The 72,089-nt window shown below is 48.7% G+C and overlaps 1 protein-coding gene across 1 annotated transcript; it reads right to left on the reverse strand.

Annotated features, from left to right (window-relative positions):
• Positions 1-21,999: 21,999 nt before the first annotated feature.
• On the reverse strand, positions 22,000-34,371 carry smfn (small fragment nuclease). Its single transcript, XM_079247871.1, has 7 exons — positions 34,127-34,371; positions 31,080-31,163; positions 27,356-27,433; positions 24,918-25,029; positions 24,181-24,289; positions 22,768-22,821; positions 22,000-22,276 (listed from the first exon to the last, which is right to left on the reverse strand). Exons 1-7 carry the CDS (start codon positions 34,364-34,366, stop codon positions 22,153-22,155), a joined length of 801 nt encoding a protein of 266 aa, XP_079103997.1. The 5' UTR covers positions 34,367-34,371; the 3' UTR covers positions 22,000-22,152.
• Positions 34,372-72,089: the final 37,718 nt, after the last annotated feature.

Consider the following 72,089-nt stretch of genomic DNA (forward strand, 5'->3'; position numbering starts at 1 on the left):
CAGATGGACAGGTGACAGGTAGTGGTCCTGATGGGGACAGGAAGCGGTCCTGATGGGGGTCAGATGGACAGGTGACAGGTAGTGGTCCTGATGGGGACAGATAGTGGTCCTGATGGGGGACAGATGGACAGGTGACAGGTAGCGGTCCTGATGGGGGACAGATGGACAGGTGACTGGTAGTGGTCCTGATGGGGACAGGAAGTGGTCCTGATGGGGGACAGATGGACAGGTGACTGGTAGTGGTCCTGATGGGGACAGATGGACAGGTGACTGGTAGTGGTCCTGATGGGGACAGGAAGTGGTCCTGATGGGGGACAGGAAGCGGTCCTGATGGGGGACAGATGGACAGGTGACTGGTAGTGGTCCTGATGGGGACAGGTAGTGGTCCTGATGGGGGACAGATGGACAGGTGACTGGTTGTGGTCCTGATGGGGACAGGTAGTGGTCCTGATGGGGGACAGACGGAAAGGTGACAGGTAGTGGTCCTGATGGGGACAGGTAGTGGTCCTGATGGGGGACAGATGGACAGGTGACTGGTTGTGGTCCTGATGGGGACAGGTAGTGGTCCTGATGGGGGACAGACGGAAAGGTGACAGGTAGTGGTCCTGATGGGGACAGGTAGTGGTCCTGATGGGGGACAGATGGACAGGTGACTGGTAGTGGTCCTGATGGGGACAGGAAGTGGTCCTGATGGGGACAGGAAGCGGTCCTGATGGGGGACAGATGGACAGGTGACTGGTTGTGGTCCTGATGGGGACAGGTAGTGGTCCTGATGGAGGACAGATTGGGGGGGGGGGGGTAACCATGCTGGTAACCATGGCGACAGTGTCAAGCAGGTCGGGTTTTGATTGGGCCACCTGTCGCTGGCCCCGCCCCTTTCCGCGCCCACTTCAAAGGTGAGAGAGACCAACGTCTGCAGAAACGTGCGTTTGTGGTGCCGAAGCACGCGTGCACGTTTGCATTAAAGATGTTGGTAACTTTTGCAGTCTGGTTGGAGCGCATGCACACTGACCTTTCACAGCGTGCACGCGCATCTGCCAGCACACTGACCTTTCACAACGTGTACGCGCATCTTGCAGCTAAGTTTTCCTTTCGGTAAACATTTATGTTTGTCAACAAATTTCAGCTTTTTCCCTTTCTGTTGTTTTCCCATCTGCGATCGCGGGCATTTCGCTCCAAATTCACCTGCAAAGTTTGAATTCAGGACAGGATGATACAGGACCGCACCGGACCGAACCAGACCGGACCGAACCGGACCGGAACGAAACGGACCGGACCGAACCGGACCGCACCGCACCGGACCGAACCAGACCGGACCGAACCGGACCGGAACGAAACGGACCGGACCGAACCGGACCGCACCGGACCGAACCAGACCGGACCGAACCGGACCGGACCGGACCTGCAGGACGATAAGGCTCACATCTCAACACTTACCGACAGACAGACAGATGAAAGGAGAGACAAACATCCCGAACCGGACCGGACGGACTGGACGCGGAGTGAGCTGGACCTGCCGGAGCGGACAGAGGCGCGTGCCCCCAGCGGATCACGCAGTCAGCATCCTGACCTGCCGGACCACAGCGACCACCTTCTCCAGCTGACACTCGGCTCGTGCACACGGTGTTTCCGTGATGTCCGCGTGCACTGGCAGCTCGCGCCCGCTGCTCCCCTCGGAACGGAGATCTGAAGAGGAAGAAGAAAAACGGCGCGCGTGTTGGTGACAGGAGGACCTCTGGAGGTCACCTGGGTCAGAACAAGGCGATCTGCGCAGCCACGTGATCACTTTTATATTTTGTGTGGAATTTAAATTTATTAAATATTCTACAGCTGTAATCCAATTTCAGGAGAGTATTCCCAGTTCACCCAGACTGGTAAAACCCAGTTCACCCAGTGCTGCTGGTAAAACCAAGTTCACCCAGACCGGTAAAACCCAGTTCACCCAGTGCTGCTGGTAAAACCAAGTTCACCCAGACTGGTAAAACCCAGTTCACCCAGTGCTGCTGGTAAAACCAAGTTCACCCATACTGGTAAAACCCAGTTCACCCAGTATGGTGAAACCCACTTCACCCAGACTGGTAAAACCCACTTCACCCAGACTGGTAAAACCCCCTTCCACCCAGACTGGTGAAAACCAGTTTGCCCAGACTGGTAAAACCCAGTTTGCCCAGACTGGTTAAACCCAGTTCACCCAGTGCTGCTGGTAAAACCCACTTCACCCAGACTGGTTAAACCATTTCACCCACACTGGTCAAACCCAGTTCATCCAGATTGGTAAAACCCAGTTCGCCCAGTGCTGCTGGTAAAACCCATTTCACCCACACTGGTCAAACCCAGTTCATCCAGACTGGTAAAACCCAGTTCGCCCAGTGCTGCTGGTAAAACCCAGTTCATCCAGCCTGGTAAAACCCAGTTCACCCAGACTGGTAGGAACCAGTTCGCCCATTGCTGCTGGTAAAACCTAGTTCGCCCAGTGCTGCTGGTGAAACCCAGTTCACCCAGACTGGTAAAACCCAGTTCGCCCAGTGCTGCTGGTAAAACCCAGTTCGCCCAATGCTACTGGTAAAACCCAGTTCACCCAGACTGGTAAAACCCAGTTCATCTAGACTGGTAAAACCTAGTTCGCCCAGTGCTGCTGGTAAAACCCAATTCATCCAGACTGGTAAAACCCAGTTCGCCCAGTGCTACTGGTAAAACCCAGTTCACCCAGACTGGTAAACCCCAGTTCACCCAGACTGGTAAAACCCAGTTCGCCCAGTGCTGCTGGTCAAACCCAGTTCACCCAGACTGGTAAAACCCAGTTCACCCAGACTGGTAAAACCCAGTTCACCCAGACTGGTAGAATCCAGTTCGCCCAGTGCTGCTGATAAAACCCAGTTCACCGAGACTGGTAAAACCCAGTTCACCCAGTGCTGCTGGTAAAACCCAGTTCACCCAGACTGGTAGAACCCAGTTCGCCCAGTGCTGCTGGTAAAACCCAATTCATCCAGACTGGTAGAACCCAGTTCGCCCAGTGCTGCTGGTGAAACCCAGTTCACCCAGACTGGTAAAACCCAGTTCGCCCAGTGCTGCTGGTAAAACCCAATTCATCCAGACTGGTAGGACCCAGTTCGCCCAGTGCTGCTGGTGAAACCCAGTTCACCCAGACTGGTAAAACCCAGTTCGCCCAGTGCTGCTGGTAAAACCCAGTTTGCCCAGACTGGTTAAACCCAGTTCACCCAGTGCTGCTGGTAAAACCCAGTTCGCCCAGTGCTGCTGGTAAAACCCAGTTCGCCCAGTGCTGCTGGTAAAACCCACTTCACCCAGACTGGTTAAACCATTTCACCCACACTGGTCAAACCCAGTTCATCCAGATTGGTAAAACCCAGTTCGCCCAGTGCTACTGGTAAAACCCAGTTCACCCAGACTGGTAAAAACCAGTTCAGCCAGACTGGTTAAACCATTTCACCCACACTGGTCAAACCCAGTTCATCCAGACTGGTAAAACCCAGTTCGCCCAGTGCTACTGGTAAAACCCAGTTCACCCAGACTGGTAAAACCCAGTTCAGCCAGACTGGTAAAACACAGTTCACCCAGACTGGTAAAACCCAGTTCACCCAGACTGGTAGGACCCAGTTCGCCCATTGCTGCTGGTAAAACCCAGTTCAGCCAGACTGGTAAAACCTAGTTCGCCCAGTGCTGCTGGTAAAACCCAATTCATCCAGACTGGTAAAACCCAGTTCGCCCAGTGCTGCTGGTAAAACCCAGTTCATCCAGCCTGGTAAAACCCAGTTCACCCAGACTGGTAGGACCCAGTTCGCCCATTGCTGCTGGTAAAACCTAGTTCGCCCAGTGCTGCTGGTAAAACCCAATTCATCCAGACTGGTAAAACCCAGTTCGCCCAGTGCTACTGGTAAAACCCAGTTCACCCAGACTGGTAAAACCCAGTTCACTCAGACTGGTGAAATGCAATTCACCCAGTTAGGTAAAACCAATTTCATCCAGACTGGTGAAACCCAGTTCACCCAGTATGGTGAAACCCACTTCACCCAGACTGGTAAAACCCACTTCACCCAGACTGGTAAAACCCCATCCACCCAGACTGGTAAAAACCAGTTTGCCCAGACTGGTAAAACCCAGTTTGCCCAGACTGGTTAAACCCAGTTCGCCCAGTGCTGCTGGTAAAACCCAGTTCGCCCAGTGCTGCTGGTAAAACCCACTTCACCCAGACTGGTTAAACCATTTCACCCACACTGGTCAAACCCAGTTCATCCAGATTGGTAAAACCCAGTTCGCCCAGTGCTGCTGGTAAAACCCATTTCACCCACACTGGTCAAACCCAGTTCATCCAGACTGGTAAAACCCAGTTCGCCCAGTGCTGCTGGTAAAACCCAATTCATCCAGACTGGTAAAACCCAGTTCGCCCAATGCTACTGGTAAAACCCAGTTCACCCAGACTGGTAAACCCCAGTTCAGCCAGACTGGTAAAACCCAGTTCACCCAGACTGGTAAAACCCAGTTCACCCAGACTGGTAAAACCCAGTTCGCCCAGTGCTGCTGGTCAAACCCAGTTCAGCCAGACTGGTGAAACGCAGTTCACCCAGACTGGTAAAACCCAGTTCACTCAGACTGGTGAAATGCAATTCACCCAGTTAGGTAAAACCAATTTCATCCAGACTGGTGAAACCCAGTTCACCCAGTATGGTGAAACCCAGTTCACCCAGACTGGTAAAACCCACTTCACCCAGACTGGTAAAACCCCATCCACCCAGACTGGTAAAAACCAGTTTGCCCAGACTGGTTAAACCCAGTTCACCCAGTGCTGCTGGTAAAACCCAGTTCGCCCAGTGCTGCTGGTAAAACCCACTTCACCCAGACTGGTTAAACCATTTCACCCACACTGGTCAAACCCAGTTCATCCAGATTGGTAAAACCCAGTTCGCCCAGTGCTACTGGTAAAACCCAGTTCACCCAGACTGGTAAAACCCAGTTCAGCCAGACTGGTTAAACCATTTCACCCACACTGGTCAAACCCAGTTCATCCAGACTGGTAAAACCCAGTTCGCCCAGTGCTACTGGTAAAACCCAGTTCGCCCAGTGCTGCTGGTAAAACCCAGTTCGCCCAGTGCTGCTGGTAAAACCCAGTTCACCCAGACTGGTAAAACCCAGTTCACCCAGACTGGTTAAACCATTTCACCCACACTGGTCAAACCCAGTTCATCCAGACTGGTAAAACCCAGTTCACCCAGTGCTACTGGTAAAACCCAGTTCACCCAGACTGGTAAAACCCAGTTCAGCCAGACTGGTAAAACACAGTTCACCCAGACTGGTAAAACCCAGTTCACCCAGACTGGTAGGACCCAGTTCGCCCATTGCTGCTGGTAAAACCCAGTTCAGCCAGACTGGTAAAACCTAGTTCGCCCAGTGCTGCTGGTAAAACCCAATTCATCCAGACTGGTAAAACCCAGTTCGCCCAGTGCTGCTGGTAAAACCCAGTTCATCCAGCCTGGTAAAACCCAGTTCACCCAGACTGGTAGGACCCAGTTCGCCCATTGCTGCTGGTAAAACCCAGTTCGCCCAGTGCTGCTGGTAAAACCCAGTTCACCCAGACTGGTAAAACCCAGTTCACCCAGACTGGTTAAACCATTTCACCCACACTGGTCAAACCCAGTTCAGCCAGACTGGTGAAACGCAGTTCACCCAGACTGGTAAAACCCAGTTCACCCAGACTGGTAAAACCCAGTTCGCCCAGTGCTGCTGGTCAAACCCAGTTCACCCAGACTGGTAAAACCCAGTTCACCCAGACTGGTAGAATCCAGTTCGCCCAGTGCTGCTGATAAAACCCAGTTCACCGAGACTGGTAAAACCCAGTTCACCTAGTGCTGCTGGTAAAACCCAGTTCAGCCAGACTGGTAAAACCCAGTTCACCCAGACTGGTAAAACCCAGTTCACCCAGACTGGTAAAACCCAGTTCGCCCAGTGCTGCTGGTCAAACCCAGTTCAGCCAGACTGGTGAAACGCAGTTCACCCAGACTGGTAAAACCCAGTTCACTCAGACTGGTGAAATGCAATTCACCCAGTTAGGTAAAACCAATTTCATCCAGACTGGTGAAACCCAGTTCACCCAGTATGGTGAAACCCAGTTCACCCAGACTGGTAAAACCCACTTCACCCAGACTGGTAAAACCCCATCCACCCAGACTGGTAAAAACCAGTTTGCCCAGACTGGTTAAACCCAGTTCACCCAGTGCTGCTGGTAAAACCCAGTTCGCCCAGTGCTGCTGGTAAAACCCACTTCACCCAGACTGGTTAAACCATTTCACCCACACTGGTCAAACCCAGTTCATCCAGATTGGTAAAACCCAGTTCGCCCAGTGCTACTGGTAAAACCCAGTTCACCCAGACTGGTAAAACCCAGTTCAGCCAGACTGGTTAAACCATTTCACCCACACTGGTCAAACCCAGTTCATCCAGACTGGTAAAACCCAGTTCGCCCAGTGCTACTGGTAAAACCCAGTTCGCCCAGTGCTGCTGGTAAAACCCAGTTCGCCCAGTGCTGCTGGTAAAACCCAGTTCACCCAGACTGGTAAAACCCAGTTCACCCAGACTGGTTAAACCATTTCACCCACACTGGTCAAACCCAGTTCATCCAGACTGGTAAAACCCAGTTCACCCAGTGCTACTGGTAAAACCCAGTTCACCCAGACTGGTAAAACCCAGTTCAGCCAGACTGGTAAAACACAGTTCACCCAGACTGGTAAAACCCAGTTCACCCAGACTGGTAGGACCCAGTTCGCCCATTGCTGCTGGTAAAACCCAGTTCAGCCAGACTGGTAAAACCTAGTTCGCCCAGTGCTGCTGGTAAAACCCAATTCATCCAGACTGGTAAAACCCAGTTCGCCCAGTGCTGCTGGTAAAACCCAGTTCATCCAGCCTGGTAAAACCCAGTTCACCCAGACTGGTAGGACCCAGTTCGCCCATTGCTGCTGGTAAAACCTAGTTCGCCCAGTGCTGCTGGTGAAACCCAGTTCACCCAGACTGGTAAAACCCAGTTCGCCCAGTGCTGCTGGTAAAACCCAGTTCGCCCAATGCTACTGGTAAAACCCAGTTCACCCAGACTGGTAAAACCCAGTTCATCTAGACTGGTAAAACCCAGTTCGCCCAGTGCTGCTGGTAAAACCCAATTCATCCAGACTGGTAAAACCCAGTTCGCCCAGTGCTACTGGTAAAACCCAGTTCACCCAGACTGGTAAACCCCAGTTCACCCAGACTGGTAAAACCCAGTTCGCCCAGTGCTGCTGGTAAAACCCAGTTCGCCCAATGCTACTGGTAAAACCCAGTTCACCCAGACTGGTAAAACCCAGTTCGCCCAGTGCTGCTGGTAAAACCCAATTCATCCAGACTGGTAAAACCCAGTTCGCCCAGTGCTACTGGTAAAACCCAGTTCACCCAGACTGGTAAAACCCAGTTCACTCAGACTGGTGAAATGCAATTCACCCAGTTAGGTAAAACCAATTTCATCCAGACTGGTGAAACCCAGTTCACCCAGTATGGTGAAACCCAGTTCACCCAGACTGGTAAAACCCACTTCACCCAGACTGGTAAAACCCCATCCACCCAGACTGGTAAAAACCAGTTTGCCCAGACTGGTAAAACCCAGTTTGCCCAGACTGGTTAAACCCAGTTCGCCCAGTGCTGCTGGTAAAACCCAGTTCGCCCAGTGCTGCTGGTAAAACCCACTTCACCCAGACTGGTTAAACCATTTCACCCACACTGGTCAAACCCAGTTCATCCAGATTGGTAAAACCCAGTTCGCCCAGTGCTGCTGGTAAAACCCATTTCACCCACACTGGTCAAACCCAGTTCATCCAGACTGGTAAAACCCAGTTCGCCCAGTGCTGCTGGTAAAACCCAATTCATCCAGACTGGTAAAACCCAGTTCGCCCAATGCTACTGGTAAAACCCAGTTCACCCAGACTGGTAAACCCCAGTTCAGCCAGACTGGTAAAACCCAGTTCACCCAGACTGGTAAAACCCAGTTCACCCAGACTGGTAAAACCCAGTTCGCCCAGTGCTGCTGGTCAAACCCAGTTCAGCCAGACTGGTGAAACGCAGTTCACCCAGACTGGTAAAACCCAGTTCACCCAGACTGGTAAAACCCAGTTCGCCCAGTGCTGCTGGTCAAACCCAGTTCACCCAGACTGGTAAAACCCAGTTCACCCAGACTGGTAGAATCCAGTTCGCCCAGTGCTGCTGATAAAACCCAGTTCACCGAGACTGGTAAAACCCAGTTCACCTAGTGCTGCTGGTAAAACCCAGTTCACCCAGACTGGTAGAACCCAATTCATCCAGACTGGTAAAACCCAGTTCGCCCAGTGCTGCTGATAAAACCCAGTTCACCGAGACTGGTAAAACCCAGTTCACCTAGTGCTGCTGGTAAAACCCAGTTCACCCAGACTGGTAGAACCCAGTTCGCCCAGTGCTGCTGGTAAAACCCAGTTCACCTAGTGCTGCTGGTAAAACCCAGTTCACCCAGACTGGTAAAACCCAATTCATCCAGACTGGTAAAACCCAGTTCGCCCATACTGGTCAAACCTAGTTCACCCAGACTGGTAAAACCTCGTTCGCCCAGTGCTGCTGGTAAAACCCAATTCACCCAGACTGGTAAAACCCAGTTCACCCAGACTAGTAAAACCCAGTTTACCCAGACTGGTAAAACCCAGTTCACCCAGACTGGTAAAACCCACTTCACCCAGTTTGGTAAAACCCAGTTCACCCAGACTGGTAAAACCCAGTTCACCCAGGTTGATAGAACCCAGTTCGCCCAGTGCTGCTGTTAAAACCCAGTTCATCCCTACTAGTGAAACCCAGTTCGCCCAGACTGGTAAAAACCAATTCACCCAGAATGGTAACACCCATTTAACCTAGACTGGTAGAACCCAGTTCGCCCAGTGCTGCTGGTAAAACCCAATTCATCCAGACTGGTAAAACCCAGTTCGCCCATACTGGTAAAACCTCGTTCGCCCAGTGCTGCTGGTAAAACCCAATTCACCCAGACTGGTAAAACCCAGTTCACCCAGACTAGTAAAACCCAGTTTACCCAGACTGGTAAAACCCAGTTCACCCAGACTGGTAAAACCCACTTCACCCAGACTGGTAAAACCCACTTCACCCAGTTTGGTAAAACCCAGTTCACCCAGACTGGTAAAACCCAGTTCACCCAGACTGGTAAAACCCAGTTCACCCAGACTGGTAAAACCCACTTCACCCAGTTTGGTAAAACCCAGTTCACCCAGACTGGTAAAACCCAGTTCACCCAGGTTGGTAGAACCCAGTTCATCCATACTAGTGAAACCCAGTTCGCCCAGACTGGTAAAACCCAATTCACCCAGAATGGTAACACCCATTTAACCTAGACTGGTAGAACCCAGTTCGCCCAGTGCTGCTGGTAAAACCCAGTTCGCCCAGACTGTTAAAACCCAGTTCAGCCAGACTGGTAAAACCCAGTTCACCCAGTGCTGCTGGTAAAACCCATTTCACCCAGACTGGTAAAACCCAAACCACCCAGGCTGGTAATTCCCAGTTTGCCAAGACTGGTAAAACCCAGTTCACCCAGACTCGTTAAACCCAGTTCACCCAGTGCTACTGGTAAAACCCAGTTCACCCAGACTGGTAAAACCCAGTTCAGCCAGACTGGTTAAACCATTTCACCCACACTGGTCAAACCCAGTTCATCCAGACTGGTAAAACCCAGTTCGCCCAGTGCTACTGGTAAAACCCAGTTCGCCCAGTGCTGCTGGTAAAACCCAGTTCGCCCAGTGCTGCTGGTAAAACCCAGTTCACCCAGACTGGTAAAACCCAGTTCACCCAGACTGGTTAAACCATTTCACCCACACTGGTCAAACCCAGTTCATCCAGACTGGTAAAACCCAGTTCACCCAGTGCTACTGGTAAAACCCAGTTCACCCAGACTGGTAAAACCCAGTTCACCCAGACTGGTAGGACCCAGTTCGCCCATTGCTGCTGGTAAAACCCAGTTCATCCAGCCTGGTAAAACCCAGTTCACCCAGACTGGTAGGACCCAGTTCGCCCATTGCTGCTGGTAAAACCTAGTTCGCCCAGTGCTGCTGGTGAAACCCAGTTCACCCAGACTGGTAAAACCTAGTTCGCCCAGTGCTGCTGGTAAAACCCAATTCATCCAGACTGGTAAAACCCAGTTCGCCCAGTGCTGCTGGTAAAACCCAGTTCATCCAGCCTGGTAAAACCCAGTTCACCCAGCCTGGTAAAACCCAGTTCGCCCATTGCTGCTGGTAAAACCTAGTTCGCCCAGTGCTGCTGGTGAAACCCAGTTCACCCAGACTGGTAAAACCCAGTTCGCCCAGTGCTGCTGGTAAAACCCAGTTCGCCCAATGCTACTGGTAAAACCCAGTTCACCCAGACTGGTAAAACCCAGTTCATCTAGACTGGTAAAACCCAGTTCGCCCAGTGCTGCTGGTAAAACCCAATTCATCCAGACTGGTAAAACCCAGTTCGCCCAGTGCTACTGGTAAAACCCAGTTCACCCAGACTGGTAAACCCCAGTTCACCCAGACTGGTAAAACCCAGTTCGCCCAGTGCTGCTGGTAAAACCCAGTTCGCCCAATGCTACTGGTAAAACCCAGTTCACCCAGACTGGTAAAACCCAGTTCATCTAGACTGGTAAAACCCAGTTCGCCCAGTGCTGCTGGTAAAACCCAATTCATCCAGACTGGTAAAACCCAGTTCGCCCAGTGCTACTGGTAAAACCCAGTTCACCCAGACTGGTAAAACCCAGTTCACTCAGACTGGTGAAATGCAATTCACCCAGTTAGGTAAAACCAATTTCATCCAGACTGGTGAAACCCAGTTCACCCAGTATGGTGAAACCCAGTTCACCCAGACTGGTAAAACCCACTTCACCCAGACTGGTAAAACCCCATCCACCCAGACTGGTAAAAACCAGTTTGCCCAGACTGGTAAAACCCAGTTTGCCCAGACTGGTTAAACCCAGTTCACCCAGTGCTGCTGGTAAAACCCAGTTCGCCCAGTGCTGCTGGTAAAACCCAGTTCGCCCAGTGCTGCTGGTTAAACCCAGTTCACCCAGACTGGTAAAACCCAGTTCACCCAGACTAGTTAAACCATTTCACCCGCACTGGTCAAACCCAGTTCATCCAGTGCTACTGGTAAAACCCAGTTCACCCAGACTGGTAAAACCCAGTTCAGCCAGACTGGTAAAACACAGTTCACCCAGACTGGTAAAACCCAGTTCACCCAGACTGGTAGGACCCAGTTCGCCCATTGCTGCTGGTAAAACCCAGTTCAGCCAGACTGGTAAAACCTAGTTCGCCCAGTGCTGCTGGTAAAACCCAATTCATCCAGACTGGTAAAACCCAGTTCGCCCAGTGCTGCTGGTAAAACCCAGTTCATCCAGCCTGGTAAAACCCAGTTCACCCAGACTGGTAGGACCCAGTTCGCCCATTGCTGCTGGTAAAACCTAGTTCGCCCAGTGCTGCTGGTGAAACCCAGTTCACCCAGTTTGGTAAAACCCAGTTCACCCAGACTGGTAAAACCCAGTTCACCCAGGTTGATAGAACCCAGTTCGCCCAGTGCTGCTGTTAAAACCCAGTTCATCCCTACTAGTGAAACCCAGTTCGCCCAGACTGGTAAAACCCAATTCACCCAGAATGGTAACACCCATTTAACCTAGACTGGTAGAACCCAGTTCGCCCAGTGCTGCTGGTAAAACCCAATTCATCCAGACTGGTAAAACCCAGTTCGCCCATACTGGTCAAACCTAGTTCACCCAGACTGGTAAAACCTCGTTCGCCCAGTGCTGCTGGTAAAACCCAATTCACCCAGACTGGTAAAACCCAGTTCACCCAGACTAGTAAAACCCAGTTTACCCAGACTGGTAAAACCCAGTTCACCCAGACTGGTAAAACCCACTTCACCCAGTTTGGTAGAACCCAGTTCACCCAGACTGGTGAAACCCAGTTCACCCAGGTTGATAGAACCCAGTTCGCCCAGTGCTGCTGTTAAAACCCAGTTCATCCCTACTAGTGAAACCCAGTTCGCCCAGACTGGTAAAACCCAATTCACCCAGAATGGTAACACCCATTTAACCTAGACTGGTAGAACCCAGTTCGCCCAGTGCTGCTGGTAAAACCCAATTCACCCAGACTGGTAAAACCCAGTTCACCCAGACTAGTAAAACCCAGTTTACCCAGACTGGTAAAACCCAGTTCACCCAGACTGGTAAAACCCACTTCACCCAGACTGGTAAAACCCACTTCACCCAGTTTGGTAAAACCCAGTTCACCCAGACTGGTAAAACCCAGTTCACCCAGACTGGTAAAACCCAGTTCACCCAGACTGGTAAAACCCACTTCACCCAGTTTGGTAAAACCCAGTTCACCCAGACTGGTAAAACCCAGTTCACCCAGGTTGGTAGAACCCAGTTCATCCATACTAGTGAAACCCAGTTCGCCCAGACTGGTAAAACCCAATTCACCCAGAATGGTAACACCCATTTAACCTAGACTGGTAGAACCCAGTTCGCCCAGTGCTGCTGGTAAAACCCAGTTCGCCCAGACTGTTAAAACCCAGTTCAGCCAGACTGGTAAAACCCAGTTCACCCAGTGCTGCTGGTAAAACCCATTTCACCCAGACTGGTAAAACCCAAACCACCCAGGCTGGTAATTCCCAGTTTGCCAAGACTGGTAAAACCCAGTTCACCCAGACTCGTTAAACCCAGTTCACCCAGTGCTACTGGTAAAACCCAGTTCACCCAGACTGGTAAAACCCAGTTCAGCCAGACTGGTTAAACCATTTCACCCACACTGGTCAAACCCAGTTCATCCAGACTGGTAAAACCCAGTTCGCCCAGTGCTACTGGTAAAACCCAGTTCGCCCAGTGCTGCTGGTAAAACCCAGTTCGCCCAGTGCTGCTGGTAAAACCCAGTTCACCCAGACTGGTAAAACCCAGTTCACCCAGACTGGTTAAACCATTTCACCCACACTGGTCAAACCCAGTTCATCCAGACTGGTAAAACCCAGTTCACCCAGTGCTACTGGTAAAACCCAGTTCACCCAGACTGGTAAAACCCAGTTCACCCAGACTGGTAGGACCCAGTTCGCCCATTGCTGCTGGTAAAACCCAGTTCAGCCAGACTGTTACACCTAGTTCGCCCAGTGCTGCTGGTAAAACCCAATTCATCCAGACTGGTAAAACCCAGTTCGCCCAGTGCTGCTGGTAAAACCCAGTTCATCCAGCCTGGTAAAACCCAGTTCACCCAGACTGGTAGGACCCAGTTCGCCCATTGCTGCTGGTAAAACCTAGTTCGCCCAGTGCTGCTGGTGAAACCCAGTTCACCCAGACTGGTAAAACCCAGTTCGCCCAGTGCTGCTGGTAAAACCCAGTTCGCCCAATGCTACTGGTAAAACCCAGTTCACCCAGACTGGTAAAACCCAGTTCATCTAGACTGGTAAAACCCAGTTCGCCCAGTGCTGCTGGTAAAACCCAATTCATCCAGACTGGTAAAACCCAGTTCGCCCAGTGCTACTGGTAAAACCCAGTTCACCCAGACTGGTAAACCCCAGTTCACCCAGACTGGTAAAACCCAGTTCGCCCAGTGCTGCTGGTAAAACCCAGTTCGCCCAATGCTACTGGTAAAACCCAGTTCACCCAGACTGGTAAAACCCAGTTCATCTAGACTGGTAAAACCCAGTTCGCCCAGTGCTGCTGGTAAAACCCAATTCATCCAGACTGGTAAAACCCAGTTCGCCCAGTGCTACTGGTAAAACCCAGTTCACCCAGACTGGTAAAACCCAGTTCACTCAGACTGGTGAAATGCAATTCACCCAGTTAGGTAAAACCAATTTCATCCAGACTGGTGAAACCCAGTTCACCCAGTATGGTGAAACCCAGTTCACCCAGACTGGTAAAACCCACTTCACCCAGACTGGTAAAACCCCATCCACCCAGACTGGTAAAAACCAGTTTGCCCAGACTGGTAAAACCCAGTTTGCCCAGACTGGTTAAACCCAGTTCACCCAGTGCTGCTGGTAAAACCCAGTTCGCCCAGTGCTGCTGGTAAAACCCACTTCACCCAGACTGGTTAAACCATTTCACCCACACTGGTCAAACCCAGTTCATCCAGATTGGTAAAACCCAGTTCGCCCAGTGCTGCTGGTAAAACCCATTTCACCCACACTGGTCAAACCCAGTTCATCCAGACTGGTAAAACCCAGTTCGCCCAGTGCTGCTGGTAAAACCCAGTTCACCCAGACTGGTAAAACCCAGTTCAGCCAGACTGGTTAAACCATTTCACCCACACTGGTCAAACCCAGTTCATCCAGACTGGTAAAACCCAGTTCGCCCAGTGCTGCTGGTAAAACCCAGTTCGCCCAGTGCTGCTGGTAAAACCCAGTTCACCCAGACTGGTAAAACCCAGTTCACCCAGACTGGTAAAACCCAGTTCACCCAGACTGGTTAAACCATTTCACCCGCACTGGTCAAACCCAGTTCATCCAGTGCTACTGGTAAAACCCAGTTCACCCAGACTGGTAAAACCCAGTTCAGCCAGACTGGTAAAACACAGTTCACCCAGACTGGTAAAACCCAGTTCACCCAGACTGGTAGGACCCAGTTCGCCCATTGCTGCTGGTAAAACCCAGTTCAGCCAGACTGGTAAAACCTAGTTCGCCCAGTGCTGCTGGTAAAACCCAATTCATCCAGACTGGTAAAACCCAGTTCGCCCAGTGCTGCTGGTAAAACCCAGTTCATCCAGCCTGGTAAAACCCAGTTCACCCAGACTGGTAGGACCCAGTTCGCCCATTGCTGCTGGTAAAACCTAGTTCGCCCAGTGCTGCTGGTGAAACCCAGTTCACCCAGACTGGTAAAACCCAGTTCGCCCAGTGCTGCTGGTAAAACCCAGTTCGCCCAATGCTACTGGTAAAACCCAGTTCACCCAGACTGGTAAAACCCAGTTCATCTAGACTGGTAAAACCCAGTTCGCCCAGTGCTGCTGGTAAAACCCAATTCATCCAGACTGGTAAAAACCAGTTCGCCCAGTGCTACTGGTAAAACCCAGTTCACCCAGACTGGTAAACCCCAGTTCACCCAGACTGGTAAAACCCAGTTCGCCCAGTGCTGCTGGTCAAACCCAGTTCAGCCAGACTGGTGAAACGCAGTTCACCCAGACTGGTAAAACCCAGTTCACCCAGACTGGTAAAACCCAGTTCGCCCAGTGCTGCTGGTCAAACCCAGTTCACCCAGACTGGTAAAACCCAGTTCACCCAGACTGGTAGAATCCAGTTCGCCCAGTGCTGCTGATAAAACCCAGTTCACCGAGACTGGTAAAACCCAGTTCACCCAGTGCTGCTGGTAAAACCCAGTTCACCCAGACTGGTAGAACCCAGTTCGCCCAGTGCTGCTGGTAAAACCCAATTCATCCAGACTGGTAAAACCCAGTTCGCCCAGTGCTGCTGGTAAAACCCAGTTCATCCAGACTGGTAAAACCCAGTTCACCCAGACTGGTAGGACCCAGTTCGCCCATTGCTGCTGGTAAAACCTAGTTCGCCCAGTGCTGCTGGTGAAACCCAGTTCACCCAGACTGGTAAAACCCAGTTCGCCCAGTGCTGCTGGTAAAACCCACTTCGCCCAATGCTACTGGTAAAACCCAGTTCACCCAGACTGGCAAAACCCAGTTCATCTAGACTGGTAAAACCCAGTTCGCCCAGTGCTGCTGGTAAAACCCAATTCATCCAGACTGGTAAAACCCAGTTCGCCCAATGCTACTGGTAAAACCCAGTTCACCCAGACTGGTAAACCCCAGTTCAGCCAGACTGGTAAAACCCAGTTCACCCAGACTAGTAAAACCCAGTTCACCCAGACTGGTAAAACCCAGTTCGCCCAGTGCTGCTGGTCAAACCCAGTTCAGCCAGACTGGTGAAACGCAGTTCACCCAGACTGGTAAAACCCAGTTCACCCAGACTGGTAAAACCCAGTTCGCCCAGTGCTGCTGGTCAAACCCAGTTCACCCTGACTGGTAAAACCCAGTTCACCCAGACTGGTAGAACCCAGTTCACCTAGTGCTGCTGGTAAAACCCAGTTCACCCAGACTGGTAAAACCCAATTCATCCAGACTGGTAAAACCCAGTTCGCCCATACTGGTCAAACCTAGTTCACCCAGACTGGTAAAACCTCGTTCGCCCAGTGCTGCTGGTAAAACCCAGTTCACCCAGACTGGTAAAACCCAGTTCACCCAGACTAGTAAAACCCAGTTTACCCAGACTGGTAAAACCCAGTTCACCCAGACTGGTAAAACCCACTTCACCCAGTTTGGTAAAACCCAGTTCACCCAGACTGGTAAAACCCAGTTCACCCAGGTTGATAGAACCCAGTTCGCCCAGTGCTGCTGTTAAAACCCAGTTCATCCCTACTAGTGAAACCCAGTTCGCCCAGACTGGTAAAACCCAATTCACCCAGAATGGTAACACCCATTTAACCTAGACTGGTAGAACCCAGTTCGCCCAGTGCTGCTGGTAAAACCCAATTCATCCAGACTGGTAAAACCCAGTTCGCCCATACTGGTAAAACCTCGTTCGCCCAGTGCTGCTGGTAAAACCCAATTCACCCAGACTGGTAAAACCCAGTTCACCCAGACTAGTAAAACCCAGTTTACCCAGACTGGTAAAACCCAGTTCACCCAGACTGGTAAAACCCACTTCACCCAGTTTGGTAAAACCCAGTTCACCCAGACTGGTAAAACCCAGTTCACCCAGACTGGTAAAACCCAGTTCACCCAGACTGGTAAAACCCACTTCACCCAGTTTGGTAAAACCCAGTTCACCCAGACTGGTAAAACCCAGTTCACCCAGGTTGGTAGAACCCAGTTCATCCATACTAGTGAAACCCAGTTCGCCCAGACTGGTAAAACCCAATTCACCCAGAATGGTAACACCCATTTAACCTAGACTGGTAGAACCCAGTTCGCCCAGTGCTGCTGGAAAAACCCAGTTCGCCCAGACTGTTAAAACCCAGTTCAGCCAGACTGGTGAAACGCAGTTCACCCAGACTGGTTGAACCCAGTTTGCCCAGTGCTGCTGGTAGAACCTAGTTCGCCCAGTGCTGCTGGTAAAACCCAGTTCACCCAGACTGGTAAAACCCAGTTTACCCAGACTGGTAAAACCCAGTTCACCCAGTGCTGCTGGTAAAACCCATTTCACCCAGACTGGTAAAACCCAAACCACCCAGGCTGGTAATTCCCAGTTTGCCAAGACTGGTAAAACCCAGTTCACCCAGACTCGTTAAACCCAGTTCACCCAGTGCAGCTGGTAAAACCAGTCCACCAAGACTGGTAAACTAAAGTTCACCCAGACTGGTAAAACCCAGTTCTCCCAGTGCTGCTGGTAAAACCCAGTTCTCCCAGTGCTGCTGGTAAAACCCAGTTCACCCAGTGCTGCTGGTGAAACCCATTTCACCCAGACTGGTAAAACCCAGTTCACTCAGACTGGTGAAATGCAATTCACCCAGTTAGGTAAAACCAATTTCATCCAGACTGGTGAAACCCAGTTCACCCAGTATGGTGAAACCCAGTTCACCCAGATTGGTAAAACCCAGTTCATCCAGTCCTGCTTGTGAAACCCAGTTCATCTAAACTAGTGAAACCCAGTATGCCTAGATTGGTAAAACCCAATTCACCCAGTCTGGTAAAACCCATTTCACCCAGACTGGTCAAACCCAGTTCACCCAGGATGGTGACACCCAGTTCACCTAGACTGGTAGAACCCAGTTCTCCCAGTGCTGCTTGTAAAACCCAGTTCGCCCAGACTGGTGAAACGCAGTTCACCCAGAACCACAGCGACCACCTTCTCCAGCTGACACTCGGCTCGTGCACACGGTGTTTCCGTGATGTCCGCGTGCACTGGCAGCTCGCGCCCGCTGCTCCCCTCGGAACGGAGATCTGAAGAGGAAGAAGAAAAACGGCGCGCGTGTTGGTGACAGGAGGACCTCTGGAGGTCACCTGGGTCAGAACAAGGCGATCTGCGCAGCCACGTGATCACTTTTATATTTTGTGTGGAATTTAAATTTATTAAATATTCTACAGCTGTAATCCAATTTCAGGAGAGTATTCCCAGTTCACCCAGACTGGTAAAACCCAGTTCACCCAGTGCTGCTGGTAAAACCAAGTTCACCCAGACCGGTAAAACCCAGTTCACCCAGTGCTGCTGGTAAAACCAAGTTCACCCAGACTGGTAAAACCCAGTTCACCCAGACTAGTTAAACAGAGTTCGCCCATACTGGTAAAACCCAGTTCACCCAGTGCTGCTGGTAAAACCCACTTCACCCAGACTGGTAAAACCCCATCCACCCAGACTGGTAAAAACCAGTTTGCCCAGACTGGTCAAACCCAGTTCACCCAGACTCGTTAAACCCAGTTCACCCAGTGCTGCTGGTAAAACCCAGTCCACCAAGACTGGTAAACTAAAGTGCACCCAGACTGGTCAAACTCAGTTCACCCAGACTGGTAAAACCCAGTTCTCCCAGTGCTGCTGGTGAAACCCAGTTCACCCAGTCTGGTAGAACTCAGTTTACCCAGAATTTTTCAGCTGATGATTCTCTCCAGTCACACACCTCCACCTCCATGTGTGGAACAGACAAAGCTCTTCTGTTGGCGCCCGTGGAGACATCCTAGAAAAAAGATGTTTGACTATAATGCTGTGAAGAACAAGTGAAGAGCACCAGACTGAAAAGCTTTCTTTCATTTCTGCTCTTAGACCCCCCTCTAGTGGTGATGTAAAGGAACACTTTCAGGTGCCGTTAACGGGAATGTACCGGGCACTGGAAACTGGTGCAGAGCTCTGAACCCTGTTGAAGCAATTTCCAGCTCATTATGCAAAAACTGACCAATAGCTGAGCTGCATTTTTTCACTGTCCAATCCGTATTTGGTTTTAAAGGCTTTCAGCCTATCAATAGCCTGAATTTATTTTTAGAAAATGCTAAATATCTTAAAATCTACAAAGGTTTGCCATGATAAGTTATAGCTTCATTCTCCTGAATGTACCGAAGGGTTTAATGAATGGCTGACATGGCACAAACAGTTAAAGAGTTATCACGGTGGGATTATCTCCATCAACCCATTTTCAATCCCGAAATAAACACACCAGGAGCTGAAACACAGACTATCCGCCAGGAACGTATGAGCGACTGAATGCCCTCCTGCCGTGGTGCTGAGATGGCAGGAGGGAACAGTGAGGTGGAGGGAGGAGGATGACCTGAGGGAGGGGGGCAAGGGAGGGGGGACTGAACCGGTGGTGCAGATGCTGTAGGATGGGGGGGGGGGTGTGGTGACAGAGGGAGTCCTGGGGATGATGGGAGCTTCTTCCAGCTGCGTAATCCTGCAAACATGAGGGACATCCAGTCTCAGAGAGACGCAGTAAAACTAGTCCATGTCTTTGTAACTTCCAGACTGGATTACTGCAGTTCCTGATTAATGTTCTATCTTAGATACGACCTGAAACGTCTCCATCTGATCCACAACGCTGCAGTCATCGTTCTCTCTCCATCGGCTTCCGGTTAAATCCAGGATGGAGTTTAAACTTCTTCTCCTCACATATAAACTCTCCATGACCTCTACAGAACAAAGATCTCACCGTTCCATAAGTTCCACACGGAGAACGTTGCTGTCAGACTGCAGGTCTACTGGTGGTTCCAGAGTCTCTAAGAGGACGATGGGAGGAGCGGTGTGTGTGTGTGGAGCGGTGTGTGTGTGTGTGTGTGTGGAGCGATGTGTGTGCGTGTGTGGAGCGGTGTGTGTGTGTGTGTGGAGCGGTGTGTGTGGAGCGATGTGTGTGTGGAGCGGTGTGTGTGTGTGGAGCGGTGTGTGTGTGTGTGTGTGTGTGGAGCGATGTGTGTGTGGAGCGATGTGTGTGTGTGGAGCGATGTGTGTGTGTGGAGCAATGTGTGTGTGGAGCAATGTGTGTGTGGAGCAATGTGTGTGTGGAGCGATGTGTGTGTGTGGAGCAATGTGTGTGTGGAGCGATGTGTGTGTGGAGCGATGTGTGTGTGTGGAGCGATGTGTGTGTGGAGCGATGTGTGTGTGTGGAGCGATGTGTGTGTGTGGAGCGATGTGTGTGTGTGGAGCGATGTGTGTGTGGAGCAATGTGTGTGTGGAGCGATGTGTGTGTGTGGAGCGATGTGTGTGTGGAGCGATGTGTGTGTGGAGCGATGTGTGTGTGTGGAGCGATGTGTGTGTGGAGCGATGTGTGTGTGGAGCGATGTGTGTGTGTGGAGCGATGTGTGTGTGGAGCAATGTGTGTGTGGAGCAATGTGTGTGTGGAGCAATGTGTGTGTGTGGAGCGATGTGTGTGTGTGGAGCGATGTGTGTGTGTGGAGCGATGTGTGTGCGTGTGGAGCGATGTGTGTGCGTGTGGAGCGATGTGTGTGTGTGGAGCGATGTGTGTGTGTGGAGCGATGTGTGTGCGTGTGGAGCGATGTGTGTGCGTGTGGAGCGATGTGTGTGTGGAGCGGTGTGTGTGTGGAGCGGTGTGTGTGTGGAGCGGTGTGTGTGTGTGTGTGGAGCGGTGTGTGTGTGTGTGTGGAGCGGTGTGTGTGTGTGGAGCGGTGTGTGTGTGTGTGTGTGTGTGTGTGTGTGTGTGGAGCGGTGTGTGTGTGTGGAGCGATGTGTGTGTGGAGCGATGTGTGTGTGTGGAGCGGTGTGTGTGTGTGGAGCGGTGTGTGTGTGTGTGTGTGGAGCGGTGTGTGTGTGTGTGTGGAGCGGTGTGTGTGTGTGGAGCGGTGTGTGTGTGTGTGTGGAGCGGTGTGTGTGTGTGTGTGGAGCGGTGTGTGTGTGTGGAGCGGTGTGTGTGTGTGTGTGTGTGTGTGGAGCGGTGTGTGTGTGTGGAGCGGTGTGTGTGTGTGTGGAGCGGTGTGTGTGTGTGTGTGTGGAGCGGTGTGTGTGTGTGTGTGGAGCGGTGTGTGTGTGTGGAGCGATGTGTGTGTGTGGAGCAATGTGTGTGTGGAGCAATGTGTGTGTGGAGCGATGTGTGTGTGGAGCAATGTGTGTGTGGAGCGGTGTGTGTGTGTGTGTGTGGAGCAATGTGTGTGTGGAGCGGTGTGTGTGTGTGTGCGGAGCGGTGTGTGTGTGTGTGTGTGTGTGGAGCGGTGTGTGTGTGTGTGCGGAGCGGTGTGTGTGTGTGTGTGGAGCGGTGTGTGTGTGTGTGCGGAGCGGTGTGTGTGTGGAGCGGTGTGTGTGTGTGTGCGGAGCGGTGTGTGTGTGTGTGTGTGTGCGGAGCGGTGTGTGTGTGTGTGTGGAGCGGTGTGTGTGTGGAGCGGTGTGTGTGTGTGTGCGGAGCGGTGTGTGTGTGGAGCGGTGTGTGTGTGTGTGCGGAGCGGTGTGTGTGTGGAGCGGTGTGTGTGCGGAGCGGTGTGTGTGTGTGTGTGGAGCGGTGTGTGTGTGGAGCGGTGTGTGTGTGTGTGTGTGGAGCGGTGTGTGTGCGGAGCGGTGTGTGTGTGTGTGTGCGGAGCGGTGTGTGTGTGTGTGTGCGGAGCGGTGTGTGTGTGTGTGTGCGGAGCGGTGTGTGTGTGTGTGTGGAGCGGTGTGTGTGCGGAGCGGTGTGTGTGTGTGTGTGCGGAGCGGTGTGTGTGTGTGCATTCACAACAATGGTTTCATGTTTCTACTGCATTACAGATAAACACACTTCACACAACCTGGACTTGGTTGGAAGGAGGTTTATCTGTTTCTTCCAGGTCATGTAACTAACTAACTCCCAGTGAAAATCTTCTACTTTCTTGGCTGTTTTCTTCCAGGGATGAAGGAACATCATAACCTAACCCTCCACATGACCTGGGACTCCCAGATGGCTGCTGGTTGCAAACAGAACAGGGTCGTAGGGTCCTCGCCAGAAACACCACGTTCAGATGACAACTGTGCACACAGCGTCCGACTGCAGACACGTTTCCTCAAAGATCATTTTATTTGGTTTCATTTTAAAACAAAGAACAAAAAAAACAACAAAAACATCTCAGAGTGAAGTAAATAAATATCTGCAAACCAGCAGCTGCGTCGACGCGTCTCTCACATGGAGCTGAATCTGAACTGAAAGTAAAACCAATATGACTCCCACAGTGAGACTGGTCAGCAGGATGGATGTTAAATCTTATTCCCGCCTCCGTTTTCGACAATCTTCCGCTTCTTCTCATCCACCAACGCTTTGAAGATGTGCTCTCTGTAGAACCGCAGCTCTTTAATACTCTCCCGGATGTCATCCAAGGCTCTGCAGGTGTCAAAGAGCAAAGGCAGGAGTTTCAGAATGGTAAACATGTCAATAAGACGACCCCCGATAGAAAACAAGACTTTGTCATCTTATTCTATGGTCTGGGTGAATGCTCGATTCTGATTGGTTACGGGGTGTCTGTTATTAAGTGATAATGGACACCAGTTTAAAAAAGTTCCGTCAAATCGCCGAATAATTCTAAATCACTGCGCCGGCCAGTTGGTAACCATGGCAACAGAAATGTGAGCAACAAACGGACAAACCAGAAAGCAGAACGTATGAATCAAGCTGAAGTTATTGGTAATAATTATGTTATTGAATAACCAGCCGTTTGAACAGTTTGATCAGCAGATAAACGTGAAACGACCTACAGTAAAAGTCCGATGGGAACCAGTTCCCGAGCCCTCGTTGGCCAGTAGCAGAACTGGTCAGGACCGTGGCCGGCTGCAGATGATGAACCTTGTTGTGGTTTCGTGTGTCTGGGGATTTACCTGTGGCTGGCCATCTTCTGAGGAACCCGTCTGTGTTCTTCTGGGTACCACCGCCTGAAACGTCAACAGACCCATGTCAACCATCACTCAGCTGGCGTTCCGTCAGACTCGCCAGACACGCTGAGCACCGCCTGAAACTGCCGATTTCACCAATCAGCGGACTCAGTACGAGGGGACGGGGTGAATGGCGGCTCCGGAAAGCGTTGAGAGGAGCGCGATGTCCCGGAACCAACATGGCGACTAAAACGCCAAGCGTTGAGAGGAGCGCGATGTCCCGGAACCAACATGGCGACTAAAACGCCAAGCGTTGAGAGGAGCGCGATGTCCCGGAACCAACATGGCGACTAAAACGCCAAGCGTTGAGAGGAGCGCGATGTCCCGGAACCAACATGGCGACTAAAACGCCAAGCGTTGAGAGGAGAGCGATGTCCCGGAACCAACATGGCGACTAAAACGCCAAGCGTTGAGAGGAGCGCGATGTCCCGGAACCAACATGGCGACTAAAACGCCAAGCGTTGGGTCCAGTTCAGGACACGAAGGACTCATCGGATCATTTTAGTCTTGTTTCCCCGACAAAGAAGGAAACTAGAGAAACATTTCCACGGGTCCGATCCATCAGGAACCGGTCAGCGGGTCCGATCCAATCAGGATCCAGTCAGCGGGTCCGATCCAATCAGGAACCGGTCAGCGGGTCCGATCCAATCAGGAACCGGTCAGCGGGTCCGATCCATCAGGAACCGGTCAGCGGGTCCGATCCAATCAGGATCCGGTCAGCGGGTCCGATCCAATCAGGAACCGGTCAGCGGGTCCGATCCATCAGGAACCGGTCAGCGGGTCCGATCCAATCAGGAACCGGTCAGCGGGTCCGATCCAATCAGGAACCGGTCAGCGGGTCCGATCCAATCAGGAACCGGTCAGCGGGTCCGATCCATCAGGATCCGTTCAGCGGGTCCGATCCATCAGGAACCGGTCAGCGGGTCCGATCCAATCAGGTGGTGACGCCGCGCGCCACGGTTTTTATCTCCGCAGCAACGTGGACTTTTCTGTCACGTGATGACGGACGCACGGCAGGACTTCCAGATTCGTAGGTCGTAGTCATGGTTACCTGGAGAAGTCTGACCTCTGTCCAAAAGAGGGTTTCCTTGTTTGCCGGATCCTCCGGAATCTTCTAGCCGTTTACTTCAGGGCTCATCTGAGCACGCTCCACAGCGTGCACAGCGTGCATGTTCTCCGGTTTCATGTGGACATACATTTCAGGAAATGATTCCAGAAAACGTTAAAAATGAGTCTTCTTGGGACTTGGGACAACGTCAGATGCATCGGCGGCGCGGTGGAAGTCCGACGCCAGCTGGTGCTCCACGTCTCCGCCTGGACAGACTTCCAGTCCATGCTGGGAATGCTGTCACCACCCACCTGCTGAGCTCCTTGATGGTGCTGACGTCGATGATCCTGTAGTGAAGGTGGTGCATGAACTGAGGCATGTACTTGTCCAGGAACCTCTTATCTACATGCACGGAGTTTCCTGCAGGACAGAACACAGAAACAGGCTTTAGCCGACGGCAGAAACCAGACTGCGGTTCCAGTCCTGCCCGGATCGACGACAGACAGCGTGGGGACAGATGGGGACAGAGAGCGGGGACAGATGGGGACAGACAGCGTGGGGACAGATGGGGACAGAGAGCGGGGACAGATGGGGACAGAGAGCGTGGGGACAGATGGGGACAGAGAGCGTGGGGACAGATGGGGACAGAGAGCGGGGACAGATGGGGACAGAGAGCGTGGGGACAGATGGGGACAGAGAGCGGGGACAGATGGGGACAGACAGCGTGGGGACAGATGGGGACAGACAGCGGGGACAGATGGGGACAGAGAGCGGGGACAGATGGGGACAGACAGCGTGGGGACAGATGGGGACAGAGAGCGGGGACAGATGGGGACAGAGAGCGTGGGGACAGATGGGGACAGAGAGCGCGGGGACAGATGGGGACAGAGAGCGCGGGGACAGATGGGGACAGAGAGCGTGGGGACAGATGGGGACAGAGAGCGTGGGGACAGATGGGGACAGAGAGCGGGGACAGATGGGGACAGAGAGCGCGGGGACAGATGGGGACAGAGAGCGTGGGGACAGGGAGGACTGAGAACCAACTCACCAGCGAGGGGACACTGTCCAGGAGGAGTGTGCTGCCGGACGAAGGACAGAAACTCGTACTCTGCTCCTTCCAGCGTGATTTTACTGTCGCGTACGGCCTGGGTCAGTCCTGACTGGAGACACAGAGCAGGTCAGCCAGCACCACCCGAACCATAAACATCATCCATCCAGCACCATGCAGCCAGCACCACCCAGGACCACCCAACACCACCCAGCACCACCCAGGACCACCCAACACCACCCAACACCACCCAGCACCACCCAACACCACCCAGGACCACCCAACACCACCCAGCACCACCCAGGACCACCCAACACCACCCAGCACCACCCAACACCACCCAGGACCACCCGACGTCGGTCGGGAAGCGGGCATCGGTCGGGAAGCGGACGGTCGGGATGCGGACGTCGGTCGGGAAGCGGACGTCGGTCGGGAAGCGGGCGTCGGTCGGGAAGCGGGCGTCGGTCGGGATGCGGACGTCGGTCGGGAAGCGGACGTCGGTCGGGATGCGGACGTCGGTCGGGATGCGGACGTCGGTCGGGAAGCGGACGTCGGTCGGGAAGCGGACGGTCGGGATGCGGGCGTCGGTCGGGAAGCGGGCGTCGGTCGGGAAGCGGGCGTCGGTCGGGAAGCGGGCGTCGGTCGAGATGCGGGCGTCGGTCGGGATGCGGGCGTCGGTCGGGATGCGGGCGTCGGTCGGGATGCGGGCGTCGGTCGGGAAGCGGACGTCGGTCGGAATGCGGACGTCGGTCGGGAAGCGGACGTCGGTCGGGAAGCGGACGTCGGTCGGAATGCGGACGTCGGTCGGAATGCGGACGTCGGTCGGAATGCGGACGGTCGGGATGCGGACGTCGGTCGGGATGCGGACGTCGGTCGGGAAGCGGGCGTCGGTCGGGATGCGGACGTCGGTCGGGAAGCGGGCGTCGGTCGGGATGCGGACGTCGGTCGGGATGCGGACGTCGGTCGGGATGCGGACGTCGGTCGGGATGCGGACGTCGGTCGGGAAGCGGGCGTCGGTCGGGAAGCGGACGTCGGTCGGGATGCGGACGTCGGTCGGGATGCGGACGTCGGTCGGGAAGCGGACGTCGGTCGAGATGCGGGCGTCGGTCGGGATGCGGGCGTCGGTCGGGAAGCGGACGTCGGTCGGGATGCGGACGTCGGTCGGGAAGCGGGCGTCGGTCGGGAAGCGGACGTCGGTCGGGATGCGGACGTCGGTCGGGAAGCGGACGTCGGTCGGGAAGCGGACGGTCGGGATGCGGACGTCGGTCGGGAAGCGGACGTCGGTCGGGATGCGGACGTCGGTCGGGAAGCGGACGTCGGTCGGAATGCGGACGGTCGGGATGCGGACGTCGGTCGGGAAGCGGACGTCGGTCGGGATGCGGACGTCGGTCGGAATGCGGACGGTCGGGATGCGGACGTCGGTCGGGATGCGGACGTCGGTCGGGATGCGGACGTCGGTCGGGATGCGGACGTCGGTCGGGATGCGGGCGTCGGTCGGGATGCGGGCGTCGGTCGGGAAGCGGGCGTCGGTCGGGAAGCGGACGGTCGGGATGCGGACGTCGGTCGGGAAGCGGACGTCGGTCGGGATGCGGACGTCGGTCGGGATGCGGGCGTCGGTCGGGATGCGGGCGTCGGTCGGGAAGCGGGCGTCGGTCGGGATGCGGACGTCGGTCGGGATGCGGGCGTCGGTCGGGAAGCGGGCGTCGGTCGGGAAGCGGGCGTCGGTCGGGAAGCGGGCGTCGGTCGGGAAGCGGAGCACTGGTGGTTTCTCAGGTTAAACAGCTCCTTCCTGCTGTTCCTCTGGACTTTGACATCCATGTGATTATTCCGGTTTTGCGGCCGGCCCGCCAGGCCTGAACCGGGTCGGAACACCGTGCCAGGGTTAAGCCCGTTTACGCTGGACGCAGACGGACGGTCCCTTCCATCTCCTGCACTGGACTACGGGTCATTTGGTCTGTTTTCGAGGGGCTTGGCAGAAAACAGAGCAACGCCAGGAGCAGCGGTAACGCGGTCAACATGTTGGCGGACGGCTTCCCGACCGCGGTTACGGTTAGATATCATGCATCATAAAGGAAACCAGTGTTGAATGCGTTTCATAAATCTCATCAGCATCAACACCTGGTCGTCCCTCAGCAGAACTCCTGCCATGTCCCGGTCGGCACGCCGTCTCCACGGCGAACCCATCCGACATGCTGGCTGTCTCCATCTCACCGTGACTCCTCGCTCTTTAGTCCTCTGAATCAGCGACGTTCAGAACTTCCAGTTCCTCATGACGAACGTCCTGGATCTAAACGTTCCGGTTTCTCAGCAGCTGATCGAGACATACACCTCATAGACGTCACTGTGTCATCGGAGACGTCCGGGACGCCGCGGTCAGGAAGTTACGAAAAGCGTCTTTAAATCTGACCCCCCCCCCAGTTTGGAACCAAACTGCTCACCTTCCCATGATGCTCCTGACACCAGTCTGACATCCCATCTAGGAGCTCGTCCGGCTGATTGATGATCAGGTGTGGTCCCTGCAGAGGACAGGAGACGTCTCAGAGGACAGGAGACATGACAGAGGACAGGAGACATTTCAGAGGACAGGAGACATTTCAGAGGACAGGAGACGTGATAGAGGACAGGAGACGTGATAGAGGACAGGAGACATGATAGAGGACAGGAGACATGATAGAGGACAGGAGACGTGATAGAGGACAGGAGACATGATAGAGGACAGGAGACGTGATAGAGGACAGGAGACGTGATAGAGGACAGGAGACGTGGCAGAGGACAGGAGACGTGATAGAGGACAGGAGACATGATAGAGGACAGGAGACGTGATAGAGGACAGGAGACATGATAGAGGACAGGAGACGTGGCAGAGGACAGGAGACGTGGCAGAGGACAAGAGACATTTCAGAGGACAGGAAACATGGCAGAGGATAGGAGACATTTCAGAGGACAGGACACGTGGCAGAGGACAGAAGACGTCTCAGAGGACAGGAGACATGATAGAGGACAGGAGACGTGGCAGAGGACAGGAGACATCTCAGAGGACAGGAGACATGACAGAGGACAGGAGACATTTCAGAGGACAGGAGACATGGCAGAGGACAGGAGACATTTCAGAGGACAGGAGACGGGGCAGAGGACAGGAGACGTGGCAGAGGACAGGAGACATGAGACATGACAGAGGACAGGAGACATTTCAGAGGACAGGAGACATTTCAGAGGACAGGAGACATGATAGAGGACAGGAGACGTGGCAGAGGACAGGAGACGTGGCAGAGGACAGGACACGTGGCAGAGGACAAGAGACATTTCAGAGGACAGGAAACATGGCAGAGGATAGGAGACATTTCAGAGGACAGGACACGTGGCAGAGGACAGAAGACGTCTCAGAGGACAAGAGACATGATAGAGGACAGGAGACATGATAGAGGACAGGACACGTGGCAGAGGACAGGAGACGTCTCAGAGGACAGGACACGTGGCAGAGGACAGGAGACGTCTCAGAGGACAGGACACGTGGCAGAGGACAGGACACGTCCTTGGGGCGGCTGTAGCTCAGGAGGAAGAGCAGTTGTCCTTCAACAGGTAAGTTGAAGGATCGATTCCAGGCTTCCCCTGAAATGCCGAAGTGTCCTAGGGCAAGACACTGAACCCCAAACTGCCCCCCCGATGTGCCTATCGGGGTATAAGTGTGTGCGAATGGGTGAATGTGACAAGTAGTGTAAAGCGCTTTGAGTGGTCTGTATGACTAGAAAAGCGCTATAGAAGTACAAGTCCATTTACCATTTACACGTGGCAGAGGACAGGAGACATTTCAGAGGACAGGAGACATTTCAGAGGACAGGAGACATTTCAGAGGACAGGAGACGTGGCAGAGGACAGGAGACGTGGCAGAGGACAGGAGACGTGGCAGAGGACAGGAGACATTTCAGAGGACAGGAGACATTTCAGAGGACAGGAGACGTGGCAGAGGACAGGAGACATTTCAGAGGACAGGAGACATTTCAGAGGACAGGAGACATGGCAGAGGACAGGAGACGTGGCAGAGGACAGGAGACATTTCAGAGGACAGGAGACATTTCAGAGGACAGGAGACATGGCAGAGGACAGGAGACATTTCAGAGGACAGGAGACATGGCAGAGGACAGGAGACGTGGCAGAGGACAGGAGACGTGGCAGAGGACAGGAGACATTTCAGAGGACAGGAGACATGGCAGAGGACAGGAGACATGGCAGAGGACAGGAGACATTTCAGAGGACAGGAGACGTGGCAGAGGACAGGAGACGTGGCAGAGGACAGGAGACGTGGCAGAGGACAGGAGACATTTCAGAGGACAGGAGACATTTCAGAGGACAGGAGACGTGGCAGAGGACAGGAGACGTGGCAGAGGACAGGAGACATTTCAGAGGACAGGAGACGTGGCAGAGGACAGGAGACGTGGCAGAGGACAGGAGACGTGGCAGAGGACAGGTGACGTGGCAGAGGACAGGAGATGTGGCAGAGGACAGGAGACATTTCAGAGGACAGGAGACATTTCAGAGGACAGGAGACGTGGCAGAGGGCAGGAGATGTGGCAGAGGACAGGAGACATTTCAGAGGACAGGAGACATTTCAGAGGACAGGAGACGTGGCAGAGGACAGGAGACATTTCAGAGGACAGGAGACGTGGCAGAGGACAGGAGACGTGGCAGAGGACAGGAGACGTGGCAGAGGACAGGAGATGTGGCAGAGGACAGGAGACATTTCAGAGGACAGGAGACATGGCAGAGGACAGGAGACATTTCAGAGGACAGGAGACGTGGCAGAGGGCAGGAGATGTGGCAGAGGACAGGAGACATTTCAGAGGACAGGAGACATTTCAGAGGACAGGAGACGTGGCAGAGGACAGGAGACATTTCAGAGGACAGGAGACATGGCAGAGGACAGGAGACGTGGCAGAGGACAGGAGACGTGGCAGAGGACAGGAGACATTTCAGAGGACAGGAGACATGGCAGAGGACAGGAGACATTTCAGAGGACAGGAGACATGGCAGAGGACAGGAGATGTGGCAGAGGACAGGAGACGTGGCAGAGGACAGGAGACGTGGCAGAGGACAGGAGACATTTCAGAGGACAGGAGACATGGCAGAGGACAGGAGACATGGCAGAGGACAGGAGACATGGCAGAGGACAGGACACGTGGCAGAGGACAGGAGACGTGGCAGAGGACAGGAGACGTGGCAGAGGACAGGAGACGTGGCAGAGGACAGGAGATGTGGCAGAGGACAGGAGACATGGCAGAGGACAGGAGACATTTCAGAGGACAGGAGACATTTCAGAGGACAGGAGACGTGGCAGAGGACAGGAGACGTGGCAGAGGACAGGAGACGTGTCAGAGGACAGGAGACGTGGCAGAGGACAGGAGACATGGCAGAGGACAGGAGACGTGGCAGAGGACAGGAGACGTGGCAGAGGACAGGAGACGTGGCAGAGGACAGGAGATGTGGCAGAGGACAGGAGACATTTCAGAGGACAGGAGATATGGCAGAGGACAGGAGACATTTCAGAGGACAGGAGACATGGCAGAGGACAGGAGATGTGGCAGAGGACAGGAGACATTTCAGAGGACAGGAGACATGGCAGAGGACAGGAGACATTTCAGAGGACAGGAGACATGGCAGAGGACAGGAGACGTGGCAGAGGACAGGAGACGTGGCAGAGGACAGGAGATGTGGCAGAGGACAGGAGACATTTCAGAGGACAGGAGACATGGCAGAGGACAGGAGACATTTCAGAGGACAGGAGACATGGCAGAGGACAGGAGACATGGCAGAGGACAGGAGACATTTCAGAGGACAGGAGACGTGGCAGAGGACAGGAGACATTTCAGAGGACAGGAGACGTGGCAGAGGACAGGAGACGTGGCAGAGGACAGGAGACATTTCAGAGGACAGGAGACGTGGCAGAGGACAGGAGACGTGGCAGAGGACAGGAGACATTTCAGAGGACAGGAGACGTGGCAGAGGACAGGAGACGTGGCAGAGGACAGGAGATGTGGCAGAGGACAGGAGACGTCTCAGAGGACAGGAGATGTGGCAGAGGACAGGAGACATTTCAGAGGACAGGAGACATTTCAGAGGACAGGAGACGTCTCAGAGGACAGGAGACATGGCAGAGGACATTCTTACTTCAGCCAACACGTTCAGATGAGAGTCTGTGATGATACACGCCATCTCAATAATCTGGTCCTTATCAATATCCAGGCCGGTCATCTGGAACATCAGATGTTTAACATGTGTCCATCTTCCTGCAGGTTCCTCAGAAGTTACTCAGAAGTTCTAACCCTAACCCAACATGGAGACCTTCCACACACAGAAACCTGCTTGGCGTGCTGATGCTAACAATTCGCGCCGCACCATCACCTGGACTCCAGGTGTCCCGCCTCCAGGTCCACCTGGACTCCAGGCGTCCTACATCCAGGTCCACCTGGACTCCAGGCGTCCTACATCCAGGTCCACCTGGACTCCAGGCGTCCTACATCCAGGTCCACCTGGACTCCAGGCGTCCTACATCCAGGTCCACCTGGACTCCAGGCGTCCTACATCCAGGTCCACCTGGACTCCAGGCGTCCTACATCCAGGTCCACCTGGACTCCAGGCGTCCTACATCCAGGCGTCCTACATCCAGGTCCACCTGGACTCCAGGCGTCCTACATCCAGGTCCACCTGGACTCCAGGCGTCCTACATCCAGGTCCACCTGGACTCCAGGCGTCCTACCTCCAGGTCCACCTGGACTCCAGGCGTCCTACCTCCAGGTCCACCTGGACTCCAGGCGTCCTACATCCAGGTCCACCTGGACTCCAGGCGTCCTACCTCCAGGTCCACCTGGACTCCAGGCGTCCTACATCCAGGTCCACCTGGACTCCAGGCGTCCTACATCCAGGTCCACCTGGACTCCAGGCGTCCTACATCCAGGTCCACCTGGACTCCAGGCGTCCTACATCCAGGTCCACCTGGACTCCAGGCGTCCTACATCCAGGTCCACCTGGACTCCAGGCGTCCTACCTCCAGGTCCACCTGGACTCCAGGCGTCCTACATCCAGGTCCACCTGGACTCCAGGCGTCCTACATCCAGGTCCACCTGGACTCCAGGCGTCCTACATCCAGGCGTCCTACCTCCAGGTCCACCTGGACTCCAGGCGTCCTACCTCCAGGTCCACCTGGACTCCAGGCGTCCTACATCCAGGTCCACCTGGACTCCAGGCGTCCTACCTCCAGGTCCACCTGGACTCCAGGCGTCCTACATCCAGGTCCACCTGGACTCCAGGCGTCCTACATCCAGGTCCACCTGGACTCCAGGCGTCCTACATCCAGGTCCACCTGGACTCCAGGCGTCCTACATCCAGGTCCACCTGGACTCCAGGCGTCCTACATCCAGGTCCACCTGGACTCCAGGCGTCCTACCTCCAGGTCCACCTGGACTCCAGGCGTCCTACATCCAGGTCCACCTGGACTCCAGGCGTCCTACATCCAGGCGTCCTACATCCAGGTCCACCTGGACTCCAGGCGTCCTACATCCAGGTCCACCTGGACTCCAGGCGTCCTACATCCAGGTCCACCTGGACTCCAGGCGTCCTACATCCAGGCGTCCTACATCCAGGTCCACCTGGACTCCAGGCGTCCTACATCCAGGTCCACCTGGACTCCAGGCGTCCTACATCCAGGTCCACCTGGACTCCAGGCGTCCTACATCCAGGTCCACCTGGACTCCAGGCGTCCTACCTCCAGGTCCACCTGGACTCCAGGCGTCCTACATCCAGGTCCACCTGGACTCCAGGCGTCCTACATACAGGTCCACCTGGACTCCAGGTGTCCTACCTCCAGGTCCACCTGGACTCCAGGCGTCCTACATACAGGTCCACCTGGACTCCAGGCGTCCTACATACAGGTCCACCTGGACTCCAGGTGTCCTTCCTCCAGGTCCACCTGGACTCCAGGCGTCCTACATCCAGGTCCACCTGGACTCCAGGCGTCCTACCTCCAGGTCCACCTGGACTCCAGGCGTCCTACATACAGGTCCACCTGGACTCCAGGTGTCCTACCTCCAGGTCCACCTGGACTCCAGGCGTCCTACATCCAGGTCCACCTGGACTCCAGGCGTCCTACATCCAGGTCCACCTGGACTCCAGGCGTCCTACCTCCAGGTCCACCTGGACTCCAGGCGTCCTACCTCCAGGTCCACCTGGACTCCAGGCGTCCCGCCTCCAGGTCCACCTGGACTCCAGGCGTCCTACCTCCAGGTCCACCTGGACTCCAGGCGTCCTACATCCAGGTCCACCTGGACTCCAGGCGTCCTACATCCAGGCGTCCTACATCCAGGTCCACCTGGACTCCAGGCGTCCTACATCCAGGTCCACCTGGACTCCAGGCGTCCTACATCCAGGTCCACCTGGACTCCAGGCATCCTACATCCAGGTCCACCTGGACTCCAGGCGTCCTACATCCAGGTCCACCTGGACTCCAGGCATCCTACATCCAGGTCCACCTGGACTCCAGGCGTCCTACATCCAGGCGTCCTACATCCAGGTCCACCTGGACTCCAGGCGTCCTACATCCAGGTCCACCTGGACTCCAGGCGTCCTACATCCAGGTCCACCTGGACTCCAGGCGTCCTACATCCAGGTCCACCTGGACTCCAGGCGTCCTACATCCAGGCGTCCTACATCCAGGTCCACCTGGACTCCAGGCGTCCTACATCCAGGTCCACCTGGACTCCAGGCGTCCTACATACAGGTCCACCTGGACTCCAGGTGTCCTACATCCAGGTCCACCTGGACTCCAGGCGTCCTACATCCAGGTCCACCTGGACTCCAGGTGTCCTACCTCCAGGTCCACCTGGACTCCAGGCGTCCTACATCCAGGTCCACCTGGACTCCAGGCGTCCTACATACAGGTCCACCTGGACTCCAGGTGTCCTACATCCAGGTCCACCTGGACTCCAGGCGTCCTACATCCAGGTCCACCTGGACTCCAGGTGTCCTACCTCCAGGTCCACCTGGACTCCAGGCGTCCTACATCCAGGTCCACCTGGACTCCAGGTGTCCTACCTCCAGGTCCACCTGGACTCCAGGCGTCCTACATACAGGTCCACCTGGACTCCAGGTGTCCTACCTCCAGGTCCACCTGGACTCCAGGCGTCCTACATACAGGTCCACCTGGACTCCAGGTGTCCTACCTCCAGGTCCACCCACACCATCCTGTGGGACATGTCTGAGGACATCATGCTGCTTCTTCTGGTCCTCTGGTGTCTCGATGTGGAAAACTGAAGATGGAAACCAGAACCGATTCGCTGCCGAACCTCCCAGCAGGGTGAAGTGAATCGTACCGCAGCGAATCGAACCCCCAGCAGCTTTATCCCGGACCAGACCCGGACTCCAGAGACAACCAGACTAAATCTGCACAAACAGCCGATCATGCCGAGCGCACTTCCGGTCTGTTCTTCTTCTCTGCGAATGAGAGCGGGTCGTAAAACCGACGGAGGCGTAATTCCGCCACCTGGTGCACGACATGTAGACATGTAGACACGTAGACATATAGACATGCAGACATGCAGACATGTAGACATGTAGACATGTAGACATATAGACATGCAGACATGCAGACATGTAGACATGTAGACATATAAACATGCAGACATGCAGACATGTAGACATGTAGACATATAGACATGCAGACATGCAGACATGTAGACATGCAGACATGCAGACAAGTAGACATGTAGACATGCAGACATGTAGACATGCAGACATGCAGACATGCGGACATGTAGACATGTAGACATGCAGACATGCAGACATGCGGACATGTAGACATGCGGACATGCAGACACGTAGAAATGCCGTCATGCAGACATGCAGACATGTAGACATGCAGACATGTAGACATGTAGACATGCAGACATGCAGACATGCGGACATGTAGACATGCGGACATGCAGACACGTAGAAATGCCGTCATGCAGACATGCAGACATGTAGACATGAGATCATGCAGAAATGCAGACATGTAGACATATAGACATATAGACAGGCCGACATGTAGACATGCAGAAATGTAGACATGCAGTCATGCAGACATGCAGACATGTAGACATGCAGTCATGCAGACATGCAGACATGCAGACATGTAGACATATAGACATATAGACAGACAGACATGTAGACATGTAGACATGTAGACACGTAGACATATAGACATATAGACATGTAGACACATAGACATGTAGACATGTAGACACGTAGACATATAGACATATGGACATGTAGACATATAGACATGTAGACATGCAGACATGTAGACATGTAGACACGTAGACATATAGACATATAGACATGTAGACATGTAGACACGTAGACATATAGACATATAGACATGTAGACATGTAGACACGTAGACATATAGACATATAGACATATAGAATTGTAGACATATAGACATGTAGACATGTAGACACGTAGACATATAGACATGTACACAAGTAGACACGTAGACACATAGACAAGTAGACATGTAGACATGTAGACACGTAGACATATAGACATATAGACATGTAGACATATAGACATGTAGACATGCAGACATGTAGACACGTAGACATATAGACATATAGACATATAGACATGTAGACATGTAGACACGTAGACATATAGACATATAGACATATAGAATTGTAGACATATAGACATGTAGACATGTAGACACGTAGACATATAGACATATAGACATGTACACAAGTAGACACGTAGACACATAGACATGTAGTCATGTAGACATGTAGACACGTAGACATATAGACATATAGACATGTAGACATATAGACATGTAGACATGCAGACATGTAGACACGTAGACATATAGACATATAGACATGTAGACATATAGACATGTAGACATGTAGACACATAGACATATAGACATGTAGACATAAAGACACGTAGACATATAGACATATAGACATGTAGACATATAGACATGTAGACATGTAGACATGTAGACACGTAGACATATAGACATGTAGACATGTAGACATGTACACATGTAGACACGTAGACATGTAGACATATAGACATGTAGACATGTAGACACGTAGACATATAGACATATAGACATGTAGACATGTAGACATGTAGACATATAGACATGTAGACATATAGACATGTAGACATGTAGACACGTAGACATATAGACATGTAGACATGTAGACATGTAGACACGTAGACACATAGACATATAGACATGTAGACATGTAGACACGTAGACATATAGACATATAGACATGTAGACATGTAGACATGCAGACATGTAGACATATATACATGTAGATATATAAACATGCAGACATGTAGACAAGTAGACATGCGGACATGCAGACATGCAGACATGTAGACATGCAGTCGTGCAGACATGCAGACATGTAGACATGCAGTCGTGCAGACATGCAGACATGTAGACATGCAGACATGTAAACATGTAGAAATATAGACATGCAGTCCTGCAGACATGCAGACATGTAGACATGCAGACATGCAGACATGCAGACATGTAGACATGTAGACATATAGACATGCAGACATGAAGACATGTAGACATGTAGACAAATAGACATGCAGACATGTAGACATGTAGACATGCAGACATGCAGACATGTAGACATGTAGACAAGTAGACATGCGGACATGTAGACATGTAGACATGAGGACATGTAGACATGTGGTCATGCAGACATGCAGACATGCGGACATGTAGACATGCAGTCGTGCAGACATGCAGACATGTAGACATGCAGTCGTGCAGACATGCAGACATGTAGACATGCAGACATGTAAACATGTAGACATATAGACATGCAGTCGTGCAGACATGCAGACATGTAGACATGCAGACATGCAGACATGTAGACATGCAGACATGTAGACATATAGACATGCGGACATGCAGACATGCAGACATGTAGACATGCAGACATGTAGACATATAGACATGTAGACATGCAGGCATGTAGACATGTAGACATATAGACATGCGGACATGCAGACATGTAGACATGTAGACATGCAGACATGCAGACATGCAGACATGCAGACATGTAGACATGTAGACATATAGACATATAGACATGTAGACATATAGACATGTAGACATGCAGACATGTAGACATATAGACATGTAGACATATAGACATGCAGACATGCACACATGTCAACATGTAAACATATAGACATGCAGACATGTAGACATGTAGACATGCAGACATGTAGACATGTAGACATTTAGACATATAGACATGCAGACATGCAGACATGTAGACATGCAGACATGCGGACATGTAGACATGCAGACATATTGACATATAGACATATAGACATGTAGACATATAGACATGTAGACATATAGACATGTAGACATGCAGACATGTAGACATATAGACATGTAGACATATATACATGCAGACATGCAGACATGTAGACATGTAGACAAGTAGACATGCGGACATGCGGACATGTAGACATGCGGTCATGCAGACATGCAGACATGTGGACATGCAGTCGTGCAGACATGCAGACATGTAGACACACAGACATATAGACATGCAGACATGCAGACATGTAGACATGCTGACATGTAGACATTCGGACATGTAGACATGCGGTCGTGCTGACATGTAGACATATAGACATGCAGACATGTAGACATGTAGACATGCGGACATGTAGACATGTAGACATATAGACATGCAGACATGCAGACATGTAGACATGTAGACATATAGACATGCAGACATGTAGACATATAGACATGCAGACATACAGATATGTAGACATGTAGACATGCGGACATGTAGACATGAAGACATATAGACATGCAGACATGCGGTCATGCAGACATGTAGACATGCAGACATGTAGACATGTAGACATATAGACATGTAGACATGTAGACATATAGACATGCAGACCTGTAGACATATAGACATGCAGACATGCAGACATGTAGACATGTAGACATGCGGACATGTAGACATGCGGTCGTGCCGACATGCAGACATGCGGTCATGCATACATGCGGACATGTAGACATGCAGACATGTAGACATGTAGACATATAGACATGCAGACATGCAGACATGCGAACATGTAGACATGCAGACATGCAGACATGTAGACATGTAGACATATAGACATGCAGACATGCAGACATGCAGACATGCGAACATGTAGACATGCAGACATGCAGACATGTAGACATGCAGACATGTAGACATGTAGACATGCCGTCATGCAGACATGCAGACATGTGGACATATAGACAGGCAGACATGCAGACATGTAGACATGTAGACATGTAGACATGCGGACATGTAGACATGCGGTCGTGCCGACATGCAGACATGCGGTCATGCATACATGCGGACATGTAGACATGCAGACATGTAGACATGTAGACATATAGACATGCAGACATGCAGACATGCGAACATGTAGACATGCAGACATGCAGACATGTAGACATGCAGACATGTAGACATGTAGACATATAGACATGCAGACATGCAGACATGCAGACATGCGAACATGTAGACATGCAGACATGTAGACATGTAGACATGCAGACTTGCAGACATGTAGACATGCGGTCCTGCAGACATGTAGACATGCGGACATGCAGACATGTAGACATATAGACATGCAGACATGTAGACATGTAGACATGCAGACATGTAGACATGTAGACATGCAGACATGTAGACATGCAGACATGCAGACATGTAGACATTCAGACATGTAGACATTCAGACATGTAGACATGCGGTCCTGCAGACATGTAGACATGCGGGCATGCAGACATGTAGACATATTGACATGCAGACATGTAGACATGTAGACATGCAGACATGTAGACATGCAGACATGCAGACATGTAGACATGCAGACATGTAGACATATAGACATATAGACATATAGACATGCAGACATGCAGACATGTAGACATGTAGACATATAGACATGCAGACATGTAGACATGCAGACATGTAGACATGTAGACATATAGACATGCAGACATGCAGACATGTAGACATGTAGACATATAGACATGCAGACATGTAGACATATGGACATGCAGACATGTAGACATGTAGACATGCGGACATGTAGACATATAGACATGCAGACATGCAGTCATATGGACATGCAGACATGTAGACATGTAGACATGCGGACATGTAGACATGTAGACATATAGACATGCAGACATGTAGACATGTAGACATGTAGACATGTAGACATATAGACATGCAGACATGCAGACATGTAGACATGTAGACATATAGACATGCAGACATGCAGACATGCAGACATGTAGACATGCAGACATGTAGACATGTAGACATATAGACATGCAGACATGCAGACATGTAGACATGCGGTCCTGCAGACATGTAGACATGCGGACATGCAGACATGTAGACATATAGACATGCAGACATGCAGACACGTAGACATGCAGACATGTAGACATGCAGACATGCAGACATGCGTCAGGAGAGTTGTCTCTGCCTCTCAGCAACTTGACACAAACACTACGGCACAAATAATCTTTTCCTGTTTAGAAAACAGGTCCTGGTCTCCGTTAAATGTTGGGAGCCTTGATCCTGACATGATAAACAATACTTTCAAAGAATTTTACAAAGCATTATATTCATCACAAATAAATCCAACAGATGAGAATATTAACCAATTTTTTAGCAGCATAAATCTTTCTAAAATAAATCAGGAAAATAAAATGGCTCTAGATTCACCTATTTCAGTTCATGAGCTCCATGAAGCTCTCCACCGTATGCCAAATAATAAAGCACCGGGTCCAGATGGTTATCCAGCTGAATTCTACAAAGAATTCTGGACTCCAACCTTTTACAGCATGGTATTAGAAATAAAGGAAAAGCAAAAAATACCCTCCAATATGAACTTGGCGAATATTTCAGTCCTATTAAAACCAGGAAAGGACCCTACACTCCCATCCAGTTATCGTCCAATTTCATTAATAAACGTAGATCTCAAAATAATCAGCAAAGCTCTAGCCAGAAGGATAGAGAAAATAACCCCTTCCATTATTCACCCTGATCAAACAGGCTTTATAAAAGGTAGACATTCCTACACTAACATGCGCAGATTAATTAACATAATAGATTATTCAACTCTACACAATCTGAAGTCCACAGTTATTTGAAGTGAAGACCAATGAGAAAACTTCTCCAAACTTCTGCTTCCAGAGAGGCACCAGACAGGGCTGCCCACTTTCTCCATCACTCTTTGCCATTTTTATCGAACCCCTGGCAGCTGCCATAAGACAAAACCCAGAAATCAAAGGAATTCAAGCTAAAAATATTGAACATAAAATTAGTCTTTACGCAGATGACATTTTACTTTTCCTTCACAACTCACAAACAACACTTTCTCAAACAATCACACTAATTAATACATTCTCTTCAATATCAGACTATTCTATTAACTGGTTAAAGACTACAGCAATGCCCATTAACTGTGACTTTAAAAACATATCTAACACCACTATACAGTCAGGAAACATTAGTTATTTAGGTATAATAATCTCTCCCAGACTAACCGAATTAATAAAGTTAAATCATGATCAGCTAATAAAAACAGTAGAGGATGACCTCTCAAGGTGGAACCGCTTACCCATATCACTTATGGGGAGGGTTTCCACTTTTAAAATGATGGTTCTACCAAAAGTTAATTACCTTTTCTCAATGGTTCCCATCAGACCATCCTCCACTTGGTTTAAATCACTAGACTCCCACATATCCAGATTTCTCTGGAAAAACAAGCCATTAGTCTAAAAACTTTACAACAGACCAAAGACAGAGGTGGGTTGGACCTGCCAAATTTTAATCAATATTTCTTATGTAACAGGCTGCAATGCATCTCCAAGTGGCTTAATCCAAGTTCTTTGGATGAGCCATGGCTGGATGTTGAGCAAGCATTGTGTGAGGATTTAGTCATCTCTGATTTACCATTCATCAGCTCAACTGTCAAGTCATATAAGTGTTTCCAAAGCATTAACATCAGCTCCAGTTTAACGGCTTGGTGGGAATTCCTGAAAGTAACCAAGTCTGCGCTTATTCCATGTAAGCTCACACCCATCTGGAACAATCCTGACATCCTGCAAAACAGAAAGATGATAAACTTCCCTCGGTGGAAGAATAAAGGAGTAAAGCAGTTAGAACATATAGTAGAAAATGGAAACTTTCTGCCATTTGATGCAATTTCTTCACGGTATGAATTCAGCAGCACCAAATTCTTAGAATACCACCAACTTAAATCTATCATAAGTAAGAAATACACCACTGATCAACTAAACTTACAGTTACCTATAAGGGTTGCAGAATTCCTAAATCTTAAGGCCCTGAAGCTACTATCCAAAATATACAGATTACTATTGAAGCTAGAAGATTCCATCTCTCTCCCAACTTCTAAATGGGAAGCAGACTTATCCAGCAACTTCAATCAAAATGAATGGTCACAAATCTGCTCAAACACATTCAGAATGACTAAGAATTCAAGCATGCAATTAATACAATTCAAAATTCTACACAGAACTCATTATACAGGACACAGGATGTTCAAGATGGGTCTGTTACACTCACATATCTGTCCACACTGTACTGACAACATGATTGACAGCTACTATCATGCCTTATGGTCTTGTCCACCTGTCCAGAGATTCTGGCTCCAGGTATGTAAAGATCTGTCAGACTGGTTTAAATGTAATATCCCTGCAAACCCCAAACTGGGCCTATTGAGTCACTTAGGTGAAAATAACAGGGTTTAATTTAGCAAAAGCAATCCTCAGCAGCCTGTGCATTGCAAAGAAAACTATCCTTGTGAACTGGAAAAGCAAACAGAATCTGTGTATCCAGCAGTTTAGAAATCTATGGGCTGACCTGGACTTGCCGCTGCAGTGGGGGTGGGTCCGTGCCCTGGTGCCCGGCGAAAGGGCCCGGGCCCAAGATAGTTGAGGATGGGGGGTGCCTGTGTGTGTATGGGGCAGTGTGTTGGGGCATGTATGTGTGGGAGTGTTGGGGTGGGAGTTTAGGGGAGTGTGAAAGTACATGAGTGTGTGGGCTGTAGGGGGGGTGCGGGGTGGTTTATATGTGGGGGGTTTATGGGGAGTGTAGTGAAGCATGAGTTTGTGGGGGGTAGGGTTGTGTGTAAGGGGGAGTGTGTTAGGGCATGTATGTGTGGGGGTGGAGGTTTGGGGGAGTGTGATAGTACATGATTGTGTGGGGGGTGTGTATGAGGGAGTGGGTGGTGTGTGTGTGTGTGTGTGGGAGGGGGTAAGGGCTTGTGTGTGGGGAATCTGGTGTTAAATACATGGGAGGTAGGGGTGTGTATATAAAGGAGTGTCAAGGTGCATGTGTATGGGGGGGTAGTGGTCCGTGTGTAGGGGGGAATGGGGTGGTGTGTGTGTGTGTGTGTATAGGGGTAGGGGGTGAGTATATAGAGGAGTGTCAAGGTGCATGTGTATGTAGGTGTATAGGGGGGTGCATGTTGAGGAAGCTCAACATGCAAGCTCGGGTCACCCTGCTGCTGAAGAAACCCACACTCGACCCAGTCCAGGTTGAAAACTACCGGCCGGTCTCACCGGTGCCTTTCTTATCTAAACTACTAGAGCGTTCAGTCTTCAGCCAAATCTCACGATTCCTCCATGATGAAAACCTTTTTGATCCATATCAGTCTGGCTTTAGGCAAGGCCATTCCACTGGAACTGCTCTCCTGTCTGTTACGATTCCCTCCGGCTGGACCAGATCCACTGGTCAATCCTCAATCCTGGTCCTGCTGGACCAGATCCACTGGTCAATCCTCAGTCCTGGTCCTGCTGGACCAGATCCACTGGTCAATCCTCAATCCTGGTCCTGCTGGACCAGATCCACTGGTCAATCCTCAGTCCTGGTCCTGCTGGACCAGATCCACTGGTCAATCCTCAATCCTGGTCCTGCTGGACCAGATCCACTGGTCAATCCTCAATCCTGGTCCTGCTGGACCAGATCCACTGGTCAATCCTCAGTCCTGGTCCTGCTGGACCAGATCCACTGGTCAATCCTCAATCCTGGTCCTGCTGGACCAGATCCACTGGTCAATCCTCAATCCTGGTCCTGCTGGACCAGATCCACTGGTCAATCCTCAGTCCTGGTCCTGCTGGACCAGATCCACTGGTCAATCCTCAATCCTGGTCCTGCTGGACCAGATCCACTGGTCAATCCTCAGTCCGTCCACTGGTCAATCCTCAGTCCTGGTCCTGCTGGACCCGCCTACTGCTTTTGACACAGTGAACCATCAGATTCTCGAGTGGAGAGGAGACATAATAGATCTTTGGATCTGTCCTCTCCTGGTTTTCGTCCTACTTCTCAGGAAGATCCTTCAGGGTATCCTGGTGAGGAGAAGTGTCCAGATCACATGAGTTGAAAACAGGGGTGCCTCAAGGGTCGGTGCTCGGCCCTCTTTTCTTCTCACTATACACCTCCTCACTTGGTGCAGTCATAAGCTCTCACGGTTTCTCCTATCACTGTTACGCTGATGACACTCAGCTTTTCCTCTCCTTTCCTCGGGATTACACAACCATCTCAATGAGAATATCAGCTTGTCTTGCTGATATCTCGGCATCGATGAAGGATCACCACCTTCAGCTCAATCTGTCCAAGACAGAGCTCATTGTCTGTCCAGCCAATCCTTCCTTACATCCGCAATTAAGTGTGAAGCTCCACTCTATCACACTTGTTCCTACGTCTGCTGCCTGGAATCTGGATGTCATGGTGGATGACCAGTTGACCTTTAAGGTCCATGTTGCCTCGGTTGCCCGTACCTGTCGATATGCTCTCTACAACTTAAGAGAATCAGACCGTACCTGACAGAACACATGACTCAGCTTCTGGTACAGGCTCTGGTCATCTCACACATCGATTACCGCAGTTCCCTACTGGCAGGTCTGCCTGCATGCTGGTTAAACCTCTGCAGATGATCCAGAACCAGCAGCGCGTCTGGTTTTCTACCAACCTAAACGGGTTCATGCCACTCCGCTGCTAATCGCTCTTCACTGGCTACCGGTTGCAGCACGCATCAAATTCAAAGCTTTGCTTCTGGCTTACAAAACAATAAGTCAAACGTCTCCCGTCTACCTTCACTCCCTAATCCAGACCTACACTCCCTCTCCACAGCTACGTTCCACCAGCGAAAGACGCCTCATGTTACCACCACAACGTGGGACTAAATCACCAGCCAGACTCTTTTCCTCTGTTGTTCCACGATGGTGGAATGATCTCCCAAACTCTGTCCGCTCTGCAGAGTCCCTGTCTACTTTTAAGACCCAGTTGAAGACTCAGCTCTTCAAGGAGAACTTCAACACTTAGTTTAGCTGTATTTGTTGGAAAGTTGGAGAACTTAGCCCAGTTCTTTGTAACAAACTTTATGATATTAATTCTTTGTATTGTAACATAGCTGACATATGGTGGGAAGAGAGTAAACAAAAAAAACAAAAAAAAAACCTGTAGGACTCCATGCGAGGATTTGCATCCAACTGGACAGTCCACTATGATGTCCTCTACTGTTTGATTTTGTACTTGTGTTGTTCTCACTCATACGTAAATTGCTTTGGATAAAAGCGTCTAAATGACTGTAGAATAGAATAGAATAGAATATATAGGGGGAGCTTGTGGGGTGGGGGGGTGTTATGAGGTGTGTATGTGTGTATAGGGGAGTATGTGAGTGGGGGCACGGGGGTAGGAGAGTGTGAGTCTGAGCGTGTGTAAGAGAATGAGTGGATAGGGTGTACTTAAGGAGGAAGTGTGGATGCGCGTGTGTGTGTGTGTGTGTGTGAGGAGGGGGGGGGGGGGGGGGGGGGGGGGCTTGGTGCTCGGGGAGCACTGGGGTGCGGCGTGGCTGCCGCTCAGTGGCGGACTGGGGATCCCGGCCCTCCGTCGGCATGGGCTGGGCCGTCTGCCTGCGGGGGTGGGGAACAACATTCTGGATACTACCATCCAGACCAGGAACAACATTCTGGATACTACCATCCAGACCAGGAACATTCTGGATACTACCATCCAGACCAGGAACAACATTCTGGATACTACCATCCAGACCAGGAACATTCTGGATACTACCATCCATACCAGGAACATTCTGGATACTACCATCCAGACCAGGAACATTCTGGATACTACCATCCAGACCAGGAACATTCTGGATACTACCATCCAGACCAGGAACAACATTCTGGATACTACCATGTAGACCAGGAACATTCTGGATACTACCATCCAGAACAAGAACATTCTGGATACTACCGTCCAGAACAAGAACATTCTGGATACTACCATCCAGAAACGGAACAACATTCTGGATACTACCATTCAGAAAAGGAACAACATTCTGGATACTACCATCCAGAACGGGAACAACATTCTGGATACTACAATCCAGAACGGGAACCAAATTCTGGATACTACCATCCAGAACAGGAACAACATTCTGGATACTACCGTCCAGAACAGGAACAACATTCTGGATACTATCATCCAGACCAGGAACAACATTCTGGATACTACCATACAGAACAAGAACAACATTCTGGATACTACCATCCAGAACAAGCACAACATTCTGGATACTACCATCCAGAACAGGAACAACATTCTGGATACTATCATCCAGACCGGGAACAATATTCTGGATACTACCATCCAGAACGGGAACAATATTCTGGATACTACCATCGAGAACGGGAACAACATTCTGGATACTACCATCCAGAACAGGAACAACATTCTGGATACTACTATCCAGACCGGGAACGACATTCTGGATACTACCGTCCAGAACAAAAACAACATTCTGGATACTACCATCCAGACCGGGAACGACATTCTGCATACTACCATACAGAACAGGAACAACATTCTGGATACAACCATCCAGAACAGGAACGACATCCTAGATACAGCCATCCAAACAGGAACAACATTCTGGATACTGCCATCCAGAACAGGAAAAACATTCTGGATACTACCGTCCAGAACAGGAACAACATTCTGGATACTACCATCCAGACCGGGAACAACATTCTGGATACTACCATACAGAACAAGAACAACATTCTGGATACTACCATCCAGAACAAGAACAACATTCTGGATACTACCATCCAGAACAGGAACAACATTCTGGATACTATCATCCAGACCGGGAAATATATTCTGGATACTACCATCCAGAACGGGAACAATATTCTGGATACTACCATCGAGATCGGGAACAATATTCTGGATACTACCATCCAGAAAAAGAACAATATTCTGGATACTACTATCCAAACCGGGAACAACATTCTGGATACTACCATCCAGAACAGGAACAACATTCTGGATACTACTATCCAGACCGGGAACGACATTCTGGATACTACCGTCCAGAACAAAAACAACATTCTGGATACTACCATCCAGACCGGGAACGACATTCTGGATACTACCATACAGAACAGGAACAACATTCTGGATACAACCATCCAGAACAGGAACGACATTCTGGATACTACCATCCAGACCGGGAACGACATTCTGGATACTACCATCCAGAACAGGAACAACATTCTGGATACAACCATCCAGAAAAGGAACGACATCCTAGATACAGCCATCCAAACAGGAACAACATTCTGGATACTACCATCCAGAACAGGAACAACATTCTGGATACTACTATCCAGACCGGGAACGACATTCTGGATACTACCGTCCAGACCAAAAACAACATTCTGGATACTACCATCCAGACCGGGAACGACATTCTGGATACTACCATACAGAACAGGAACAACATTCTGGATACAACCATCCAGAAAAGGAACGACATCCTAGATACAGCCATCCAAACAGGAACAACATTCTGGATACTACCATCCAGAACAGGAACAACATTCTGGATACTACCATCCAGACCGGGAACGACATCCTCTATACTACCATCCAGAACAGGGACGACATTCTGGATACTACCATCCAGAACAGGAACAACATTCTGGATACTACCATCCAGAACAGGAACAACATCCTGGACACAACCATCCAGAACAGGAACGACATCCTAGATACAACCCTCCAGAACAGGAACAACATTCTGGATACAACCATCCAGAACAGGAACGACATTCTGGATACTACCATCCAGACCGGGAACGACATTCTGGATACTACCATCCAGAACAGGAACAACATTCTGGATACAACCATCCAGAAAAGGAACGACATCCTAGATACAGCCATCCAAACAGGAACAACATTCTGGATACTACCATCCAGAACAGGAACAACATTCTGGATACTACTATCCAGACCGGGAACGACATTCTGGATACTACCGTCCAGACCAAAAACAACATTCTGGATACTACCATCCAGACCGGGAACGACATTCTGGATACTACCATACAGAACAGGAACAACATTCTGGATACAACCATCCAGAAAAGGAACGACATCCTAGATACAGCCATCCAAACAGGAACAACATTCTGGATACTACCATCCAGAACAGGAACAACATTCTGGATACTACCATCCAGACCGGGAACGACATCCTCTATACTACCATCCAGAACAGGGACGACATTCTGGATACTACCATCCAGAACAGGAACAACATTCTGGATACTACCATCCAGAACAGGAACAACATCCTGGACACAACCATCCAGAACAGGAACGACATCCTAGATACAACCCTCCAGAACAGGAACAACATTCTGGATACTACCATCCAGAACAGGAACAACATTCTGGATACTACTATCCAGACCGGGAACGACATTCTGGATACTACCGTCCAGAACAAAAACAACATTCTGGATACTACAATCCAGACCGGGAACGACATTCTGGATACTACCATACAGAACAGGAACAACATTCTGGATACAACCATCCAGAAAAGGAACGACATCCTAGATACAGCCATCCAAACAGGAACAACATTCTGGATACTACCATCCAGAACAGGAACAACATTCTGGATACTACCATCCAGACCGGGAACGACATCCTCTATACTACCATCCAGAACAGGGACGACATTCTGGATACTACCATCCAGAACAGGAACACCATTCTGGATACTACCATCCAGAACAGGAACAACATCCTGGACACAACCATCCAGAACAGGAACGACATCCTAGATACAACCCTCCAGAACAGGAACAACATTCTGGATACTACCATCCAGAACAGGAACAACATCCTGGATACAACCATCCAGAACAGGAACGACATCCTGGATACAACCATCCAGTACAGGAACAACATTCTGGATGCTACCATCGAGACTGGGAACGACATCCTGGATACTACCATCCAGACCAGGAACAACATTCTGGATAATACCATCCAGACCAGGAACATTCTGGATACTACCATCCAGACCAGGAACATTCTGGATACTACCATCCAGACTAGGAACAACATTCTGGATACTACCATCCAGACCAGGAACATTCTGGATACTACCATCCAGAAGAAGAACATTCTGGATACTACCATCCAGAACAAGAACATTCTGGATACTACCATCCAGAACAGGAACTTTCTGGATACTACCATTCAGAACAGGAACATTCTGGATACTACCATCCAGAACGGGAACAACATTCTGGATACTACCATCCAGAACGGGAACAAAATTCTGGATACTACCATCCAGAACAGGAATAACATTCTGGATACTACCGTCCAGAACAGGAACAACATTCTGGATACTACCATCCAGACCCGGAACAACATTCTGGATACTACCATCCAGACCAGGAACAACATTCTGGATACTATCATCCAGACCGGGAACAACATTCTGGATACTACCATACAGAACAAGAACAACATTCTGGATACTACCATCCAGAACAAGAACAACATTCTGGATACCACCATCCAGAACAGGAACAACATTCTGGATACTACCATCCAGAACAAGAACAACATTCTGGATACTACCATCCAGAACAGGAACAACATTCTGTATACTATCATCCAGACCGGGAACAATATTCTGGATACTACCATACAGAACAGGAACAACATTCTAGATACTACCATCCAGAACAGGAACAACATTCTGGATACTACCATCCAGAACGGGAACAACATTCTGGATACTACCATCCAGACCGGGAATGACATCCTCTATACTACCATCCACAACAGGGACGACATTCTGGATACTACCATCCAGAACAGGAAAAACATTCTGGATACTACCATCCAGAACCGGAACAACATCCTGGACACAACCATCCAGAACAGGAACGACATCCTAGATAAAACCATCCAGAACAGGAACAACATTCTGGATACTACCATCCAGACCAGGAAAACATTCTGGATACTACAATCCAGAACAGGAACAACATCCTGGATACAACCATCCAGAACAGGAACGACATCCTAGATACAACCCTCCAGAACAGGAACAACATTCTGGATACTACCATCCAGAACAGGAAAAACATTCTGGATACTACTATCCAGACCGGGAACGACATTCTGGATACTACCATCCAGAACAGGAACAACATTCTGGAAACTACTATCCAGACCGGGAACGACATTCTGGATACTACCGTCCAGAACAAAAACAACATTCTGGATACTACCATCCAGACCGGTAACGACATTCTGGATACTACCATACAGAACAGGAACAACATTCTGGATACAACCATCCAGAACAGGAACGACATCCTAGATACAACCCTCCAGAACAGGAACAACATTCTGGCTACTACCATCCAGAACAGGAACAACATTCTGGATACTACCATCCAGAACAGGAACAACATTCTGGATACTACCATCCAGACCAGGAACATTCTGGATACTACCATCCAGACCAGGAACATTCTGGATACTACCATCCAGACCAGGAACATTCTGGATACTACCATCCAGACCAGGAACATTCTGGATACAACCATCCAGACCAGGAACATTCTGGATACTACCGTCCAGAACAAGAACATTCTGGATACTACCATCCAGAACAGGAACATTCTGGATACTACCATTCAGAACAGGAACAACATTCTGGATACTACCATCCAGAACGGGAACAACATTCTCGATACTACCATCCAGAACGGGAACAACATTCTGGATACTACCATCCAGAACAGGAACAACATTCTGGATAATACCATCCAGAACAGGAACAACATTCTGGATACTATCATCCAGACCAAGAACATTCTGGATACTACCATCCAGACCAAGAACATTCTGGATACTACCATCCAGACCAGGAACAACATTCTGGATACTACCATCCAGAACGGGAACAACATTCTGGATACTACCATCCAGAACAGGAACAACATTCTGGATACTACCATCCAGAACAGGAACAACATAGTGGATACTACCATCCAGAACAAGAACAACATTCTGGATACTACCATCCAGAGCGGGAACAATATTCTGGATACTACCATCGAGAACGGGAACAATATTCTGGATACTACCATCCAGAAAAAGAACAACGTTCTGGATACTACCATCCAGAACAGGAACAACATCCTGGATACAACCATCCACAACATGACCAACATTCTGGATACTACCGTCCAGAACAAAAACAACATTCTGGATACTACCATCCATAATGGGAACAACATTCTGGATACTACTATCCAGACCGGGAACGACATTCTGGATACTACCATCCAGAACAGGAACAACATTCTGGATACTACTATCCAGACCGGGAACGACATTCTGGATACTACCGTCCAGAACAAAAACAACATCTGGATACTACCATCCAGACCGGAAACGACATTCTGGATTCTACCATACAGAACAGGAACAACATTCTGGATACAACCATCCAGAACAGGAACGACATCCTAGATACTACCATCCAAACAGGAACAACATTCTGGATACTACCATCCAGAACAGGAACAACATTCTGGATACTACTATCCAGAACAGGAACAACATTCTGGATACTACCATCCAGACCGGGAACGACATCCTCTATACTACCATCCAGAACAGGGGCGACATTCTGGATACTACCATCCAGAAAAGGAAGAACATCCTGGATACAACCATCCAGAACAGGAACAACATTCAGGATACTATCATCCAAACAGGAACAACATTCTGGATACTACCATCCAGAACAGGAACAACATTCTGGATACTACTATCCAGAACAGGAACAACATTCTGGATACTACCGTCCAGAACAAAAATAACATTCTGGATACTACCATCCAGACAGGGAACGACATTCTGGATACTACCATCCAGAACAGGAACAACATTCTGGATACTACCATCCAGAACAGGAACAACATCCTGGACACAACCATCCAGAACAGGAACGACATCCTAGATCCATCCCTCCAGAACAGGAACAACATTCTGGATACTACCATCCAGAACAGGAACAACATTCTGGATACTACCATCCAGACCGGGAACAACATTCTGGATACTACAATGCAGACCAGGAACAACATTCTGGATACTATCATCCAGACCGGGAACAACAATCTGGATACTACCATACAGAACAAGAACAATATTCTGGATACTACCATACAGAACAAGAACAACATTCTGGATACAACCATCCAGAACAGGAACAACATTCAGGATACTATCATCCAAACAGGAACAACATTCTGGATACTACCATCCAGAACAGGAACAACATTCTGGATACTACTATCCAGAACAGGAACAACATTCTGGATACTACCATCCAGACCGGGAACGACATCCTCTATACTACCATCCAGAACAGGGACGACATTCTGGATACTACCATCCAGAACAGGAACAACATCCTGGACACAACCATCCAGAACAGGAACGACATCCTAGATACAACCCTCCAGAACAGGAACAACATTCTGGATACTACCATCCAGAACAGGAATAACATTCTGGATACTACCATCCAGACCGGGAACGACATTCTGGATACTACCATCCAGAACAGGAACAATATCCTGGATTCAACTATCCAGAACAGGAATGACATCCTAGATACAACCATCCAGAACAGGAACAACATTCTGGATACTACCATCGAGACCGGGAACGACATCCTGGATATTACCATCCAGACCAGGAACAACATTCTGGATACTACCATCCAGAAAAGGAAGAACATCCTGGATACAACCATCCAGAACAGGAACGACATGCTAGATATAACCCTCCAGAACAGGAACAACATTCTGGATACTACCATCCAGAACAGGAATAACATTCTGGATACTACCATCCAGACCGGGAACGACATTCTGGATACTACCATCCAGAACAAAAACAACATTCTGGATACTACCATCCAGACAGGGAACGACATTCTGCATACTACCATCCAGAACAGGAACAACATTCTGGATACTACCATCCAGACCAGGAACATTCTGGATACTACCATCCAGACCAGGAACATTCTGGATACTACCATCCAGACCAGGAACATTCTGGATACTACCATCCAGACCAGGAACATTCTGGATACAACCATCCAGACCAGGAACATTCTGGATACTATCGTCCAGAACAAGAACATTCTGGATACTACCATCCAGAACAGGAACATTCTGGATACTACCATTCAGAACAGGAACAACATTCTGGATACTACCATCCAGAACGGGAACAAAATTCTGGATACTACCATCCAGAACGGGAACAAAATTCTGGATACTACCATCCAGAACAGGAACAACATTCTGGATAATACCATCCAGAACAGGAACAACATTCTGGATACTATCATCCAGACCAAGAACATTCTGGATACTACCATCCAGACCAAGAACATTCTGGATACTACCATCCAGACCAGGAACAACATTCTGGATACTACCATCCAGAACGGGAACAACATTCTGGATACTACCATCCAGAACAGGAACAACATTCTGGATACTACCATCCAGAACAGGACCAACATAGTGGATACTACCATCCAGAACAAGAACAACATTCTGGATACTACCATCCAGAGCGGGAACAATATTCTGGATACTACCATCGAGAACGGGAACAATATTCTGGATACTACCATCCAGAAAAAGAACAACGTTCTGGATACTACCATCCAGAACAGGAACAACATCCTGGATACAACCATCCACAACATGACCAACATTCTGGATACTACCGTCCAGAACAAAAACAACATTCTGGATACTACCATCCATAATGGGAACAACATTCTGGATACTACTATCCAGACCGGGAACGACATTCTGGATACTACCATCCAGAACAGGAACAACATTCTGGATACTACTATCCAGACCGGGAACGACATTCTGGATACTACCGTCCAGAACAAAAACAACATCTGGATACTACCATCCAGACCGGAAACGACATTCTGGATTCTACCATACAGAACAGGAACAACATTCTGGATACAACCATCCAGAACAGGAACGACATCCTAGATACTACCATCCAAACAGGAACAACATTCTGGATACTACCATCCGGAACAGGAACAACATTCTGGATACTACTATCCAGAACAGGAACAACATTCTGGATACTACCATCCAGACCGGGAACGACATCCTCTATACTACCATCCAGAACAGGGGCGACATTCTGGATACTACCATCCAGAAAAGGAAGAACATCCTGGATACAACCATCCAGAACAGGAACAACATTCAGGATACTATCATCCAAACAGGAACAACATTCTGGATACTACCATCCAGAACAGGAACAACATTCTCGATACTACTATCCAGAACAGGAACAACATTCTGGATACTACCGTCCAGAACAAAAATAACATTCTGGATACTACCATCCAGACAGGGAACGACATTCTCGATACTACCATCCAGAACAGGAACAACATTCTGGATACTACCATCCAGAACTGGAACAACATCCTGGACACAACCATCCAGAACAGGAACGACATCCTAGATCCATCCCTCCAGAACAGGAACAACATTCTGGATACTACCATCCAGAACAGGAACAACATTCTGGATACTACCATCCAGACCGGGAACAACATTCTGGATACTACAATGCAGACCAGGAACAACATTCTGGATACTATCATCCAGACCGGGAACAACATTCTGGATACTACCATACAGAACAAGAACAATATTCTGGATACTACCATACAGAACAAGAACAACATTCTGGATACAACCATCCAGAACAGGAACAACATTCAAGATACTATCATCCAAACAGGAACAACATTCTGGATACTACCATCCAGAACAGGAACAACATTCTGGATACTACTATCCAGAACAGGAACAACATTCTGGATACTACCATCCAGACCGGGAACGACATCCTCTATACTACCATCCAGAACAGGGACGACATTCTGGATACTACCATCCAGAACAGGAACAACATCCTGGACACAACCATCCAGAACAGGAACGACATCCTAGATACAACCCTCCAGAACAGGAACAACATTCTGGATACTACCATCCAGAACAGGAATTACATTCTGGATACTACCATCCAGACCGGGAACGACATTCTGGATACTACCATCCAGAACAGGAACAATATCCTGGATTCAACTATCCAGAACAGGAATGACATCCTAGATACAACCATCCAGAACAGGAACAACATTCTGGATACTACCATCGAGACCGGGAATGACATCCTGGATATTACCATCCAGACCAGGAACAACATTCTGGATACTACCATCCAGAAAAGGAAGAACATCCTGGATACAACCATCCAGAACAGGAACGACATGCTAGATATAACCCTCCAGAACAGGAACAACATTCTGGATACTACCATCCAGAACAGGAATAACATTCTGGATACTACCATCCAGACCGGGAACGACATTCTGGATACTACCATCCAGAACAGGAACAACATCCTGGACACAACCATCCAGAACAGGAACGACATCCTAGATACAACCCTCCAGAACAGGAACAACATTCTGGATACTACCATCCAGACCGGGAACGACATTCTGGATACTACCATCCATAATGGGAACAACATTCTGGATACTACTATCCAGACCGGGAACGACATTCTGGATACTACCATCCAGAACAGGAACAACATTCTGGATACTACTATCCAGACCGGGAACGACATTCTGGATACTACCGTCCAGAACAAAAACAACATCTGGATACTACCATCCAGACCGGAAACGACATTCTGGATTCTACCATACAGAACAGGAACGACATCCTAGATACTACCATCCAAACAGGAACAACATTCTGGATACTACCATCCGGAACAGGAACAACATTCTGGATACTACTATCCAGAACAGGAACAACATTCTGGATACTACCATCCAGACCGGGAACGACATCCTCTATACTACCATCCAGAACAGGGGCGACATTCTGGATACTACCATCCAGAAAAGGAAGAACATCCTGGATACAACCATCCAGAACAGGAACAACATTCAGGATACTATCATCCAAACAGGAACAACATTCTGGATACTACCATCCAGAACAGGAACAACATTCTCGATACTACTATCCAGAACAGGAACAACATTCTGGATACTACCGTCCAGAACAAAAATAACATTCTGGATACTACCATCCAGACAGGGAACGACATTCTCGATACTACCATCCAGAACAGGAACAACATTCTGGATACTACCATCCAGAACAGGAACAACATCCTGGACACAACCATCCAGAACAGGAACGACATCCTAGATCCATCCCTCCAGAACAGGAACAACATTCTGGATACTACCATCCAGAACAGGAACAACATTCTGGATACTACCATCCAGACCGGGAACAACATTCTGGATACTACAATGCAGACCAGGAACAACATTCTGGATACTATCATCCAGACCGGGAACAACATTCTGGATACTACCATACAGAACAAGAACAATATTCTGGATACTACCATACAGAACAAGAACAACATTCTGGATACAACCATCCAGAACAGGAACAACATTCAGGATACTATCATCCAAACAGGAACAACATTCTGGATACTACCATCCAGAACAGGAACAACATTCTGGATACTACTATCCAGAACAGGAACAACATTCTGGATACTACCATCCAGACCGGGAACGACATCCTCTATACTACCATCCAGAACAGGGACGACATTCTGGATACTACCATCCAGAACAGGAACAACATCCTGGACACAACCATCCAGAACAGGAACGACATCCTAGATACAACCCTCCAGAACAGGAACAACATTCTGGATACTACCATCCAGAACAGGAATAACATTCTGGATACTACCATCCAGACCGGGAACGACATTCTGGATACTACCATCCAGAACAGGAACAATATCCTGGATTCAACTATTCAGAACAGGAATGACATTCTGGATACTACCGTCCAGAACAAAAACAACATCTGGATACTACCATCCAGACCGGAAACGACATTCTGGATTCTACCATACAGAACAGGAACGACATCCTAGATACTACCATCCAAACAGGAACAACATTCTGGATACTACCATCCGGAACAGGAACAACATTCTGGATACTACTATCCAGAACAGGAACAACATTCTGGATACTACCATCCAGACCGGGAACGACATCCTCTATACTACCATCCAGAACAGGGGCGACATTCTGGATACTACCATCCAGAAAAGGAAGAACATCCTGGATACAACCATCCAGAACAGGAACAACATTCAGGATACTATCATCCAAACAGGAACAACATTCTGGATACTACCATCCAGAACAGGAACAACATTCTCGATACTACTATCCAGAACAGGAACAACATTCTGGATACTACCGTCCAGAACAAAAATAACATTCTGGATACTACCATCCAGACAGGGAACGACATTCTCGATACTACCATCCAGAACAGGAACAACATTCTGGATACTACCATCCAGAACAGGAACAACATCCTGGACACAACCATCCAGAACAGGAACGACATCCTAGATCCATCCCTCCAGAACAGGAACAACATTCTGGATACTACCATCCAGAACAGGAACAACATTCTGGATACTACCATCCAGACCGGGAACAACATTCTGGATACTACAATGCAGACCAGGAACAACATTCTGGATACTATCATCCAGACCGGGAACAACATTCTGGATACTACCATACAGAACAAGAACAATATTCTGGATACTACCATACAGAACAAGAACAACATTCTGGATACAACCATCCAGAACAGGAACAACATTCAGGATACTATCATCCAAACAGGAACAACATTCTGGATACTACCATCCAGAACAGGAACAACATTCTGGATACTACTATCCAGAACAGGAACAACATTCTGGATACTACCATCCAGACCGGGAACGACATCCTCTATACTACCATCCAGAACAGGGACGACATTCTGGATACTACCATCCAGAACAGGAACAACATCCTGGACACAACCATCCAGAACAGGAACGACATCCTAGATACAACCCTCCAGAACAGGAACAACATTCTGGATACTACCATCCAGAACAGGAATAACATTCTGGATACTACCATCCAGACCGGGAACGACATTCTGGATACTACCATCCAGAACAGGAACAATATCCTGGATTCAACTATTCAGAACAGGAATGACATCCTAGATACAACCATCCAGAACAGGAACAACATTCTGGATACTACCATCGAGACCGGGAATGACATCCTGGATATTACCATCCAGACCAGGAACAACATTCTGGATACTACCATCCAGAAAAGGAAGAACATCCTGGATACAACCATCCAGAACAGGAACGACATGCTAGATATAACCCTCCAGAACAGGAACAACATTCTGGATACTACCATCCAGAACAGGAATAACATTCTGGATACTACCATCCAGACCGGGAACGACATTCTGGATACTACCATCCAGAACAAAAACAACATTCTGGATACTACCATCCAGACAGGGAACGACATTCTGGATACTACCATCCAGAACAGGAACAACATTCTGGATACTACCATCCAGAACAGGAACAACATCCTGGACACAACCATCCAGAACAGGAACGACATCCTAGATCCAACCCTCCAGAACAGGAACAACATTCTGGATACTACCATCCAGAACAGGAACAACATCCTGGATACAACCATCCAGAACAGGAACGACATCCTAGATACAACCATCCAGAACAGGAACGACATCCTAGATCCAACCCTCCAGAACAGGAACAACATTCTGGATACTACCATCCAGAACAGGAACAACATCCTGGATACTACCATCCAGAACAGGAAAAACATTGTGGATACTACCATCCAGAACAGGAACAACATCCTAGATACAACCCTCCAGAACAGGAACAACATTCTGGATACTACCATCCAGAACAGGAACAACATTCTGGATACTACCATCCAGAACAGGAACGACATTCTGGATACTACCATCCAGACCAGGAACATTCTGGATACTACCATCCAGACCAGGAACATTCTGGATACTACCATCCAGACCAGGAACATTCTGGATACTACCATCCAGACCAGGAACATTCTGGATACCACCATCCAGACCAGGAAAAACATTCTGGATACTACCATCCAGACCAGGAACATTCTGGATACTACCATCCAGAACAAGAACATTCTGGATACTACCGTCCAGAACAAGAACATTCTGGATACTACCATCCAGAACAGGAACATTCTGGATACTACCATTCAGAACAGGAACAACATTCTGGATACTACCATCCAGAACGGCAACAACATTCTGGATACTACCATCCAGACCAGGAACAACATTCTGGATACTATCATCCAGACCGGGAACAACATTCTGGATACTACCATACAGAAAAAGAACAACATCCTGGATACAACCCTCCAGAACAGGAACAACATTCTGGATACCACCATCCAGACCAGGAACGACATCCTGGATACTTCCATACAGAACAGGAACAACATTCTGGATACTACCATCCAGAACAGGAAAAACATTCTGGACACTATCATCCAGACCAGGAACAATATTCTCGATACTACCATACAGAACAAGAACAACATTCTGGATACTACCATCCAGAACAGGAACAACATTCTGGATACTACAATCGAGAACGGGAACAATATTCTGGATACTACTATCCAGACCGGGTACGACATTCTGGATACTACCGTCCAGAACAAAAACAACATTCTGGATACTACCATCCAGACCGGGACCGACATTCTGGATACTACCATACAGAACAGGAACAACATTCTGGATACAACCATCCAGAACAGGAACGACATCCTAGATACAGCCATCCAAACAGGAAAAACATTCTGGATACTACCATCAAGAACAGGAACAACATTCTGGATACTACTATCCAGAACAGGAACAACATTCTGGATACTACCATCAAGAACAGGAACAATATTCTGGATACTACCATCCAGAACAAGAACAACATTCTGGATACTACCATACAGAACGGGAACAATATTCTGGATACTGCCATCGAGAACGGGAACAATATTCTGGATACTACCATCCAGAACAGGAACAACATCCTGGATACAACCATCCAGAACAGGACCAACATTCTGGATACTACCGTCCAGAACAAAAACAACATTCTGAATACTACCATCCAGAACGGGAACAATATTCTGGATACTACTATCCAGACCGGGAACGACATTCTGGATACTACCATCCAGAACAGGAACAACATTCTGGATACTACTATCCAGACCGGGAACGACATTCTGGATACTACCGTCCAGAACAAAAACAACATTCTGGATACTACCATCCAGACCGGGAGCGACATTCTGGATACTACCATACAGAACAGGAACAACATTCTGGATACAACCATCCAGAACAGGAACGACATTCTGGATACTACCATCCAGAACAGGAACAACATTCTGGATACTACCATCCAGACCGGGAACGACATTCTGGATACTACCGTCCAGAACAAAAACAACATTCTGGATACTATCATCCAAACAGGAACAACATTCTGGATACTACCATCCAGAACAGGAACAACATTCTGGATACTACTATCCAGAACAGGAACAACATTCTGGATACTACCGTCCAGAACAAAAATAACATTCTGGATACTACCATCCAGACAGGGAACGACATTCTGGATACTACCATCCAGAACAGGAACAACATTCTGGATACTACCATCCAGAACAGGAACAACATCCTGGACACAACCATCCAGAACAGGAACGACATCCTAGATCCATCCCTCCAGAACAGGAACAACATTCTGGATACTACCATCCAGAACAGGAACAACATTCTGGATACTACCATCCAGACCGGGAACAATATTCTCGATACTACCATACAGAACAAGAACAACATTCCGGATACTACCATCCAGACAAGGAACAACATCCTGGAAACAACCATCCAGAACAGGAACGACATCCTAGATACAACCCTCCAGAACAGGAACAACATTCTGGATACTACCATCCACAACAGGAACAACATTCTGGATACTACCATCCAGAACAAGAACGACATTCTGGATACTACCATCCAGAACGGGAACAAAATTCTGGATACTACCATCCAGAACAGAAACAACATTCTGGATACTACCGTCCAGAACAGGAACAACATTCTGGATACTACCATCCAGACCGGGAACAACATTCTGGATACTACCATCCAGACCAGGAACAACATTTTGGATACTATCATCCAGACCGGGAACAACATTCTGGATACTACCATACAGAACAAGAACAACATTCTGGATACAACCATCCAGAACAAGAACAACATTCTGGATACTACCATCCAGAACAGGAACAACATTCTGGATAATATCATCCAGACCGGGAACAATATTCTGGATACTACCATCCAGACCAGGAACAACATTCTGGATACTATCATCCAGACCGGGAACAACATTCTGGATACTACCATACAGAAAAAGAACAACATCCTGGATACAACCCTCCAGAACAGGAACAACATTCTGGATACCACCATCCAGACCAGGAACGACATCCTGGATACTTCCATACAGAACAAGAACAACATTCTGGATACTACCATCCAGAACAGGAAAAACATTCTGGACACTATCATCCAGACCGGGAACAATATTCTCGATACTACCATACAGAACAAGAACAACATTCTGGATACTACCATCCAGAACAGGAACAACATTCTGGATACTACCATCGAGAACGGGAACAATATTCTGGATACTACTATCCAGACCGGGTACGACATTCTGGATACTACCGTCCAGAACAAAAACAACATTCTGGATACTACCATCCAGACCGGGACCGACATTCTGGATACTACCATACAGAACAGGAACAACATTCTGGATACAACCATCCAGAACAGGAACGACATCCTAGATACAGCCATCCAAACAGGAAAAACATTCTGGATACTACCATCAAGAACAGGAACAACATTCTGGATACTACTATCCAGAACAGGAACAACATTCTGGATACTACCATCAAGAACAGGAACAATATTCTGGATACTACCATCCAGAACAAGAACAACATTCTGGATACTACCATACAGAACGGGAACAATATTCTGGATACTGCCATCGAGAACGGGAACAATATTCTGGATACTACCATCCAGAACAGGAACAACATCCTGGATACAACCATCCAGAACAGGACCAACATTCTGGATACTACCGTCCAGAACAAAAACAACATTCTGAATACTACCATCCAGAACGGGAACAATATTCTGGATACTACTATCCAGACCGGGAACGACATTCTGGATACTACCATCCAGAACAGGAACAACATTCTGGATACTACCATCCAGACCGGGAACGACATTCTGGATACTACCGTCCAGAACAAAAACAACATTCTGGATACTACCATCCAGACGGGGAACGACATTCTGGATACTACCATACAGAACAGGAACAACATTCTGGATACAACCATCCAGAACAGGAACGACATTCTGGATACTACCATCCAGAACAGGAACAACATTCTGGATACTACCATCGAGACCGGGAACGACATCCTGGATACTACCATCCAGACCAGGAACAACATTCTGGATACTACCATCCAGAACAGGAACAACATCCTGGATACAACCATCCAGAACAGGAACGACATCCTAGATATAATCCTCCAGAACAGGAACAACATTCTGGATACTACCATCCAGAACAGGAACAACATTCTGGATACTACCATCCAGACCGGGAACGACATTCTGGATACTACCGTCCAGAACAAAAACAACATTCTGGATACTATCATCCAAACAGGAACAACATTCTGGATACTATCATCCAAACAGGAACAACATTCTGGATACTACCATCCAGAACAGGAACAACATTCTCGATACTACTATCCAGAACAGGAACAACATTCTGGATACTACCATCCAGAACAGGAACAACATCCTGGACACAACCATCCAGAACAGGAACGACATCCTAGATCCATCCCTCCAGAACAGGAACAACATTCTGGATACTACCATCCAGAACAGGAACAACATTCTGGATACTACCATCCAGACCGGGAACAATATTCTCGATACTACCATACAGAACAAGAACAACATTCTGGATACTACCATCCAGAAAAGGAACAACATCCTGGATACAACCATCCAGAACAGGAACGACATCCTAGATACAACCCTCCAGAACAGGAACAACATTCTGGATACTACCATCCACAACAGGAACAACATTCTGGATACTACCATCCAGAACAAGAACGACATTCTGGATACTACCATCCAGAACGGGAACAAAATTCTGGATACTACCATCCAGAACAGAAACAACATTCTGGATACTACCGTCCAGAACAGGAACAACATTCTGGATACTACCATCCAGACCGGGAACAACATTCTGGATACTACCATCCAGACCAGGAACAACATTTTGGATACTATCATCCAGACCGGGAACAACATTCTGGATACTACCATACAGAACAAGAACAACATTCTGGATACAACCATCCAGAACAAGAACAACACTCTGGATACTACCATCCAGAACAGGAACAACATTCTGGATAATATCATCCAGACCGGGAACAATATTCTGAATACTACCATACAGAACAAGAACAACATTCTGGATACTACCGTCCAGAAAAGGAACAACATTGTGGATACTACCATCCAGAACAGGAACAACATTGTGGATACTACCGTCCAGAACAGGAACAACATTCTGGATACTACTATCCAGAACAGGAACAACATTCTGGATACTACCATCCAGAACGGGAACAAAATTCTGGATACTACCATCCAGAACAGAAACAACATTCTAGACACTACCGTCCAGAACAGGAACAACATTCTGGATACTACCATCCAGACCGGGAACAACATTCTGGATACTACCATCCAGACCAGGAAAAACATTCTGGATACTATCATCCAGACCGGGAACAACATTCTGGATACTACCATACAGAACAAGAACAACATTCTGGATACAACCATCCAGAACAAGAACAACATTCTGGATACTACCATCCAGAACAGGAACAACATTGTGGATACTACCATCCAGAACAGGAACAACATTGTGGATACTACCGTCCAGAACAGGAACAACATTCTGGATACTACTATCCAGAACAAGAACAACATTCTGGATACAACCATCCAGAACAAGAACAACATTCTGGATACTACCATCCAGAACGGGAACAATATTCTGGATACTACCATCCAGAACAGGAACAACATTGTGGATACTACCATCCAGAACAAGAACAACATTCTGGATACTACCATCCAGAACAGGAACAATATTCTGGATACTACCATCGAGAACGGGAACAATATTCTGGATACTACCATCCAGAACAAGAACAACATTCTGGATACTACCATCCAGAACAGGAACAACATCCTGGATACTACAATCCAGAACAGGAACAACATTCTGGATACTACCGTCCAGAACAAAAACAACATTCTGGATGGTAGTATCCAGCATGTTGTTTTTGTTCTGGTCCGTAGTATCCTGAATGTTGGTCCTGTTCTGGATGGTTGTATCCAGGATGTTGTTTTCTGGATACTACCATCCAGAATGGGAACAATATTCTGGATACTACTATCCAGACTGGGAACATTCTGGATACTACCATCCAGACCAGGAACATTCTGGATACTACCATCCAGAACAGGAACGACATCCTAGATACAGCCATCCAAACAGGAACAACATTCTGGATACTACCATCCAGAACTGGAATAACATTCTGGATACAACCATCCAGAACAGAACAACATTCTGGATACTACCATCCAGACCGGGAACGACATCCTCTATACTACAATCCAGAACAGGGACGACATTCTGGATACTACCATCCAGAACAGGAACAACATTCTGGATACTACCATCCAGAACAGGAACAACATCCTGGATACAACCATCCAGAACAGGAACGACATCCTAGATACAACCCTCCAGAACAGGAACAACATTCTGGATACTACCATCCAGAACAGGAACAACATTCTGGATACTACCATCCAGAACAGGAACGACATTCTGGATACTACCATCCAGACCAGGAACATTCTGGATACTACCATCCAGACCAGGAACATTCTGGATACTACCATCCATGACCAGGAAAAACATTCCGGATACTACCATCCAGAACAAGAACATTCTGGATACTACAGTCCAGAACAAGAACATTCTGGATACTACCATCCAGAACAGGAACATTCTGGATACTACCATTCAGAACAGGAACAACATTCTGGATACTACCATCCAGAACGGGAACAACATTCTGGACACTACCATCCAGAACGGGAAAAAAATTCTGGATACTACCATCCAGAACAGGAACAACATTCTGGATACTACCATCCAGAACAGGAACGACATCCTAGATACAACTCTCCAGAACAGGAACAACATTCTGGATACTACCATCCAGAACAGGAACAACATTCTGGATACTACCATCCAGAACAGGAAGGACATTCTGGATACTACCATCCAGACCAGGAACATTCTGGATACTACCTTCCAGACCAGGAACATTCTGGATACTACCATCCAGACCAGGAACATTCTGGATACTACCATCCAGACCAGGAACATTCTGGATACTACCATCCAGACCAGGAAAAACATTCTGGATACTACCATCCAGACCAGGAACATTCTGGTTACTACCATCCAGAACAAGAACATTCTGGATACTACCGTCCAGAACAAGAACATTCTGGATACTACCATCCAGAACAGGAACATTCTGGATACTACCATTCAGAACAGGAACAACATTCTGGATACTACCATCCAGAACGGGAACAACATTCTGGATACTACCATCCAGACCAGGAACAACATTCTGGATACTATCATCCAGACCGGGAACAACATTCTGGATACTACCATACAGAAAAAGAACAACATTCTGGATACCACCATCCAGAACAGGAACAACATTCTGGATACTACCATCCAGACCAGGAACAACATTCTGGATACTACCATCCAGAACAGGAACAACATCCTGGATACAACCATCCAGAACAGGAACGACATCCTAGATACAACCCTCCAGAACAGGAACAACATTCTGGATACCACCATCCAGACCGGGAACGACATCCTGGATACTTCCATACAGAACAAGAACAACATTCTGGATACTACCATCCAGAACAGGAAAAACATTCTGGACACTATCATCCAGACCGGGAACAATATTCTGGATACTACCATACAGAACAAGAACAACATTCTGGATACTACCATCCAGAACAGGAACAACATTCTGGATACTACCATCCAGAACGGGAACAATATTCTGGATACTACCATCGAGAACGGGAACAATATTCTTGATACTACTATCCAGACCGGGTACGACATTCTGGATACTACCGTCCAGAACAAAAACAACATTCTGGATACTACCATCCAGACCGGGAACGACATTCTGGATACTACCATACAGAACAGGAACAACATTCTGGATACTACCATCCAGAACAGGAACAACATCCTGGATACAACCATCCAGAACAGGAACGACATCCTAGATACAACCCTCCAGAACAGGAACAACATTCTGGATACTACCATCCAGAACAGGAACAACATTCTGGATACTACCATCCAGAACAGGAACAACATTCTGGATACTACCATCCAGACCAGGAACATTCTGGATACTACCATCCAGACCAGGAACATTCTGGATACTACCATCCATGACAAGGAAAAACATTCCGGATACTACCATCCAGACCAGGAACATTCTGGATACTACCATCCAGAACAAGAACATTCTGGATACTACCGTCCAGAAAAAGAACATTCTGGATACTACCATCCAGAACAGGAACATTCTGGATACTACCATTCAGAACAGGAACAACATTCTGGATACTACCATCCAGAACGGGAACAACATTCTGGACACTACCATCCAGAACGGGAAAAAAATTCTGGATACTACCATCCAGAACAGGAAAAACATTGTGGATACTACCATCCAGAACAGGAACAACATCCTAGATACAACCCTCCAGAACAGGAACAACATTCTGGATACTACCATCCAGAACAGGAACAACATTCTGGATACTACCATCCAGAACAGGAACGACATTCTGGATACTACCATCCAGACCAGGAACATTCTGGATACTACCATCCAGACCAGGAACATTCTGGATACTACCATCCAGACCAGGAACATTCTGGATACTACCATCCAGACCAGGAACATTCTGGATACCACCATCCAGACCAGGAAAAACATTCTGGATACTACCATCCAGACCAGGAACATTCTGGATACTACCATCCAGAACAAGAACATTCTGGATACTACCGTCCAGAACAAGAACATTCTGGATACTACCATCCAGAACAGGAACATTCTGGATACTACCATTCAGAACAGGAACAACATTCTGGATACTACCATCCAGAACGGCAACAACATTCTGGATACTACCATCCAGACCAGGAACAACATTCTGGATACTATCATCCAGACCGGGAACAACATTCTGGATACTACCATACAGAAAAAGAACAACATCCTGGATACAACCCTCCAGAACAGGAACAACATTCTGGATACCACCATCCAGACCAGGAACGACATCCTGGATACTTCCATACAGAACAAAAACAACATTCTGGATACTACCATCCAGAACAGGAAAAACATTCTGGACACTATCATCCAGACCGGGAACAATATTCTCGATACTACCATACAGAACAAGAACAACATTCTGGATACTACCATCCAGAACAGGAACAACATTCTGGATACTACCATCGAGAACGGGAACAATATTCTGGATACTACTATCCAGACCGGGTACGACATTCTGGATACTACCGTCCAGAACAAAAACAACATTCTGGATACTACCATCCAGACCGGGACCGACATTCTGGATACTACCATACAGAACAGGAACAACATTCTGGATACAACCATCCAGAACAGGAACGACATCCTAGATACAGCCATCCAAACAGGAAAAACATTCTGGATACTACCATCAAGAACAGGAACAACATTCTGGATACTACTATCCAGAACAGGAACAACATTCTGGATACTACCATCAAGAACAGGAACAATATTCTGGATACTACCATCCAGAACAAGAACAACATTCTGGATACTACCATACAGAACGGGAACAATATTCTGGATACTGCCATCGAGAACGGGAACAATATTCTGGATACTACCATCCAGAACAGGAACAACATCCTGGATACAACCATCCAGAACAGGACCAACATTCTGGATACTACCGTCCAGAACAAAAACAACATTCTGAATACTACCATCCAGAACGGGAACAATATTCTGGATACTACTATCCAGACCGGGAACGACATTCTGGATACTACCATCCAGAACAGGAACAACATTCTGGATACTACTATCCAGACCGGGAACGACATTCTGGATACTACCGTCCAGAACAAAAACAACATTCTGGATACTACCATCCAGACCGGGAACGACATTCTGGATACTACCATACAGAACAGGAACAACATTCTGGATACAACCATCCAGAACAGGAACGACATTCTGGATACTACCATCCAGAACAGGAACAACATTCTGGATACTACCATCGAGACCGGGAACGACATCCTGGATACTACCATCCAGACCAGGAACAACATTCTGGATACTACCATCCAGAACAGGAACAACATCCTGGATACTACCATCCAGAACAGGAACAACATTCTGGATACTACCATCCAGACCGGGAACGACATTCTGGATACTACCGTCCAGAACAAAAACAACATTCTGGATACTACCATCCAGACAGGGAACGACATTCTGGATACTACCATCCAGAACAGGAACAACATTCTGGATACTACCATCCAGAACAGGAACAACATCCTGGACACAACCATCCAGAACAGGAACGACATCCTAGATACAACCCTCCAGAACAGGAACAACATTCTGGATACTACCATCCAGAACAGGAACAACATCCTGGATACAACCATCCAGAACAGGAACGACATCCTAGATACAACCATCCAGAACAGGAGCAACATTCTGGATACTACCATCGAGACCGGGTACGACATCCTGGATACTACCATCCAGACCAGGAACAACATTCTGGATACTACCATCCAGAAAAGGAACAGCATCCTGGATACAACCATCCAGAACAGGAACGACATCCTAGATACAACCCTCCAGAACAGGAACAACATTCTGGATACAACCATCCAGAACAGGAACAACATTCTGGATACTACCATCCAGAACAGGAACGACATTCTGGATACTACCATCCAGAACGGGAACAAAATTCTGGATACTACCATCCAGAACAGAAACAATATTCTGGATACTACCGTCCAGAACAGGAACAACATTCTGGATACTACCATCCAGACCGGGAACAACATTCTGGATACTACCATCCAGACCAGGAACAATATTCTGGATACTACCATCGAGAACGGGAACAATATTCTGGATACTACCATCCAGAACAAGAACAACATTCTGGATACTACCATCCAGACCGGGAATAACATTCTGGATACTACCATCCAGACCAGGAACAATATTCTGGATACTACCATCGAGAACGGGAACAATATTCTGGATACTACCATCCAGAACAAGAACAACATTCTGGATACTACCATCCAGAACAGGAACAACATCCTGGATACAACCATCCAGAACAGGACCAACATTCTGGATACTACCGTCCAGAACAAAAACAACATTCTGAATACTACCATCCAGAACGGGAACAATATTCTGGATACTACTATCCAGACCGGGAACGACATTCTGGATACTACCGTCCAGAACAAAAACAACATTCTGGATACTACCATCCAGACCGGGAACGACATTCTGGATACTACCATACAGAAAAGGAACAACATTCTGGATACAACCATCCAGAACAGGAACGACATTCTGGATACTACCATCCAGAACAGGAACAACATTCTGGATACTACCATCCAGACCGGGAACAACATTCTGGATACTACCATCCAGAACAGGAACAATATCCTGGATTCAACCATCCAGAGCAGGAATGACATCCTAGATACAACCATCCAGAACAGGAACAACATTCTGGATACTACCATCGAGACCGGGAACGACATCCTGGATACTACCATCCAGACCAGGAACAACATTCTGGATACTACCATCCAGAACAGAAACAATATTCTGGATACTACCGTCCAGAACAGGAACAACATTCTGGATACTACCATCCAGACCGGGAACAACATTCTGGATACTACCATCCAGACCAGGAACAATATTCTGGATACTACCATCGAGAACGGGAACAATATTCTGGATACTACCATCCAGAACAAGAACAACATTCTGGATACTACCATCCAGACCGGGAATAACATTCTGGATACTACCATCCAGACCAGGAACAATATTCTGGATACTACCATCGAGAACGGGAACAATATTCTGGATACTACCATCCAGAACAAGAACAACATTCTGGATACTACCATCCAGAACAGGAACAACATCCTGGATACAACCATCCAGAACAGGACCAACATTCTGGATACTACCGTCCAGAACAAAAACAACATTCTGAATACTACCATCCAGAACGGGAACAATATTCTGGATACTACTATCCAGACCGGGAACGACATTCTGGATACTACCGTCCAGAACAAAAACAACATTCTGGATACTACCATCCAGACCGGGAACGACATTCTGGATACTACCATACAGAAAAGGAACAACATTCTGGATACAACCATCCAGAACAGGAATGACATTCTGGATACTACCATCCAGAACAGGAACAACATTCTGGATACTACCATCCAGACCGGGAACAACATTCTGGATACTACCATCCAGAACAGGAACAATATCCTGGATTCAACCATCCAGAGCAGGAATGACATCCTAGATACAACTATCCAGAACAGGAACAACATTCTGGATACTACCATCGAGACCGGGAACGACATCCTGGATACTACCATCCAGACCAGGAACAACATTCTGGATACTACCATCCAGAAAAGGAAGAACATCCTGGATACAACCATCCAGAACAGGAACGACATCCTAGATATAACCATCCAGAACAGGAACAACATTCTGGATACTACCATCCAGAACAGGAAAAACATTCTGGATACTACCATCCAGACCGGGAACGACATTCTGGATGCTACCGTCCAGAACAAAAACAACATTCTGGATACTACCATCCAGACAGGGAACGACATTCTGGATACTACCATCCAGAACAGGAACAACATTCTGGATACTACCATCCAGAACAGGAACGACATTCTGGATACTACCATCCAGAACGGGAACAAAATTCTGGATACTACCATCCAGAACAGAAACAATATTCTGGATACTACCGTCCAGAACAGGAACAACATTCTGGATACTACCATCCAGACCGGGAACAACATTCTGGATACTACCATCCAGACCAGGAACAATATTCTGGATACTACCATCGAGAACGGGAACAACATTCTGGATACTACCATCCAGAACAAGAACAACATTCTGGATACTACCATCCAGACCGGGAACAACATTCTGGATACTACCATCCAGACCAGGAACAATATTCTGGATACTACCATCGAGAACGGGAACAATATTCTGGATACTACCATCCAGAACAAGAACAACATTCTGGATACTACCATCCAGAACAGGAACAACATCCTGGATACAACCATCCAGAACAGGACCAACATTCTGCATACTACCGTCCAGAACAAAAACAACATTCTGAATACTACCATCCAGAACGGGAACAATATTCTGGATACTACTATCCAGACCGGGAACGACATTCTGGATACTACCGTCCAGAACAAAAACAACATTCTGGATACTACCATCCAGACCGGGAACGACATTCTGGATACTACCATACAGAACAGGAACAACATTCTGGATACAACCATCCAGAACAGGAACGACATTCTGGATACTACCATCCAGAACAGGAACAACATTCTGGATACTACCATCCAGACCGAGAACAACATTCTGGATACTACCATCCAGAACAGGAACAATATCCTGGATTCAACCATCCAGAGCAGGAATGACATCCTAGATACAACCATCCAGAACAGGAACAACATTCTGGATACTACCATCCAGAAAAGGAAGAACATCCTGGATACAACCATCCAGAACAGGAACGACATCCTAGATATAACCCTCCAGAACAGGAACAACATTCTGGATACTACCATCCAGAACAGGAACAACATTCTGGATACTACCATCCAGACCGGGAAAGACATTCTGGATACTACCGTCCAGAACAAAAACAACATTCTGGATACTACCATCCAGACAGGGAACGACATTCTGGATACTACCATCCAGAAAAGGAAAAACATTCTGGATACTACCATCCAGAACAGGAACAACATCCTGGACACAACCATCCAGAAC

Source organism: Telmatherina bonti, assembly GCF_933228915.1.
Source record: "Telmatherina bonti genome assembly, chromosome: 10".
NCBI classification, from domain to species: Eukaryota; Metazoa; Chordata; class Actinopteri; order Atheriniformes; family Telmatherinidae; genus Telmatherina; species Telmatherina bonti.

Bases quoted from the DNA above. Each gene is read 5' to 3' on its own strand.
- smfn (XM_079247871.1), bottom strand. From the start codon at position 34,366: ATGATCGGCTGTTTGTGCAGATTTAGTCTGGTTGTCTCTGGAGTCCGG. The intron at 24,290-24,917 runs GTGAGTTGGTTC...TCTGTCCTGCAG, and splicing joins TGGACAGTGTCCCCTCGCTG to GAAACTCCGTGCATGTAGAT. The intron at 22,277-22,767 runs GTAAATCCCCAG...TGACACCTGCAG, and splicing joins CAGAAGATGGCCAGCCACAG to AGCCTTGGATGACATCCGGG.